This window comes from Coffea eugenioides, chromosome 6 (assembly GCF_003713205.1).
Source record: "Coffea eugenioides isolate CCC68of chromosome 6, Ceug_1.0, whole genome shotgun sequence".
NCBI lineage: Eukaryota > Viridiplantae > Streptophyta > Magnoliopsida > Gentianales > Rubiaceae > Coffea > Coffea eugenioides.
The window spans coordinates 390,002-459,329 of NC_040040.1; the positions used below are offsets into that span (position 1 = coordinate 390,002).

The following is a 69,328-nucleotide window of genomic DNA, read 5'->3' on the forward strand; positions in this document are numbered from 1 at the left end:
GAAACTCAGAAACGTAGCCTTTGTAGATAAACAAAATTGACAACAATCAGAGTACCCGTTGATGAACATATCTAGTTTGGCCATGAAAGTCAAAATCCTTTTCAATTATTGTTTTGAATCCTTATCGTTGGTTTCACCCAATATAAAATATCAATGATTGAATTAGAGATCTTAAATTTAAATCTTATCTCTCGTGATTCCAACTGCCCCTTCACATTATCGTGGTCAAGGACCAACTACTACACAACTTAACAATTGATCATTGACCAATAAATAAACTCCAAATATATAATCATTTACTTTATTTACTAATTCATGTTGTACTGTGGCCGCCTAGACCATTCAGCTCGCAAACTCACTAGCTAGGTCTACGTATAGATATATACTAGAGATTTTCTGGCTGTGCAAGGCACAGCCAATGCCCAATATATAGTGTCAAAAATATTGAGAAATTTGCTGGTATTCTCATTTCTTTAAAGAATGACATGTAAATTCTTGGCAAGTTTTATGTAGTGTCTATGCAAATGCGTAACTCGGAGAAATGAGTGCATATGCAATATGAAAAATAAACATGAATGAAGAAGACAATAAACTCAAGTTAATTAACTCACAGCACACAATGTTTCTTTCATGCAGAAAGATACACACTCACGTATGATTCCAGATTTTTACAATAATTTGTACAACTCGATCACATACAATTCCACAGTTTTACAATAATTTGTACAGCTTGCAGAAGAATTATGACCAAAAAAAATTCAAATCTTTGGCTAATTCAAGCATGTTGGACTTTGAATTACCAAATATTGATAATAAAGATATCTAGACAACACCAAAACAAAATTAACTGAATCGTAGAACAATAGTGCGTAACTTTACAAACACTTTGAAATTCCTTGCAGCCCGAATGTTTGATGGCAAGATGTGACGTTCATTGCAGCCCCAAATGGCACCATGCGAATAATAGTTTTCGCACAGCACTTTGAAATTCGTTCATAGAGTCCTAACAATGTGAGGATTGATATTAAAAAGGTCATCTTTAGTCATTGCTAGTTTCCTATGAACTCGAACAGGAATGATTAGAAGGTCGATGCTAGTGAGGGCATCCTGCAATTTCCCTTTCTTTACAAAACCATGCAGCTAGAAATGTAAACCATAGATAATCAGTATATGCGAAATTCAATAATTTAGAACATAAGAATTTATATAGCACAAAAAGGGACATCTCAATTTTCACTCATTGAATTTCATTTTATCAAATTCCTGATCCCTGGATTTACCAACAAAGTTAAGGTAAAGTGAAGTAAGATGAGATAATGCTATGATGCTGCAGTCTTTTCGTTGACCTTAAGGCCAATTATGTGAAGAAAAGCTTACTGATAGGTTGTGTCCCCTGATAGAAGCAGCAACTTTGATTGCAGCAAGTAGGTGATCTTCTTTGATCATACTTGTTTGCTTCTAGTACATATAAATCTATTGATTAGCCAACCTGACCATAATCGTATAAAGCATACGTTCAATTAATAAGTGAGATCAAACGAACCTACAACTGAAAAAATTATGAATAATAGATGAAATATAACAAAACTTAAGCACAAACATTATAGCGTGTAGTCAAGGAAGAGGAGAAAGTGACCTGAAATTGAAGCAATTCCTTAGTGCAAATCTGTGAACCCCAAATAAAAGGCTTTTCTGCACCAACACTTTGAACTTGTAATTAAATGAGTGCAATAAAGTAGATATATGGAGAAACATATGTAAATTTTTAACTTATATGAAAAGTAAACCGCTCATTTGGAACGTACAGAAGTACTGCACATATTATTGATTGCTAGAGAAGCTTATATGACATATGAGTATTAGAATGCACTACTCTATCAAAAGATATTGGAGCAATGGATTCTAATACTGCATTTTCAGCTTGACAAAGTCATGAACCTAGGCTTTACAGGTTTATGGTTCTGGTAATAGGAGTTGTTAGCAGGTGAGGGAGGAGGTACTAATTCTAAGTATTAGAATGCATTGCTCTATCAAAAAATATTGGAGCAATGGATTCTAACACTACAATTTAGGCATGATAGACCTGCTAAGTTCTTCTCTAGCAATATCAAAAGGTTTTAGTAAGGGTTGGGGAGTGTTCAATTCCCTTTTCCTTCCTGTTTTGGTTTCTTTGTTGGGCTGGCAGCAGTTTCGTCGATTGGGGTGGTATTTGGTGAAGCTGAGGTAGCAGTGTCTTCAAGCAGTTTGTGGCTGGTTGTTGCAGCAGTTGTTGATTTAGTGATGAAGCTTTTTTTAGTAGCAGTGGATTCGGCTATTTCTTGAAGGAGCAACTTGGCTGTTGGTGTGAACGTTTGTTGTTCTATGACTTGTTTTTGCTTGGTGTTTGATGTTGTTCCAGTTTCTGAAGCTTGGAGAGTTGGTGGTGAATCTAATAGAGCCAATGATATGTTGGGGACTTCAGCTGTTGGGTAGGCTTTGATGATTGCATTTCTTCTTTGAAGTTGTCCTTGAAAAGTTGTCTCATATGTTTTGATAAAACAGATCAACCTGTACTTTTTCATGATGGCAGAGAGTTCTTGGTTCATTGTTATTCCCTGAAATGATAAGCATCAATGTGAGTGTTTATATATTAGTATTTCTGTATATAAATGTTGAACGAAAACTTGAAAGTTAGGTGTGCTGATGTACATGTGCCTCTGCATCCTTAAGCTGCGCAGCAGTCAATTGTATCAGTCTTTCAGCTTCTTTTCCAGATATTAAGCATTGAATGCTTGCAGTTGGATCGGTCACTGTTATTCCAATGCGACACCTTATGTGCAATGTCCGAGTTTTAGTTTATTGTACAATGTATAGTATAAAAGAGTTAATTTTAAACAGGCTAGATGAGAAACAATACCTTAGTTCCACTTCGGCTTCTTGTCTGCATGATGAACATTTTATGATCCAATCTGTATCTGCTTCAACAGTTTTCAAACAATTTGAGCATGCAGTGTACCAAAAGCGAGTTTGGCCAAATGATAATTGCACTGTACCGCCTATCCATGCTGTTTTTTGCTGCAAATGAATTGAACTCTAGTGTATTACTATTTCATTTTCTTTGAAGTTGAAGTGTAAAATGATAAAACTGATTGGTTAGGGAAAAAGTTAGGCATTCTTACTGTTCCGAATGAGATTAATGCATCATGAATGGTCTTGATGTGCTCTTGGTTTGGTGGTGGAAGCAGAAATTCTGGATCTTTATATGCTTTTGCTTCCAATAAAATCTTAACTTCATCTTTATGGATGCTATACCATTCACGAAGTGGCAATTCGTCATGGACTGGTGGATTGATGAGAATGCATGATAGTCCTATTGTTGTTAATGACAAACCTGTTTAAGCAGAGAATTAAGATTTTTATGTGTGACAAATATGAGTGATATGTAATGAATGTATACAGAATTTTTAGAGTAAGGGACTCACTGTTGAAAGTAGAGACTTTCACTCTCATAGCAAAGATCATAGGAGCAGTTGCAATGGTGTTTGCAAGGATATTGCCTTCATACTCTTGGAACTCATTCCATAAAGTGAGAAGCATCAATTTTTTCCTTTAAACAATAAAGACTCAATAAAAAGGATGATGTTAAATAATAATGTATGTGTCAAATAATAGAGGCAAGTGAGATTTCTTACTCTTCATTTACAATGAGAAAATCCCTTGTGACTGAATCTGGAGTTGTTTCTTTTTGTGGGAAGGCATATATGACCAATGCTTTGACACCTATAGTTTGAAGTAGTTAGTCATATTTGAAAGTATCTAAGAATGTAAAATTGGATAAAATTCTGCAGAGATATGTTTTTTATATAACACTTACTTATCAGAGTAATATCAGATTCTGCATGTTTATGTGCATCAGAAAAGTTGTCAAAGGTGAAAGGACATGGAAGCATTGGAGGAATTGGTTCGAGGTAGCGCTCAATCAAAGTTGAGTAATGAAGGACCCAAGAGTACGGATATTCGCTAACTTTGTATGTAGGAACAGCATTGATAATAGTTGCACCAGAGATGTAGTATCGCTGGTATGGAACTAACAGATTTCTGAACAGTCGGATGCAATTTTCATAGGCTGCTGCAGAGACTTTTGTTCCCTGTTTGTAATGTTTGTAGTTGAGTTAGTATACTATAAGGTAACATTATTGTGTATCTTGTATATGGATATCTGGATGAATGAGTATGCAATCAGGAAGGAGCAATCAAGTACGACTTGTGATTTTTTTAAAGTAAATCATAGAGAGTTAACATTTTTTTGACCCTCTATGTATAGTGGAAGCTTACGTTTATGGATTGTAAATTGAGGGGAATAGGAAGAAACTGTTGTTCATGTTTTATTGGTGATTATGATTGATGATCATGTATGAGATAAAGGTAAATGAATTTGTAATTATTATGAGCAGCAAGAAGATGATTCAAAGTGGTTATAGTTATTTAAATGTGTTCAATATTCTGGTGAATTAAAAAAGACAGCAAGAGGAAGCAATTTGTATGAATTTTCTGCTACATAGTGAGAGTGTTATAGGAATTTCTGATTTATTAGCATAGCATTGTATATTGAACTTTGAATGCTAAATTTTTATGTTTTCATGAATCTCAGGTTGGAAGAGAAAAAGGAAAGCTGTTGTTTATGTTTTGTTTTTGTTTTACTACTATTGAGACTGAATTTTGAGAAGGTGTTAAACATTGATTTGGATCAGTTTGAAGATATACAAATTTTTAAAAGTTAGAAATATAAATTTATTAAGTCTTGTTAATATAGGTGGTTGTTAGTGGTTAGTACTGATTGTATATTTATGTATACATCCAGAATGTGTTGTGTAAATTAGTAGTCCAGATAAAAGTGAACTTGCAACTAAACTGAAATTTGGAAATATCATATCTAAGCTATTTTTGCTAAGTAATCCTATGCAAGCAGATCTTCGAATATATAGAATACATAAAATGTTAAAGTGCAAGAATTTCTAAAGGATAGGGTATGAGTAAATTAGAAATGAAATATTATTTTGTAGTAAAGTGTAAATATAGCTATGCAGTCATTTTTGTCTTGGATAGGCTAGGAGAAAAAACATTGAAGAAGTCATTGTAAGAATGGAATTAATCTATAGTTATTTATATTAGGTGATGAATGTACATAGTAGTTAGTAAAGTACTTGGGCATCAGTGAGCATGAATCGTTGGATCCTTCTAGGTGGTGCTTTCCGAGTGTACTGAATGTGATTCCTCTCAACTACTTGAATAAGAACTGTCCATTTGTCTGATTCTTTGTCAATGTCCAGCACAGTTGAGATATGTCTAGGCATTTTGAACTGCATTAGAATGAAGTATAGTAAGAATTCTATTATTTCGAATGACAAATAGTAATTATAACTGGTAAAGGGTTGCATATATAGGAAAACACTATAAAAATAGTAAGAGAGATGAGTCATGAATGTACTTGTTTGTAGTGGTTCTGTATGCTGAAATACTTCTTTATACACTATATTTTTTGTTTTGTCCATCTGATGAGGGGAAAAATAGGCTGGTTTTATTAGTATTCTAACTGCTGAGGCTGTTTTTGCTCTTGAGAGAGCAACGTATAATTGACCATGGGAAAACACAGGTTCTTTTAAATATATACCCACAAAGTCTAAGGTCTGTCCTTGTGCTTTGTTAATAGTCATTGCAAAGCACAAGCGAACTGGAAATTGGATCCTTTTGTATGGGACTGGATATTGGTCGTCAGCTGGTGGTTGCATTGGAATTCTATGAATAAATACGTCTTTTCCAGAGAATTCACCAAATGATATGGTAGCATGAATGATGTTTTTACTGAGGAGTTTGATTGTAAGCCTTGTGCCATTGCATAATCCCTCAGTTGGATCAAGATTTCTTAAGAGAATTATTGGTGCATTTGATTTCAAAACTAATCTGTGTGGCGGTAAACCACTGGGAGTCAATGTATTCAGCAAGTCGATATATTCGGCCTGATGATTTTCATTTAATGTCTCATCATAACTCAAGTATTCAACTGGTTCTCCGGGGTATCTATCTATGAGAGCATTATTTATCTCATCAACAAATGGATTTTTCGTTGTTAGTATTGCCTTGTTTAAGAAAGGAGATGAGATTTGTGATCCATTGGTGATTTCAGGATAGACCATTTGGATCAGTTTTTGAAGTGCATCAGATTCATTAGTATAAGGAACTAAGATAGAAGGTGGAATTTTCACTAAATCATTAGCTTCTGTGTGAATTGTCCCATCTCCAATCTTTAATAGGAACTCTGTAAATGTGGGGTCTAATCTTGCTCTCATATTTTCACTTAAGTTTAGTTTCTCAAGTTTGTCCCATATTGGAGAATTGATTAGACAGGCATTTATCATTTGACTTTTTGCTCCCTTTCGAACTACTGGAAGTGTTTGTCTAAAATCTCCTCCAAGGACAACAATTTTTCCCCCAAAAATTTGAGTTGAATCCATGAGGTCTTTTAACAAATCATCCAATGCTTCAATTGCTGTTTTTTTGGACATTGGTGCTTCATCCCAAATTATTAACTTTGCTTGTCTAATCATTGTTGCTAGAGAAGTTTGTTTGCTAATTCTACATGTTGTACCCTCAGAAATATCAATTGGGATCTTAAATCGAGAATGTGCAGTCCTACCACCAGGTAAAATAGAAGCTGCAATTCCTGAAGTGGCAGTTGCGAGTGCAAGAAAGCCTTTGCTCCTCACATCTGCCAATAAAGTCCTATAGAGAAATGTTTTCCCTGTTCCTCCAGGACCATCTATAAAGAAAGCGCCGCTTTTTCCTGAATAAATTCTCTCAGTAATAACTTTGAATGCTTGTTTTTGTTTTTCATTAAGCATGTCGATTGCACTCAAATCATGAGCTGTAACAAGAATGCTTTTTTCTGCTCGTAATTCTCTAGTCAGGTCTTCTACGTTGTTATATGACAAATCAGGTGGGACTAAGTTGTAAGAACGTATGCTCTTTCCCATTGTTTGTAGAAAACCGTCTATTTGTTGTAGAGCTTTATGTTCAATTTCTTTAAATGTTAATGTTGAGCATCGGACAAGATCCTCCAACATGGACACTTTGAATTTTTCCCATAGTTGTTTTGGATTATTTGGGCAAGAGTAAACTAAGAGTGTAGCGAAAAGCCTTCTCATTTCATAAGGCATCTTAAAATGTGAGGCTTCTTGTAAACAGATTTCTTGACTATTATCATCTTGCAATAAATTTCGAATTAATGCTGCTTCCCTAAATGTATCTACTGTAACGCCATTGTAAGTTCGCAAGTCCTTGAATGAAGTGGGACATCGAACTTTTGAAAGGAGGAGTCTAAGGTAGTATCTCTCACCTTCTGTTGGATGTGCAGTCATTATTCGTCCAACAGAGTCTCCTCTTTCTCTGAGTTTCCAATATCTTTGGCTTGGTTTCCAAACAAAGTGGTCTGGAAACTCTGAGTATGTACAATTTAATGTTTGTGCATCTTCATTTGTCTTATTCATATGAAAAAATTCTGTTAACATTGTTTTCTTGAAATGAGGATTTTTTGCGACACTTTGAAGGTTAGCTCTCTTCTTGAAGACTACCGGTTGATAGTTTTCAAGATGTAACTGTAAATGGATAATTGCAGGTTTGATTTCACTTGTGCAAAATCTGAAAATTCTCCATACAGCTTCAGGTGGAGAAATCCATCTTGCTGATACATATTGTTCGATTTCATCTACGACATTGTCAAAAGTAGATGCTGAAAGACAAAAGCTTGTTTTATCGTGACCTTTACATATATATTTGTATATATATTTGACTGCTTTGATTGTTGAACATATTTCAACATTCATATGACAATCAAATTTGGCTAATAGATATGAGTTATATGGAACAACCCATCTATTGTCTAAAACAGCACCTCTAATTGTTACTTGGACACCATTATTTGTTCTTCTATATTGAGAATATGCGTCTACTGTTTGAATGGTCTCTTCACAAAAATCTTTTGGATAATTATTTCGACAGACGCCATTCTTGGTCATGCAAGCATTAGATGGATTAGCAGGACCACAAGGGCCATGGAGCATGTGTTTGACTACCATCTCATATAGATGAGGACAAATTTTTTTACGTGGAATTTCTGCACACACAATTCTATCGTATTCTTCTGCGTTATATAATTTATATTTGGACTTTAATATTAATAAGAAATGAGCATGTGGCATTCCTCGTTTTTGGTATTCAATTACATAAGTATAGGCAGCCACCTCACCAAAAACACATTTTTTCAGTAATTCGTCTTTTAAGACTTCAAGTTTTGAGTGGAATACTCTAGCAAGCAAATCTGGTCTATTTTGTGCTTCTTCTCCATGAATTAAATATTCTTTTATTTCTGGCCAATTAGGATTACATGTCATAGTCAGAAAGATATCTGGCTTTCCAAATTTTTGGACCAAAGTCATTGCATCCATATATTTGCGTTTCATATTCCTTGGTCCTCCAATGAAGGAGGGTGGTAATATGATTCGCTGACCAACTTTTGATGCTTCTGTTTCACCTGTAGTCACAGCATCAATGATTCCTTGTAAAAATTCCTTTCGTATTTCCTCTTGTTGATTTCTAAAGAAGTCAAGTCTTTGGCTTTCTAATTTGACATATTGATCTACTACGTATTGTTGTAGTAGTCTTGCAAAGTGGAGGATGAATGATTCATCGTTATCCCTTATTTGGAGCTTATAAGCATAATACTCTCGCACGGAAACGAAATCTGGATCTTCTTGAAAGCTACTCATTACTGTGTAAAGTGAGAAGAAAATTTTTTATTAGTTGATATTTTTGTGAAATTTTACATTAAAGAGTGCTGATTAATAAACTTGTATTTACTTACCAGCCTCTTCATTCTCAAGTAATTCATCTACATTAGAGACATTGATGGGACAAATAGATTCAGTTGTAAGTTTTTTTTTTCTGAATCTCTTAGTTTGTGCCTTTATTCCCTTTTTCGGAATGCCTTGGTGCCATCCTAGATCACCAAAAGGAAACATTAGTGGGTATTGAAGTGGATCATAACATCCATAATAATATTGAATATTTTTTGAGGTCCCACTATGGGTGTGCACTCTAATGTCTCGCTTTCCTGTTTGACTATTGTCTTCACCTTCAATCCACAAAGCTGCTACTTGTGAGCTTGTAGGTTTATTATAGACTCTCTGGTCTAGACCAGGAATGCTCTTTAGGACAATGTGATAATTATCAAGATTAGGCACTCCACTTAAAGTTCGAAAAAATTTAGCGTATGGATTGTTTTCCAACACGCACATGAGTTTCTTAACTAAAGTTTCTGATAACCTGGGGCAAGATGCTATTCGATTGGCTAACTCAATTTCAGGATCATGAAAATATAATTGAAGGTTTTGGCCATGATCATTGGCTGAGTTTAAGTTGTTTAAAAAATGATAAATTTGCCCTTGAATTCTAAATGTATAGATTCCTTTATTTCTTCTACAGAGTTTCTTGTCATATTTAACACCAAAAGAGGTGACACCAAAGTGGTTGTTATAAGTTCTAATCATAGTCCTAAAGGTTTTTGCTTCTTCTGAAGTTGAAGTTAAGAGCTCTTTTAGAACATTAGGGAGTTTATTTTGAGAGAGAACTACTTCACCGCTGGAACAACAGAAATTCATTGTCTCAGAATAGAATTTCTTTGCTCCGCAATGCTGACACTGCGGCTCCAATGGTAACCTATCAGGGTAATCAGGTATGAACCTTAGCAAATCTCTTCCACTCGGACGCGTCTTACCTATAAGGTGATTTGCATTCATTGATTAGTAATTCTAAAATCTTGCAAATTTTTGTATCCTAAAATTGAAGGGAAGTGAGTATAAAGCTGAATGGTTATTATTGGAGGATTTCTTTGATGATCGAATCAATGATTTTTCAGAAGAATTATTGATAGTGTTTATTTCATATTGACTGTATTAAAGATGGTCTGAAATTTTTTATGAATTTAGAAAAGATGGTTTGAAAAGGTGTTTTAAACCTTTTTTTGTATAAAAAAATTTATCAAAGAAAGTGGAAATAGACAAATCTCAGATAGAGAATTCATTACCTTTTTGGGTTAGTGATTGTACATCGGATTGTAATGCAGAGTTGGTAGCAGCTGTGCAATTCTCAATCCTTTCCAATCTCAGAGCTGGTACATGTTGGATTTTAGTGCAACCATGTCTACGTAATTTCTTAGATTTCCACTTTATGTATGCTTGTCTTCTATATTTCTTTTTCTCGAAGCGTTTTTCTTCAAGATCATATGCAAAAGGATGAGAAAGAAGAGCAGAGAGAGGTAGTACTGAGGAAGTTGGTTGAGAAGTGGAAACATTTGCTGTTCCACTTATACCACGAAGTCGAGTGACTGTGAGATTATAGTTCTCATTAAAGCTGTCTTGATAAGAAGATGTTCTATTTGAGCTTGATCTAAGATCAATATCATTAGGTTGAGGGCAGTTCTTGATATGAGAAGTATGGATTTCAGGGATACATGTAAAATTGATGGAAGGCGAACTGTGAGAGTGAGCATAAACCTCGTCAATATTAGAGGTTAATAGGAGCTGGTTATGATTTGATTGATTTAAGGTCCTTAAATGAGAACTATCTAATCCATGCATAGATGCGACATTGGAAGAGGATAAATGTTTAGAAACAGGGACAACTTCATTAGTATAATTCTCATGATCCTTCCTAATGATGTTACTATTTGGGTCTGTCATAAAGTGGAAGGTGGGACGAATTAGATGAGCGTTATTTCCTGAGGTCTGAATATTGACATATGTAGTATCAGAATGCATATGGATTGGATTAGCAGGATGAGCCTGAGAAAATGGGAGGTTTGTTGATAGCTCTTCAGATTGTTCTATTGTATGAGAGCTATTTGCGTTCCTTTTTAATGAAACCTCAGCATTGTAACATTCATCGAGCCACTCATCTACTAAACTAAAGGGTTTATTTACATTCCTTTTTCTTTTCATTTTAATGAAAGTAGGAGTAATAAAATGTCACTAATGATAGCTAATGAAGAGAGTAAAGCTAACTTCTATACATATGAAATCCAAACTGTTAGATACAAGCAGCTGACCAAGAGATACAAACATGAGATTAATTGTTTCAGACCGTCATATTCAACGAATTAGAGTGATTAAATAGTAAGAGGCAAAATCTGAGAAAGTACAATCATATCAGCATAGAGATTCAGTTATGATATTCTCCAGGGTGTAGTCAAGCAGAACAAAACTTAAGCACGAAAATTGTAAGATGTAGTGAAGGGATAGAAGGAATAACCTTGAATTGAAGCAATTCCTTAATATGAATCTGCCAACCCCAAACCAAAGCTTCTTTAGCACCGACTCTTATAAATCGTAACTAAACCCCTGAAAAAGGTTGGCAACCAAAATAAATTGTACAAGAAAGGCATCAATGTAAAACTATACAAATTATCCAATATGTTTAAACTACACTCAGATGAGAAAAAATTAGAAAGAGGCGAAAATATAATTAGGCACACTTTAAATGAATGTGAATCTGTTAAGGAGAAAAGTAGCTGAAATATTAAGAAATACCACCCACCTACACCTACCCTCAAGCTTGTATCTGAGGATTTCCAATATTATATTAGAAGCTGAACAACAACAAGCACAAGAATCTAATCCAATTAGAGGAATGATAGACACACTAACTATTAATTTTTGTAATAAACCTGATACAATGAATCTAATCCAATTTTTGTGCCTGTATAGTATAGGTGTTTCGGTTTGTTTTTGACCACCAAGAATCCTTTTTGTTGTTGGAATCCTTTTTGTAATAAAAATTTGTAATTTATTAGTAACTTTTTCTTTAAAAACAGCTATAGTTTATTTGGTAGTTATAATATTTAAGAGAGTTATGGGAGATTATGTTAGCAAATCTGATTAGAAGAATAAAAATTAATTTTTAAGGACAAAATTAAAAATTCATAAAATGACACAATATTTATTCCAACTACCACCTCTCTCCATTTCCTATACATATATAAAAAGCAGTTATAGGAAGTTAGAAAGCCAAATATATATTACGTACATAGAAAGCTAAAGTCCAACTTGCATATATATATGATTATGCATGTCCGCCTATTCCACAACTTCTGTCCGTCTCACTCACTGTCGTGTCCAACTTGCAAATCCACGACTTTAGACCCCAAAAACATGGATACAAGTAATTACCAAGTATCAGACCATTCCTTTGCTCTATCAACAACCAAAATCTATTTCACCTACACAACCTTCTATCCCATCCTATCCACCACTCAAAAATACCATATTCGTTGAATTGGAGGAAAAAAATAGGAGAACTTACAATCTATGGACTTGATACTCGCAAGGGAACTTAAAAGTGATAACAAAAAAAGTAAGGGAAAAAAAATTCAGTCGACAAGTAATAACTGAAAGCAAACGAACTTACAACTGAAATCTGTGAACGCTAAATCAGAAGCTCTTCTGCACCAATTCTTTCAAAGTGCAATTAAACCCCTGAAGAAATTTGGCAACGAAAATAGAAAGTATATAAATTATCCAATCTCTTCAAGACTGGTGGGGAAAAATATTAGGCACAGAATATGAGTAGTTACCTTTACTCGGAGATGTTACAGAGCAAAAGGAGGAAGAAGCGTTGATTTTTTTTGTGAGCAGTGTTTGTGTTCCTAATGTATATAAAGACACAAAATTGATGAGTTGTTAGAGATTTTTCTTCTCACTTTCGATAATTTGTGAACTGGCAAATGAAAAGGAGGGCAAAAGGACAAACCCTATATCTCTAATAATAGGTGGAAATCATAGCTCATACCTGACTCTTTGTGGAATAATCGCATAGTTGGGATATGGATGAGCAGCCACAATTGACTCTTTCTGGAACAATAGCACGATTGGGATATGGATGAGCGGCCATATTTTGGGGGAAAAGATGGTCAAATTATTGACCAGGTGTTGGAGCAGATAAGTTGGTACTTTTGTTTGTCCGATCCAGGAAGAAAACAGAAGAGAAACAAAGGAATGGAAACAGAGAGGGAGGGACGAAGGAGAAAAGGTAGAGCTTAACATGAAAAGAAAATGAAATCTGCAAATATGCTTCTTCTGAAGCAAAAAGAAAACGAAACGGAAAGAACGGGAAAGAGGGGGCAAGAATGCTAGGGAAAAAGTCAAAAACACTTCTAAACAATTGGCTACTGATGGAAGAATTGAAGTTGTACTTTTGTTCGTTGAACCAGGAAGAAAAAAAAGGAGAAATAAAGAAACGGGAAACAGAGAGAAAGAAACGAAGAAGAAAACAAAGATGATGGGCTAAAGTTGTAAAATGAAGTGCAAATGAACATGAATTCCTTCCCTGCCATCGGTGCTAAAGTTGTTTGACTTTTTGGCTTCTTGTCTTTCATAATGGAGACAAAGAATAAGTGGAGAACAGAGCTAATGCCAAGTACCGGTTTCTTTGGTCTAAGGAAAGAGGGGAAGAGACGTGAAAGACTGAGAAGTAAAAGCAAAAGAATATGCGCGGAAGAGACGTGAAAGACTGAGAAGTAAAGCAAAAGAATATGCGCAAAAAGTCAGACATAACCCTCAATAGTTTGTTACTGTTTTGTGGCTAGTTATTTTTCTTTGGGCAAGATAGTAATTTCATGTAAAAAGGCCAAAATGCCCTCAACAGTGATATACTATTAGCAGACGTAGTAAACATTCCCAGGACATAAAAGGAAGAAAAATTTTCTCCCTCCTCTAATGCCGCCAGGTGGATCAATGTGGGAGAAGAAGTCTTAGCTTTTTCTATATATGTAAGATAAGATATATATATATATATATATATATATCTTACATATATATAAGAACCTAAGATTTCTACTCTCAGGTTCAGCCACGTGGTGAGATGAGGGGAGGGGGAAAATTTTTTTTCCGTTTATGCCCTGAAAATATTGATTGGTTCTCCAACAGTGTATCACTATTGAGGTCATTTTTGTCTTTTTACATGAAATTACGATTTTGCCCAGATCAACATAACTAGCCCTAAAACAGTAACGTACTGTTGAGGGCTATTTTTGACTTCTCGCGAAGCTTTTTGCTTTATTTCTCAATTGTCATCTAAGAAATCACCTCTGTTGCTCTTCACTTCTTTGTCTCCGTTATTAAAGACAAGAAGTCATAGGAGTCAAAAAGTCAAAGAAAAACCTTGAAGTGCACCGATGCCAGGAACTTTATTTTTACTTCCTTCTACTTCATTTTTACAAGTTTAGCCCATAGGAGTCAAAAAGTCAAATAAATATCTGCAAGTGCATCGATGGCAGGAAAACAAAAGACTCCCTTTCTACTTCATTTTACAACTTTAGCCCATCATCTTTTGTTTTCTTCTTCCTTTCTGTCTCTCTCTGTTTCCCGTTAATTTTCCTTGCAGCTTTCTTTCCTCCCACAAAGAGTCAATTATGGCTGCCCTTTCTACTTAGCCCATCATCTTTTGTTTTCGTCTCCCTTTCTCTGTCTCTCTGTTTCCGTTAATTTTTCTTGCAGCTTTCCTTTCTCCCACAAAGAGTCAATTATGGCTGCCCATCCATATCCGAACTCTGGGATTGTTCCTCTTGCTTTGACTCTTTTCTTCTGTTTTCCGTTCTTTACTTTCCCCCTCCTGTTGTTTCCAGATCACTCGGTCAATAATTTCATGATTTTCTTCCCTAAATTATGGCTATCCATCCAAGTTTTTTTACATCTGTACTCTTTATTGTTTTGTCCTTTTGTATTCATTTTCATTTCTTGGCCCGTTGACAAATTACCCACACTGAAAAGAACAATCTCAGACAACTTATCAAGTTTGCATCTTTATCTGCTCTATTCATGATGCCTAATAATATTGCTAGACATATAGGTTTGTCCCTCTGTTTTCCTGATATTCTTGACTGATTGCCAAATTATCAAGAATGAAGGAAAGCTTGTGCCTTTATATTAGAAACAAAAATACTGGTCACAAAAAACTAAACTCTTCTTTTACCTTGTTCTCTGCAACCTTTGGTGCTAAAGGTAACTACTTCTTTTCTTTGTCTAATTTGTTCTCTTACCAGTATTTAAGATATTGGATAATATGTCTACTTTTTATTTTAGTTACCAAATTTCTTCAAGACGTTAACTGCAGTTTGAAATTGGTGCAGCAAAACTTCTGATTTAGCATCCACGGATTTCTAGCAAGTAGTTGCTTCAATTTCAGGTTACTCTCTTTACTCCTTCAATTTCTTGCCTTTTCTTTTCCTCTTAAGAATATAGTACAAGTAATTACCAATTAAGGGTTGTCACCGTTTATTGAATACAGATAAGCAAGCTAAAACAAGTTAAATTGTTAACCTAAAGCTTAAACTGCCTGATATTTGCACCAAAAAATGCACAAACCTAATGAAGTCAGATCGTTTGGTGAGAAACAATACTATCTTCTTTTGTGGCTTAAATGACGGTAGTTTTTAGGTTGCAAGTTCATTTGGTTTCACTTACTGACTGAATATGCCTGAAAATCATTGTATCTCTGCAATCTTTCCCATTAAAACTAATTACACCTTTCTTTTTGTTTTATTTCTACCTCTATCAGTATTATGTCTACCTCTATCAGTTTTATTTTTGTTTTATTTCTTTTACGTTGATTAATAGCATTCTTCTACATGCAATTTACATTACCAGCTCCATTCACCAGTTCAGCATATTTGGGGTTCATGGATTCATACTAAGGAATTGCTTCACTTCAAGGTCATCTCTTCTGTTCCTTGACTGTACCTGACAATTTTAGTGCCTAAATATATGTTTCATATGACCTTTTTTTTTCTGCGCTTTGCTTTGTACTATTTAATGACTCTGATTAGATAAATATGGTAATTTCAAACAGTTAGTCTACACCTTTCTATCTCTTGCTCAATTGCTTCTATGTAGCAGTTTGCATTTCACACATATATATAACTTATTATTACTCTCTTGACTATCTAATATTACTTACGTTTTCTTATTACTACTTTCATTAAGATGAAAAGAAAAAGGAATGCAACTAATAGCTTTAGTTTAGTAGATGAGTGGTTTGATGACTACTACAATGCCGAGGCCTCACAAGTAAACCCCAATAGCTCTCATAAAATAGTACAATGCCAAGAGCTATCAAGAAAAAGCCATAATCCCATTATCATAATCCCTCCAACCTATAAATTGAAAAAACCATACAAACTTATCATTCAAAGTTCAATATGCAATACTATTCTTAAAAACTGAAGATTCCACGATATACAAACACTCAACATTTAAAATTAACTATGCACTGATACTATGACAAACTAGACTTTCCTTCCATAATCCCATTATCTACCACAAAATCTCTAAAAGTTCCTTCCTCCCACTACTTATTCTAATTCATGAAGTCTTACATACATTTATACAACTTTACTCACTTTTAGTCTCTTAAATACTCATTCAATATAGTCACTTTGTTAAAAACAGGGAACTAAAGTTTCTGCAGCAACCTATGAAAATTGCATCCGATTGTTCAGAAATTTGTTGGTTCCATACCAACGATACTACATCTCTGGTGCAACTGTTATCACTGCTATTCCTACATACAAAGTCAGTGAATATCCCTACTCTTGGGTCCTTCATTACTCAACTTTGATTGAGCGCTACCTCGAACCAATTCCTCCGATGCTTCCATGTCCTTTCACCTTTGACAGCTTTTCTGATGCACATAAACATGCAGAATCTGAGATTTCTTTGATAAGTAAGTATTATAAAAAAAAAAACACATATCTCTGCACAATTCTATCCAATATTACATTCTTAGATACTTTCATCTTTAACTAGCTACTTCAAATTGTAGGTGTCAAAGCATTGGTCATACATGCTTTCCCCCAAAAAGAAACAACCCCGGACTCAATCACAAGAGACTTTGTGATTGTAAATGAAGAGTGAGAAATTTCAATTCTGTCTATTATTTAGCATATAAATTATTACTTAACATCATCCTTTTTATTGAATCCTTTCTGTTCAAAGGAAAAAATTGATGCTTCTCACCCTATGGAATGAATTCCAAGAATATGAGGGCAACATCCTTGCAAACATCCTTGCAACTATTCCTATGATCTTTGCTATGAGAGTGAAAGTCTCTACTTTCAACAGTAAGTCCCTTACTCTATAAATCCATTATACACTCATTGCATGTCACTTATACTTCTTACATATAAAACATTTAATTCTTTGGTTAAACAGCTCTGTCATTAACAACAATAGGATTGTCATCCATTCTCATCAACCCACCACTCCATGATGAATTCATACTTCATGAATGGTATAGCATCCATAAAGATGAAGTTAAGACTTTATTCGAAACAAAAGCATATAAAGATCCAGAATTGCTGCTTCCACTACCAAATGAAGAGGACATTAAGAATATTCATGATGCGTTAATCTCATTCAGAACTGTAAGAATACTACACCCTTTTTCCTAACCAATCAGCATTATCATTGTACACTTCAGCTTTGCAGAAAGTCGAATAATAATACACTAAAGTTTCAATTCATTTCCAGCAAAAAACAGCATGGATAACTGGTATAGCACAATTATCATTTGGCCAAACTCATTTTTGGTACACTGCATGCTCAAATTGCTTGAAGACTGTTGAAGCAGACACAGATTGGATCATAAAATGTTCATCATGCAAAGAAGAAGCTGAAGTAGAGCTAAGGTATTCTTTCCTATTTACCCTGTCTAAAAACAAGTTTTTCATACTCTACATTTTACAATAAACTAAAACTCTCACATTTCACTGAAGGTGTCGCATTGGAATAACACTCACTGATTCAACTGCAAGCATTCAATGCTTAATATCTGGAAAACAAGCTGAAAGACTGATACAATTCACTGCTGCCGAACTGAAGGATGCAGAGGCACATGTATAGTAGCACACTTACCCTTCAAATCTACCTTCAACATTTATATACAAAAATACTAAATATAAACACTCACATTCATTCTTATCATCTCAGGGAATAACAATGAACCAAGAACTTTCTACCATCATGAAAAAGCACAAGCTGATTTGCTTCATCAAAACATATGAGACAACTTTTCAAGGACTGCCACAAAGAAGAAATGCAATCATCAAAGCCTACACAGCAGCTGAAGTTCCAAACATACCACTGCCTCTACAAGATTCACCAACAACTCTTCAAGCTTTACCGAGTACAACACCATCAAACACCAAGCAAAAGCAGATTGCAGACGAACAAACGTTCACACCAAGGGCTAAATTGCTGCTTCAAGAAATAGCTGAATCCACTGCTACTAAAAGAAGCTCCATGACTGAATCAACAGCCACAAAAAGAGCCCTCACATTGACCGAACTAGAAGGTCACCAAATACCTGCACCAACTGTTGGAACAGAAATACACAAAACACTTGAAGACACTGCTACCTCAGCCTCACCAAATGCCACCTCAATCGACAAAACTGCTGCCGGCCCAACAAAGAAACCAAAACAGCAAGAAGGCAATTGACCTCCCACAACTCTTACTAAAACCTTTTGATATTGCTAGAGAAGAATTTAGCATTCCAGTGTGTAGGTCTATCATGGCTAAATTGTAGTCTTAGAATCTATTGCTTCAATATTTTTTTATAGAGCAATGCATTCTATGACTTACACTTACTAGGACCTCCTTCACCTGCTAATGACTGCTATTAGCATAGCCACAAAGTTGTCAATCATAACTTCATGAGCTGAAAACGCAGTATTAGAGTCCACTACTCCAATATCTTTTGATAGAGCAGTGCATTTTAATACTCATATGTTATATAAGTCTCTCTAGCAATGAATAATATGTACAGTAGTTCTTTACATTCCTTTTCTATATGCTACAATTTTTACGCCTGAGTTTTGTTGTCTTTCACCTGTTAATCATACTTTTCCAATCGTAAGTTTGTTTGCTTTCACTTATTAACTCAATGTATGCTTTATATGACTATAATAGAACCAACTAATCGATAGATTGCTATGTATTGAAAACAAAAGAGTAAGCATTTCTTTCTAGACCTTACAAATGAGTAAACAGGGATAATTTTTATTTGAAAGAATTAATGATTAATATTGTTCAATATTTATTGTACAGGAATATTTGCCTTTCGATCTATTATTTTCTTCTGTTTCCATCCTCATATAGCTCACTATACCTGAAGATATTCACCTTTGATTCTCTCCTGTTAAAAAAACACATTTCAATATTTTTTACACAATACCTTGGGTATTGGCTGTGCCTTGCACAGCCAGAAATACTCTAGTATTAGACTGTAAAAATAGCCTCCTCCACCCTGCACCTGCTAAACGAATCAGCATGACAACTTTGACTGGAAAACTACGAATCAGGTTAACCCATCAGCATGACAACTTTGACTGGAAAACTGCTTTCTAAAATTTTCCCTTTTTTATTCACTTTATCCTTGTGATATTGTTTTAATATTTTCCCTTGAACCTCTAATTTTATCCTCGGGTTGTTTTCTAAAATCATAATGTTTGTCAAAAGAATTTGCAGACAATTGCTTTTTATAGATGAACTCGAATAAAGTTACCTTTTACCTCTCAATTGTACATCGATAAAAAAAAAAAAAATCCTCAATTGGGTTTGAAGTCACGGCTCATTGGGGGATGGCAGCAATTGACTTTAGATGATTTGCAGCTAAACCACCAACTAAAGATTTGGAACATTTCCTGGAATTCCGGGCCCATGAATTTTCGGCTGCATTTCACCGGAATGAGTCGATTGGCCCAACCAGAACAAGGCTCTACATAATCCTCCTCTACATTCAACTACACGGGCCCTAAACTCTATAACTACTAAGGTAATGATTTCGTCCTTCTCATTTATTAATTACTATCGATAAATAAATAAAATGGCAGCTCATGTAAATGTTGGATAACGGGCCTCACAAGTAGCAAATTTGTCTAATTCATACTAGTTCGTGTAATTATTAGAATCACCAGGTGAGGCACACTCTATCTACACGTGTATTTTTAGGAAAAAGTAAATAATGAAAAAGATATAGAGCAAACTTAGAGCAAAAGAATTAATTATAGAATAATGGGATTTTTTTTTAATTGAAGTTAGCAAGAAGACTGGATATCTTATCTTATCTTAAATTACATAAAGCGCCGAAGCTCCGGCTACAGTTGACTGTCTTGGTTTCAATGTGATTCTCCAGCTGATTTCGTCCTTTTTGGTCCTTTCCAAGCTTCCGTGCAGCCCCTTTGGCTGCTGGTGCCTTTTTGCTCATTTCTGCTTTTGTTGCCTTCTTCCAATTGTGCCCTTGTCCTGGTTTCTTTGTAATTTTATGCTCAATTTTGTCCTTTTGTTTGCTGTCCATCCTTCGACTGCTGCTGCCATTGTTATCTAACAGTTTTGTCCTTTTGTTTCTTGTGCATCTTCCGCTGCTGCAATTGTTATCTAACTTTATTGACAAAAATATATTAATTTATCGATTTGATTTATTAACTTCCTTCTTTAACTTTCTCCTTCTTCAAAATATAATTTCCTCTGCTTTTTTATATTTATTAACTTTCTCCAAAATATATATATTAGCAAAGATATTAATTTTCTAAAAAATATACAAATCAATAAAAATTCTGTGTGCATCTAATATATGCAGAACAATATAAATTCTATGTGGTACATTATCTATTCATTGATTTTGAATGAGATATCAATTCATCAATAAATAAATTGTTTCATGATTAAATAAATATTTATTCATATATGCTATTCAATCAAACATTATTAATTTTCGATATCAATGAACTAACGAACTCTTCAAAATTGTGTTATCTTTAAATTTTAGAATCTTATTAATTCCCAAAAAAATTGAGTAAGATATTGATTGATCAATAAATAAATTGCTTCATGATTAAATAAATATTTTTCATATATGCTATTCAATCAAGCATTATTAATTTTTGATATCAATAAACTAACGGACTCTTTGAAATTGTGTTATCTTTAAATTTTAGATTCTTATTAATTCCCAAAAAATTAATGCAAGTACTATTCTTTCCAGCAACATTTATTTACAAATCAATCGATCTAATACTCATAGAATACAAAAATGATTATTCGATTAATAAATACAAATATATGATATCTTAATTTCTAATATCACATTGTTAAAAATCTTTAATTTATATATGTTGCTTCGATATCACATTGTTAATTTATATACAAGAAACAAGATACACACATTGAATAATAAAGATGTTGCTTCGATGATATTCTCTCTTAATTATTGTTTCTTTACTTTTGTTTGTTGCAGTTGTGCAGCTGCTACCTTCCATTCCCTAATGCAGACGCGAATGTTTTGGGCTATCCAAATCTATATATATTCTTGCATCCTATTTGTGTGCCTTTATATAGATATATATATATTCATTTTCTCCAAAATATATATGTCGACAAAAATAATGATTTTTTAGAAAATATATATATCGACAGAAATTTTGTGTGTATCTAATAAATATAAATCAATTGTGCCACTTTGTATTAGCTTCCATTAATACGACCAATTGTTTTTAAAAATATAGGATAATTTCCCTCTATTTCAAAAATGTAACTTCCATAATATTTGTTAACTACTAAATTATTAATTTAAAGCTTTTGCATTTTTGAGACTATTTTTTGAGACTAAAAAAAATATTAAATATCAAAAAATTACGCAGGTCACTAAAAATCCTATGTATATCTAATACATACTAACGAATAAAAATTCTATATGTATCTAATCAATATATATAAATTGATTATGCTGTTTTGTATTAATGCAGATCAATGAAAATTATATGTGTTTAACCTATATCTAATGTATATAAATTAATAATACTGCCTTGTATTAACATATAATAAGTGTTTTTTTATCAAATAATTATAATTTCGAGACTATTTCTATATTTATAATTTTCTCTCCTTCTTTATATTTATCCGCTTATTTATTAACTCACTTATTAATTAATTTTGTCAAAAGTGTGTATATTGACAAAAATATTAACTATTAAAAAAATGCAAATCACTAAAAATGCTATGCACATCTAATACATAAAATAGCGTTCTTTTTATGTTTATTCGCTTATTTATTAGTTTTCTCCAAAATATATATTAGCAAGAATATTAAATATGAAAAAAATGCAAATTCTTAAAAATCCTATGTACATCTAATATATGCAAATGAATAAAAATTCTATGTGTATCCAATTAGTATATATAAATCAATTATGATGTTTCGTATTAAATATCAAAAAAATATGCAAGTCGCTAAAAATCCTATGTACATCTAATACATACAAACAAATAAAAATTATATATGTATCTAATCAATATATACAAATCGATTATGGTGTTTTGTATTAATGCAGATCAATGAAAATCATATATGATTAGCGTGCATCTAATATATATAAATTTATAATACTACTTTGTATTAACATATAATAAGTGTTATTTATGTGAAATAATTATAATTCGACACTATTTCTATATTTATAATTTTCCGTCCTTCTTTATATTTATCCGCTTATTTATTAACTCACATATTTATTAACTTTGTCAAAAGTGTGTGTATTGAAAAAAATATTAAATATAAAAAAATTACACAGGTCACTAAAAATCCTTTGTATATCTAATACATACTAACAAATAAAAATTCTATATGTATCTAATCAATATATATAAATCGATTATGCTGTTTTGTATTAATGCAGATCAATGAAAATTATATATGTTTAACATATATCCAATATATATAAATTAATAATACTGGCTTGTATTAACATATAATAAGTGTTATTTATGTCAAATAATTATAATTTTGAGACTATTTCTATATTTATAATTTTCTCTCCTTCTTTATATTTATCCGCTTATTTATTAATTTTGTCGAAAGTATGTATATTGACAAAAAATATTAACTATTAAAACAATACACAAATCGCTAAAAATGCTATGCACATCTAATGCATACAATAGCCTTCTTTTTATGTTTTTTCGCTTATTTATTAATTTTCTCCAAAATATATATTAGCAAAAATATTAAATATGAAAAAAATGCAAATTCTTAAAAATCCTAGGTACATCTAATATATGCAAATGAATAAAAATTCTATGTGTATCCAATCAATATATATAAATTAATTATGTTGTTTCGTATTAATACAAATCAATGAAAATCATATGTACTTAACATGTATCTAATGTATATAAATTTAATTAATTTTCTCCAAAATGTATATATTAGCAAAAATATTAAATATGAAAAAAATATGCAAATCGCTAAAAATTCTGCATGCATCTAATATATGCAAATGAATACAAATTCTATGTGTATCCAGTCAAATATGTAAATTGATTATGGTATTTCGTATTAATACAAATGAATGAAAATCATATGTACTTGACATGTATCTAATATATATAAACTTAAAAATAAATCAATCCAATATTTATTGATTCAAAAAACAATTATTCGATCAATAAATACAAATATATGATTCTAAATTTATAATTTCAAATTGTTAAAAATCCTTAATTTGTATATATTATATTTATGAATTTATATTCTTCACTATATTTCTTTTCTTTTAGTTTTTCTAATACTAAACTCTTCCATTATCTAACACACGATTTTGAATCTTTGGTGAGTTTCATACAAATTACATTCCAATCAATATAATTCATACACTATATTGCTACTCTCATTTCATAATAAAACTACATTTTTTCCCTATTTTCTATCTCAGATACTCATTGGTGATATACCCTCGCATATACAAACAGATAACATAAGAGTCATCAATTGCTATCATGCTAAAACTCGATGGATCTTTCAGCTAGAATAATAGAAATAACAGAAGGTTGGCCAATATTCACACAAAAACACTTCTTACATGAAGGAAGTGTCATCTTGTTCACCCTACTCAATGAAAACAATTATCATTTGCAGCTCATCAGCAGAGACTTTATCCAACAATCATAATTAAACGTGTCCACTACAGCTTCTTGCACAAAGCAATTATCTGTTTCCTAAATTTTCTTTATTCTACTTCCACTTATATTTAATAATATAAAAATAAACATATCGAAATTATTTCGAATTATTAATTTATCTCAACTCTTAACAAATGATTTACATTCCATTAATTTAAATAATATTTACATCCTGTTACTCTTAAAAAATTAAATACAAATCACAACAATATTACTATATCTATTTATAAATATATTAATCCAATATATTGTTCCTCTATTTATTATTCCAACCCTACTATCATATAAAGCACTCTAAATATTAATTATTAAATAAATCTTACATTACTCTTAAACAGTCAATAATGGGCATCCCGCGAAAGTCGCGGGGCACAATGCCTAGTATATAGTAGTGCTGGATAAGTACAGAACTTAGAAGTAGCAATTATGTCTACATGGACGGTTTGGAGTATGAGATGGCAATATAATACTTCGTCATGTAAGGACAAAATTGAAATAACAAATAATGACAAATTTTTTAACACAAATTATAACTATTTGGCAAACAAAACTCTTGAAAATATTTGCAAAACCTCTAATATTAAATTGCACATAATTAGTAACATAATTTAAGAGTAATTACATTTATAAAACAATTTTACAATCTCTAGTTGCTAGAGGAGGGAGGGATGGATTGGATGGTAAGAGGAAACTGAGTACAAATAAGAGGTCAGGGTTCAAGACTTTTTATTTACATTAAAATAAAATGTTTGATCAAACAATGTTACAATGGCACAACAGCGTAGTTTGTTTACGATGGGAAGTTTTAAAGAAGTTGACGGTTGGTATTTTTCTTCTTTGTTTCTGTAGATAGAAAAGCGTATTTTAGGAAAATCAAAGCAATTGAGAATTGTTCACAGGAAAATTTGATTTAAATAGGGTCTTAAACTTAGCAATTCAGCTGTTTAATTTTTATACAAGATATTGGGCAACTCCTTTTTTCTTTTAAATGCGTTTATGAGCATCAAAGGCAAGTGGGTTGAAGATGGCATTGAAATTGTGAAGACAATTTTGGTTAAAGAATGGGAGTCAAATTATGTTCTACTGAATTGTGAAATTCGAGAAATGAAAACAAATAAAGTGAATTTAAGATTGATTTCTGTATTGCTACATATTTTTGTTGACAAATCGATAATCCAAAATATAAGAACTATTTTTCTGGAAATCATTTTGCTTACCTTACTATTTTCCATTATTAACCAAACCATCAAGAATTCAGCATTTCTAAGGAATTTACTCACCGAACAAAAAGCTTCGATACAGAAGCAGTAATTGCAAAGCCAACAGCGATATCATCTTATTATAAATTGCATGTGTTTTAATTATTCCGCATAATTTTGTTTAGTTTATGGAAGTCTCTTGTCAGGCAAACCAAAATAATAAAAATTTTTAGGCAAACTATTATAACTTTTATTGACATATCATTTTCACATTACATCAGCAGATGCCAAACAGAACTGAAAAAACAGCAAGCACTCAAAATATAATCATACAAAACAGCAGCAAGAGAGAAATTGCTCATCCTGAGAGCCAAACAACAGCAGCAGCAAGCACTTGAATGATTGTGGGCCTAGCAGATTGGAAGATAACAAAGTACTAATGTTAGTAAATTTTCCCCAGCAAAGTGCCAATTTCATCTATAACCAACCAAAAAAAAGAGAAATATATATATGAAAAGTCAACATTGTCTGGTCTAAAATATAAATATTGCCAAATCTTTATTCCTTGCTGTGGTGGAGGAGGTAGAAAACTAATCTAGGAAGGGCAAAATATATATCAGCGTTACATGAATATAAAAATTTATTCATCTAGAATAATCACTGGTTCAAAAGTACCTAAAAAACATTAATTAATAGTTTGTAAGAGTTTTTGGGAGAAAAGCTAGATTGTAAACCAATTAGAAATTAAATAACTATATCAACTATTAGCATAAATTACTATAGAATTCTTCTGAAGCATAAAACCGTTGACCGAAAATTAGATCAGTGAACAAGATAAACAATCTAAATTTTTCGACATCGAATATTTATTCCATACAAATGCTAACAGTAAAATAATTATCTTTATAATCGGTCATAAATAAAAAAATCAATGAGATTCTTGTAATATTGATTTTAATGAAACATAAGAAAATGTAATGTAAGTATGAATAATATAAGAGAATTATTAGATTTCAAACTTTTGAGAGAGTTGAAACAATTGCTAGTAGAAAGAGAGAAAGGTTTTGGGATCAAAATTTTCAAAAGGTAAGGAAAGGAAATATTTGGTTTCCAATCACATAATAGTTCATTGGGGAAAAATTCCTTCGAAAGCTATTGATTTGATGTTAGAATCATCTTGGTTTAGTTAATTGGTAACAGGCACTTACTACTTTACGTTACAATTGCTACGTTATTCTTTGTTTAAAAAAAAAACTTATTAAGCTCTATCATTTTCCCATTGGATAGAATTGGGCAAGTTGGGATGCATAAAACAAATCTTTAGAAATATTTGGAAAAACAAATTACAATAATTTTGCAAATTATCAATGTTAAGTTCTAATTAGTCCTCTGCAATCAACATAAAAAAGTACAAAGAATAAGTTAGATGAAGGAAGGCCTACAAAAATGTGAAATTTTTCAAAGAGCAAAATGAAAAACAGAGTATAAGTGCTTTTATAGGAACTTACTCAACGGAAATTCCTCCTCAAGCGAGTAGTCTTTACCCAGATTTTGTCACAGGCACTTTCTATAAACTTGAAATAAGCATAGCGCCATGACTTCTTGAAGAGAAGGATTCCCAGAACTCCCAAGAGACCGACAGCAAAACCCGGTCCTATTCCAGCATAAAACCAAGACCAATCAGATTCGCTGTGTCCTTCATCCTCATCAATAGGCCCATTTTTGGTAGGCAATTTGTGTTCCGAGCAGTTGTTTGGGAGCGGTTTGCCACAGAGTCCACTGTTTCCTTCATAGATGGATGGATCGGTCAAGGTTTGAAGCTGATTTCCTGATGGTATTGGCCCTGAAAGCTTATTGTGTGACAAATTCAGAGAGTTCAATGAGTACAAATCAGATAAGCTTTCAGGGATTGCACCGAAGAGTGCATTCATTGATAGATCAAGTGTTTCAAGTTGCTTCAAGTTGCCAATCTTCTTGGGGATCCTTCCAGTCAAATGATTTTGTGAAAGATTCAAAACTTGCAATTGAACCAGTTCCATTATCCCATTAGGGATCTCGCCAACTAAATTATTTGCTGAGAGGCTTACGGATTTAACAAACCGAAGGCTACTTGCGTAATACTCAAATTCTCTTCCTCCCTTAATGTCTTGAAGGCTTTCTCGTGAACCACAGCCGTAATCTCCATATAGCCCTGATACCATGGCACTAATGTTGTTAAAGCAGTGAGGAATAAATCCACTCAAGTTATTATGTGCTAAGTTTAGCACTCGAAGAAGTGAGAGTTGGCAGAGTGTATCGGAAATAGGTCCATGGAAGTTATTTGACTGAAATCTTAGAAACCTTAAATTTGATAACTTTTCCCCAATCCAAGCTGGTATAATATCCTTCAATCCATTGTCACCGAGATCAAGAGTTTGCAACATGCTCATATTCTGCATTGAGGTAGGGAGCTTCCCAACGAATTTATTTCCACTCAAATGCAGATAAGAAAGTCCCGACAAGTTACCCAGTGAACTCGGAATTTGACCGGATAGACTGTTATTTGCCAAGTCTAGGACCCACAGGTTTCGTAAGTTTACTAGACACAGAGGAACTCTTCCGGACAGAAGATTGTTAGATAGATCCAGAAAACATAAATTTTCCGACTTGCACAAGTCTTCAGGGATAGTACCTGTGAAACGGTTATCATTCAGAGAGAGAGACTCTACAACCGAAGTTTGATCAACTTCAAGCTGTGGAATATGTCCAGTAAGAAAATTGTGTGAAAGATCTAAAGCTGAAATATCCAACGGAAACGATTTGAGAGATCCGTCCAATTTGTTGGAGCTTAGAGATATATCTCGATCAGCATAACGACTATGCTTCAATTGTTTGAACTCCAAAGGATTTCCTGTCAGGCTGTTGCTGGAGAGATCTAATGACGTAATGTTATAACAAAGCACTCGAAACCAGTTGGGGATGGCATCTGAAATGCTCGCATTCCGCATGTCTAACACCTCAACTTCCTTCTGCGTCCGAAGCCAAGCTGGAAACTTGGGTCCCACTATAATGGATGGCATCACAATTTCTTGGAGTTGAAAAGCAGGAACCCACGAGGAGCTCACGTTCAGAGCCAGGAAGTTTCCAGTTAGGTCCAGTGACTTTAGCTCTTGGAGTTTCGTAAAATGGTCTTCAGATAGGACGCCGGTTAATGAATTGTAACTAATCCCAAATGCTTGTAGCTTCGTCAGCTGCCCAAGATTGGTCGGTATGGTACCATTTAAGCTGCTAGAGTACAATAATAGGTTAGTTAGTTTTGAAAGCTGGTCGATTTCACTTGGTATTGACCCTTGCAAATTATTATTACTCAGATCCAAATAAGTAAGACTGCTTATGTTACAAAGTGATTTCAACGTCGAAGCGTCAAAGCGGTTTGCAGATAGATCGAGATGAACTAGAGAGGTCATTTGGTCAAACAGGCCATGAATTGGATCAAAAAGATTATTTCTACCAAGACCAAGATCATGGAGGCCAGTAAGATTACGGAGCCAAGGAGGGACCATGTAGTTGTTGAAATTATTTTCACCGAGATCAAGGGAAGCAAGAGATGTGAAATTGACATGTGAAAGATGAGAATGGATGAAAAGAAAACAATGATTCAAGTATAGTGTTGTTAGTGAAGGAAGCATGTTAATTGACTGGAACCCATCTTGAGCGTCTGTAAAGTTCACCCAGGACAGGACTAGGCATTTTAGAGAAGAGAGTCCAGCAACCCACCTGAGATCCTTTGTGCTCAATGAATTCCATCCTCGAGAGAAAATTGAATCTCCAAGATCTAAATACCTTAAATGCGAGAGATTTCCTAAATGATGGGGAATTTCACCATCAAATCCTGCACTTGAGAGATTGAGGTATCTCAAGTTTTTCAACAATCCAAGGAATGCAGGAACTTGGATTCCTAAAAAATTATTTGAGCTCAAGTCCAAGTATCGCAAATTGGTCAAATTGGCCAAAGATGGATTTAATTGGCCTCCCAAGCAATTTTTGCAGTGATCATCATCAGCATAATCAAAAAATGGCACTGTATTGCGTAGATCAAGTTTCAAAACACTGCCGGTAGTATTGTGACAACTAATGCCTTCCCATGAACAACATCTTTTTCCAATCCAAGATGACAGATGATTTGATTCATCTATCAACCCCTGTCTAAATTGAAGAAGGGCACGCCGTTCACTTTCAATACAGGTGACATTTGAATGATGATAAGCTTGTTTGCTGCTGCCAAATGGGAATTGGCCAGTGACAGGAATCGAACTGCATAAGAAGAGTAGTAGTAAAGATGAAAAAGTGCAAAGAAGATGATGCTTCATTGGATTTCTTTGGTATTATTGGTTTATTCGGTATAGTTAGCTCAGATGGGTGGCCTCATTTATACTCTTATAAAAGCATCACTTCACCATTCTGTGTTTGTGGGAAGTAGGAAGGAACTATACAAAGGTGACAAAGGACGACGACTTGAAGTCTTCTTGGAAAAAAAATTTGTTGACATGTTGGAGGGGAAAGACAGAGTGGAAAGTCCTTGCGTGCTTGTGGGGAAAATCCTTGGTGATATACAAATGTAACTATTAATTCATTTTTATTTGGATTTTAATTTGATTTGGATACCTACGTCACCACGGAAAATCAATCCTAACCTATTTTTTGTTATTCATATTAACTACTGATCGGGAAACATTGTATGTGTGTATAAATAATTCAAGTTATGTGTAGTTATAAAAATTAGTTTTACACTTTGAAAATTTATGTTTTATGAACCTTTGTGTGAAAAACAATAAACACGAGTAGTTAATTTTTGTTAGTTATTGTTAATTGTAAGCATTAGCAATACAACTAAAATTTTGCATAAAACAAGAAAAAGTAATTTTTCGAATATGGTTATGCCATTTTATCCCTTTTTTTTTTTTGAAAAGGCCATTGTTAGTTATTGTTAATTGTAAGCATTAGCAATACAACTAAAATTTTGCATAAAACAAGAAAAAGTAATTTTTCGAATATGGTTATGCCATTTTATCCCTTTTTTTTTTTTTGAAAAGGCCTTTTTATCCCTTAGTGTAAGAATGAAAATGGTAAAGTAAAAGATGACAAGAAATTTGTTTTATAGTTAGACATGAAAGAATTAATGTTTGATATAATATCATTAAAAAAAAAAAAAATTCTGTGTTCGACTTCATATTTATTTATTTATTTGGCAAGCAATATCCAAATCTTGATGGTTTGCAATCTATAAGATAAGGAACTTAAGCATTTTCTTTTATGACAATTACAACTATGTAGACATGGGGGACAGAATTAGTTTTTTTGGGAAGAATTGATAGTTATATTAGTCACAACTGTACGCATGACTAAATGGCAATTATTCCTTAAACAAACAAGTTCATAACTTCGTTTATATGTTACATGACATGATTGTAATCACACCTTTCTCAGTTTGTGTCCATTTTAATTAGATGATTAGGAATGTTTACAAATGGAAAAAAGCGAATATACCATATTTTTTAATATCTGAATTCTGACATCTGCAACATGTATAAGCAGGTCCCCAAAAAAATTTACTGAAAAGATGAGAGTTGCACACTTTATTTCATTATAATATTCGCCTAATAAAAATGCATTTGTCCCCTCAAACAAAATGATAAATCATTATGCTAGCTGCATGGTATAACTCCAATGTATTAGCACAAGTGACACGCAGTCAAATCCCAAAAAAAAAAAGGAATTCTTGTCATTGTAATTTTTTTTTTTTGTTGGGCAAAATCACGTCATTTTATTGATTATCAGAAAACTCTGTTCTGTGCTATTTAGAATATCTAACAAATGATTAATATCTAACATTGTGAAAGTTTCTATTCCTCCTATTGTTCAGTTCTTATTAAACTTCGAGTAAGCATCTGATCTAATCGAATTTGGCTGATGAAAAGAAAAGTAGTTGGCTAGAAATATTAGTGGAATAGTACTATAGAAATGCTCCGCAGGAATAGTACTATAGTAATTAGCTAAAATCTTGTAAATCATTATCTAAAATTACCAGCTGATACACGAAATAATGTAAAATCTTATACCGTAGATGTAAATATTAGAGCAAAATATGTAGATAATATGACAATAATATGTGAAAACATACACTCAATCTATCTTTTTAGTTACAACCTAACTTGTTGGGATAAGCAATCTAAGAATCACTCAAGGAAATTGATTCAATAGCTCTTCTTGTGGTTCATAGATAGTATTTAGTTTATTGTTGTAAGGAATATATAAGGTAATTTTTCTGATTTATTTTACGATAAGACCAGTATTTCTATCACAGCTAGCTCTTTTCATGAATCATGAGCGAAAATTCACCATGACTAACTCTTTGATTTATGTATCAAGGATACTGCTTTGGTACAATAATAAATGTTTGTAGAAAATTGTAGATAAAACAAGTACGACTGAAAGTCTTTATCGCTAGCGACTTGATTTATTTATCAAGGAAATTGATTTAGTACTGGTCATCTGTAAAGTAAGCTTGGATAAAATATCACCTACAGTAATAGTAGAAAATTACAGATAAAATGAGTATGACTGAAAGTCTTCATGGAAAGTCCGTAGAGTGATGCTTTCCTTTATCAATTGGTATCAAAATTAATGGCATGGACCACTTAATTAATGGCTGGTTGAATTTTTTTTTATATAGAAAAAAATTTCACTGATAGATTGCTGGAAATCATCCTGCATGATTTGATTTACATCACTGTCCTAATGACAGGTAAAACATGCATAAAAAATTATAGATCTGCAATAGATACAGTATATTTGAAAAATACAAGAAATCTATCAATTGTTTTCCAATAGATTAATCAATGCAACTCCCCTTGGATGCATGTTTTAATCGTTAGATATGCTAATCAACGGTTTGAAACTCCAATATTGATTGGCTGAATTAGTCCATCTTTAAGAATAAACCAACCAAATTTTACAAAATAGGATCCACATACTTTGTTAATCAGATGATCCTGCGATGTTCTTCATTAAAGTGGACAATTTACACACACAAAAAAGATTTAAACTTTATCTCATGAAAACTCTTTCCAACATTTATATGGATCTATGTCTCTTTCTCTGGTGATTTAAACTTTATCTCTTGAAAACTCTTTGCAATATTTGCATGGGTCTACATGTCTCTTTGCAATATATAACGTTCCAAGTTGGGTAGAAAATTGGCGGCCGTGCCGGGTCCAAGTCCTCGTCAATGGGAGTCTTGACACACCATGGAACATTTTTATTTTCTTACCAACAAAATCCTTAGAGACATATTTTGTACTGACCAAATGGTAATTTTGATTCTCTATCAGTTGGTTGTGGAATTAATTTTCTGATTTATGACCCTCACGTTTGCAATCTAAATTAATTTAAAAATGTTTGACTTAAAATCACCAAAGCTATTGAAATTTTGTCACACATCCTAAATTTGATAGGTTTACATTAAAGAAGCAAGTCAATAAGGTTTCCATGAGATGAGAACAACAAAATCTAAAGCACGAAGGACAGTATTCTGCATTCCATTTTGGATAGTTACAAAAAAAACGGTGCACATTTATCAAAAAAGTTTTGTATAGATTTTAAATTTTTTTTATGTACTTATTCATTATCAAAATTTGATCTTTCAAAAGATTATAATGTTGAATAAGAGGTTTGAGCATTCAAAAAAGTATTTATACCTGAAGTGAATTATATATAATGCGACAAACAATTTAATTGGATGACCTTGTTAGTTTCTCTTGAAGGACATGTTCTTTCTCCAAGGAAGACATTCTTTGACATTCATGTGGCATTATAAATCATAAGTAAAACATTTTAGTTGCTTTTAAATTATAAAGAAGATGAAGCTCAAAAAAAAAAAAAAAGAATAGACCAACAACCTAGAATGCAAATATCAAACCAGGAAAAACAAAGAAAAATTCCTAAATGCATAGCCTCCAAGATCAAGACGTCCACATATAGCGTTTCAAAGGGCTTATTGTATGGGCCTCAACCAAATTATATGATCTATTCATGTCGACAATTATATGGGTCATTTTAGAAGGAAAACAACTCCTAGCATCAAGCCACCCTATTGGGCAATGACGTTAAACTCAAAATTCTATCCAAAAAGTCAATCCATGTCTGGTTGACAGAAAAAATTCCCAATGACGTATCAATTGTATACATGTAGTTAGGAAAAGTCTCCAATTGGGTGAAGACTGTGAAAAGTTTACAAGCATAAATGGACGCTGTTTCGATGGATACGTACTTATAAATGAGTGGCTAATATGATGCGACATATAGGTTTTATCCTGCTATCACAGGTTTTACTAGGGACAAAATTGTCATAGTAAATTTGGCATAACTAATAGTAAGTTTTTTCACAAAACAAATAACTTTTATTATTTATTGTAACTTGCTATTTAAATATCAAATCTTACTAGATTTTTTTAGCAAAAATTACCATTTTTTTTATATAAAAGATACGATTTCTCAAGAAAAACTTATGACTTCATTAACAAATCTTACCACTTTTTTAGTAAATGTTACTATATCATTAACAAAACGTTTCTATTTTTCGAACAAAACATCACATTTTTTTTACAAAACTTGCTACTTTTTCAAACAAAATTTATGACTTTGCTAATAAATTTTAACATTTTTTCATGTACAATATACCAGTAAAGATCTAAATAATGATAAGATTGATTACTACTGCCAAATGGGAATTGGCTGGAGACTTGAATAAGAACTGAATAAGAACAGTAGCAGTAAACACGAATATAAATACCAAGAAGATGCACCATTGGATGTTTTTTGGTACCGGATATTTGATAAAGCTCGCTCAGATGGGTGGTTCATTTAAATGTTAGTAGAAATTGCTGATCAAGACGACTACATAAAAGTCTTCATGAAAAGTTGATAGCTTGCTCTCGAGAGTGATGTCCATCGACGACTTGGGACAGGGATCGTTGTCAGGTTAATTGTCTTGAACGATTTTTGTTAATGTATTAAATAATAAGTTAGGTAGTCAATGAAAGTCTCCATACACTGTGGAAAAAAAATCCTTGGAGACATATTCTAGATTCAATTAATGGAAATGTTCATTCCCTATCAGTTGGTTGATTTACTGATTTACGCTACCACAGAATTTCCACCCTCTTTTTTGCAATTTAAATTAATACAAAATGTTTGATAGAAAATCACCAAACCAATTGAAAATTTGTCAAATGGGAATAATAAATATTTTGGGGTTTGAACCATTTTCATCTTTAAAGTTTCCTTGAAGACATATTTGGACCTAACAGTTTCAAATTTTTATCAATTCTATATAATTGACGACAAATCAAATAATTTGGATACCAAAAAAAAAAAAGAGCTTGGCGAATAATGAATTAATTTTTTGTACACTATTAGTGTAAATATTTTTTATACTAGCAGTTGTAGATGTATGCTACTTTTGAAAAAACTGAATTTCAAATCTAAAATTAAATTATGTAGCATATATCCAATATAACTTATGTATACACAGGCAGTGCATAAAAAAATTATAACTTATATAAAGTATCTTTATTCGCCCATCTCATATTTTTTCTCATTTAGTCCTTTTCCTTTTTCTCGAACACAAAGTAATTTTTATTAATAATTTTAGTTTCTTCCACCATCAAATTCAGCCGCGCTAAAGGGTGTGACCAAAATTTCAACTGGTCTCTTGAAAAAAAAAAGCGCAATCTTTACTTTCTTCCCATTTGTTTTCATTTTTAAATATGTCTCTCCTTCTTCTTCTTATTATTATTATTTGTTTTCACGTTCTTCAACAATTCCTTCCACTACGGATTGGGTTACCAAATTAAATTTCATCATAATGGTTTCGATGCCTCTGGCCTTATACCCTCCTTCTCCTTATTCATATTAATTCTTGGGCTTGGATAATTGAAGAATTACAACCAATAATGTGCATCAATAAATTTATTTATTTATGTAAATGCAAGATTTTTGTTTAGTGGATTATAATTTATAGCTTTTTTGTTTCCCAGGTCAGTCATGCAAGTAAAATTTTTTTTTTCGGGTGCAAGTAAACTATTATGTATTATTTTTATTAGAAAATTTTATTTATTTTTAAGAAAATTTTGACAGAGTTTCCCCTTAAAAATGGACGAAAACTCCCTACCAACAAACCCAAATTGAAGAAAAATATCACATGGCACTTGCTACATTCTAAGTCTACGAAAGTTCGAAAATCCCAATTGATCAAGAACAAAATCACCTCTCACCAAGCGAGGCACTTCACAGAATGATTCATACATCGAAATAATTCGCGATTCCTCTCGAATGTTTGTAAGACGATACCTTCTGTACTTTAGCAGTTCCTGTAGATGCTCTCGTGACCACCATGAACACCGTGCTTTCCCATGAATGATTCCCTTACAACTTGTGTCCTAAAGTTGGGAAACGACATTGAATCTAGAGCTACAATGGCTTTAACCGCAGATGGCAGCTCTTGAGGTAAGTTAAAGAGTCGCTGTGATCCCAAGTTCAAGCTGGCTAATTTACCTAATGACAACATAGAAAAAGCAATGCACTTAAGATGCAAAAGAACAGGGGTAAATTATGATTGAACAACCTCAAGGGGTTAATTCCTAATTTAATATAATTGCCTATCCTTTGTGTTCTTGACGTTGCTGGGAGGGTCTGGTCCTGAGTCGTGACTCAGCATCGGAAATTCTGACGCCGGAGGAATGTTTATTAAACAAATTTGGTTTTAAGGAAAAAGATTCCCACTTTGGAGCTTTTCTGAATATTGTGGTTTAATCTCCGCATGGTTTTAAAATTGATTTTCTGATTTATGTTTGCTAGATAAACAAATTTTGATCCTCTCTTTCGAAGTTAAATTAACATGGGAGTTTCCTACAAGAAATCAGCAAATCAATTGAATATTTGTCAAATATTTTAAGCTTTTTTTTCCTTATAAAATTACAAGTAACCCATAATGGTGGGAGTAAAATAAATGATTACAATCCAACAATATAACAAAAATTACATTATTAATAAATACTAATAAAGTTTCTAAATGCATCTGATGCTTCTACAGCTGTTTCTCTTAACGATCACTCACAGTTTTGCTGGAGATAAGTGAATCATTCAAATCTTGAGTGAATATTCTGGTGTTTGAATTCTTCAAAACTCCATAAGGCAGCTGCAGTGGTGGTTCCTTAAGGTTTAACCGTTGTGCATTTCTAAGGTAGCTGTTCGAAGCATAGCTTACAAAATACGGGACAAATATAATATGCGATATTACTCAGTGTTTTAAAATCCAGACCGGAGCCAAGGCCGGTTCCCGATCTTTGCTTTCCAGTGCTAGACAAATGTAGTTATAGTCAGTGTTTTAAAAATTGGACCGGACTAGGTTCGACCGGTCGGATCGCGAATCGGCCTTGGCTCAGGTCCAGTTCATGCTTTGGGTTAATTCTACTTAAAAACCGGATTGAACCGTTGAACCGGTAGGTTTTTTTATTTTTTTCTATTAACTTGAAAAAAATATGTTTTTCTTAACCCTAAAAACTAATTATTAAATGCTACATTCACTCACTTTCTTCTTATTTTTTGCCTCTTATCAAGTTTGTATTTTTATTTTCTATTTTCTTGACTTCCTCCAAATTCAAAACTTCTTTTTTTCTTAAGTTGCAATATCTAAATATCAAAATTTTTGAGTTTTATTTAACATTTTTTTTTGATAAATTCAATTAAGATTGAGATGAAATTTATTTGTTTTAACTTATCATTTAAAAAATTTATTTGTGAAAATCCAACTTCTTTGAAAGTATTAATTGTTTCATCATATAAAGTCTTAAATTAGTCCAATGCATGTCTTATTTTATGCATATATATTTATATAAATTATTTTTTAAAAAATTCATTGAACCAGGGTTGAACCGGTCTGACCGATTGAATCTTGACCCGAACACCTCATTGGTTCAATTAACGGTCTGAGTTTTAAAACATTGGTTATATTTCACTTTCCATATGCAAGGCGAATACCAAATTGCGGCCCGTTAGTGTATTTATTCAACTCCTTAAGTCATTTCTTCGTGATGAACTAATTAAAGCTTGTATTTACCTTTGGAATTACATTTTCATTTCTTCTTCTTTTAGTTTCTTTTTTCTTTTGGTACTTTTTTTTCCCTGTTTAGCTGTTTTTCTTATTCACTAATGCATTCACACAAAATTGAAATACTAATGCATTGGATTGGAATTTAGTCGGATAGGTTCACGTATACATGTGTTGAAAGCTTGCGTTGCTGCTGAGACATTGGGCTCATTGAAGTCCCTAAAATACCCCTTTTGGGTTTCTCGATTAGGAGCATGATGGAAATTATGCGGTGGCGCTGCCGCTGAGTTCCTTGATTGGAACAGAAATATAAGTTTAAGGATTAAATTGGCTACAAATAATATATAGGGACTAAATCCACAAAAAATAAAAGTTTAGGGACTAAATTGGCCATTTTCCCTAATTAGAGGTACCAAATATATTGAATTTAGATTAAGAGCAGGGTGACAGTCAGAATTCCACAATCAATTAGGCGCCAAAAGTTGTATACATTTTGGATAATTGTGGTACTTGTTGTCTTGATAATAAGATATTACAATAATTCTTATTTAAGCGTTTGCATACACACAAAGTATGTAAAACAATGGAGGAAAAGAAAACGAAAAAGGAAAGGAAAGGCAACATCAGAAAAGGCCATACAACTAAATAAAGTCACTCGTATTTTTCGCCGATGTGGATCCGCACAGGGATCCACTTCCGGCACCAGATCAAACTGCCGCCAAATTTCCAAAGTTAGCCAGCTTAACAGATGATGCTGTGTTCTTTATGGAACCGGCATCAGTTGGCCTCCAAGTGTGTTGGCAAAGAGTTTTTTTGGTCCTATTGACAGCTTTAAGCTTCTCAATCAAACAATGACGCTTTGCGTAACAAAACGGAAAAAGCTAGAATAAGCTAATTTATTATGGTCATACTAATACTTCCTTAGCTTCAATTTTTTGTCATGTTTGGGAATTTAACTTTTTTAAAATAGTGTTTTGATTGTGATTTTATACTTCTCTTTAATCTTAATCTCCAAAATTCGAAAGTTGAATATGAATGTAATATGCATATTACTCTCCAAAAGGTAAAAGAAGGGATAATATAGGGAAAAGAGGTTATCCTGCAAAATTGTCAAAACTAATAGGATAGTAGACAAATGATGTTTAAATTTAAAATTTAATAGAATAGTAGGCAAGCATGCTCATAGTTTAAGGATTAAAGTAGGATGAATTTCATATTTTATAAATTAAAGTAGTATCCAATATTAAAATCTAAGAACTAAAGTGGGATAGATTTCATACTTTAAAAAATAAAGTGTCCAATAATATTGGATATGGAGTGCTGAAGGATTGTCCATGGATATGGAGAAAAGTGTTGCAATTGAGAACTATCATTTATCCTTTTCTGCAAGTGAGATTGGAAATGGTCAGAATACCTTTTTTTGGTATGATATTTGGCACCCGTTGGAGCGTTTGCATCTCAAATTTTCTGAACATTTGCTGAATAATTTAAGGTTAACCAAGGATTCAAAGGTGGCGGAATTCATTGGTTCGGATAGATGGAAGCGGCCCTCTGGGAGAAGATGTTCACAGGAGATCAAGGAACAGTGTAAGTGCAAATAATAGAGTAGGCCTGCCTTCAATTAGGAAATGTAAGTGCAAATGATGTAAAGGGAATCGTACCCCCTACTCCTTTCCTAGCGTTTGCTTCTTGGTGTTATTCGGAGGTAAGGTCCATGTCTCCCTCATTTTTTATTTTGCTTTGCCAATAAAAGACCAAAAAGTTAAATTAAAAAAAAAAAAAGAACAGTGTCAATCAACTGCTGTCTCCTTGTTACAAAATTTACATAGGGATGATCATAGTTATTAAACCCGGCCCGGCGGTTCGACCTCAACCCGGCGAACCGGTACTAAACCGGGCCGGTTCTTCAATTGATCGTTTCTGCATATGAACCGTTGACTTTTCAACGGACCGGCGGTTCAACCGGATTAAACCGGAAACCCGGCCGGTTTTGTGGGCAGACCGAGTTTGAGGAAAAAATGTTTGTCCAAGCCTTTGCTTGGATTCGAACTTCCGACCTTCAACTTTGTTTGTGCGTAGCTCACCACCAGACCACTTTGTCATTTGTTCATTAATGGTCATTCTTATGCTATATGAATGTTTTGTTAATTTCATCTTTATTTTTTTTAAACTCTCTCCAAAACAAATGTATTTGGAATCTTTTAATAAAACTTATGACCCTTATATTCTATAAATTATAAAATAGATTTCAAAAATAACATATTACATAATTTATTTTAAAGACAAATATTATTTTTTAAATATTTTTTTGCATTTAAAATTTGTAAATAATCTAGATAATTACAGTAAACATCTACACTTGAAGTTTGGTGGATTACTAATTAAATTTATGTTTTGCTGATTCTTATATGAATTAAATATTCTATAGCAAATTAAATTAAATGAATATTTGTTATGACATTATTTATTACAATTTATCTCATATATCCTATATCAAATTTATAAAATATAATATTTAAATATATGTAGTGACCCACTGGTTCAACCACTCACCCACCGGTTGAACCAGTGACCCGTTGACTCACCTCCCTCGCCGGTCTCCTCTCCGGGCCGAGTTTAATAACTATGGGGATGATCATGTAAGCTGGACTGAAACTTTAACTGGTGAGTCTAATATTAAATATGCATTTAAACAGTTTATTGAATCTGGAAACAGGTTGCAGTGGTATACATTAGTGTGGGGGAAAGGTTATATCCCAGGATATGCATTTATTTTGTGGCTAGCGGTCAGACATCGATTAAACACTAAAGCAAGGCTGAGAAATTGGGGAATTGCTGTATCTTCCTTCTACTTGTGTTTTCTGTGATGTATATGATGAAACACTAGAACATTTGGCTTTTGAATGTGACTTCAGCCGTAGTTTTTGGGGCAAGATTCAAAAGTTGTGCTTATTGTATAGGGAAAATTTGGTATGGCAAGAAATATATTGGTGGAGCAAGCGTAATACATCTAATTCTTTTTGTCACAAGTTAAGGAGGTTAGCTCCATCAGCGACCCAGCATCATCTTTGGCAGGCAAGGAATCAAATGGTGTTTCAGCAGGTTAGACTATCTAGTATGCAGGTTGTGACTAGGATTGTGAATGCTATTCGATTGATAGTTGTTTCTTGGTCTAAGATACCAAGGATCAAGGAGAACTGGGATTTAGTTCTTGAGTTGGGTTTTGACCAAAGCTGTCGTAGTTAGCTTACTTGTTTCTGCACTGCTTTTCTTTACTTCATTTGAAGAGTGTATAGGACTAGTCTTAGCTGATGTAAATAAGAGGAGTTTCCTCCAGTGAAAAACTTCATGTCTTGGTCATAGGAAATGTTAGAATTTTGCTCAGAAAAAAAGGTGTCCAATAATGAAGTTTCAGAACTAAAGTGAAAGTACTCTATAGTGTAAGAGTTCAAAGTAAAATTTAGCCATTTATTATTACATAAATGCATATTCCATTAAAAATGTAAGAATCTTATTGTCTAGAAGAAATGAGATACATGTTTATGATGATAAACGTGTACAAACCCTTGCATCGGTGTAAACTTTTCCTGGTCGACAAAAGTAACCTTTCTGTGGGGCACAATGGCTATCTTGTGAGCATATGCATAATCCTTCTAAAGCACAACCATCCTTCATAATAGTAATCCCATCTTTTATTCCAAGAATTTGGTCTGTCCACTCATTAGAAAACAGCCCTAAAGGATCATACAATTGTTTGACCTTCAAAAATTCGGTAGCATTTTGGTACTTGTTAATTGCCCCAACAAACGCCAAATTCCTGTTTTTGCCCCAATGTGGTAGCCCTCCATATTTAATCACTGCCATTTGCTCTATTTCTTCAAGGATGTCTTCATACAGTCTTGGGGCCATTGGATCCTTGCTTCTATAGTATGTTATATCAAAGTCCAGAGCATCTTCTTGCTTTCCCAAATAAGCACTTGAAGCTGTAACATACCTTATGAGGAAACCATCATAAAGATCTACACCACACAATGCTCGAGGCTGCAAAGCAACCAGCTTTTGCACATCTTGTATGAAATCTTTGGCTTTTGATAAGCCAATGCTAAATCCATTTTGGAAATAATATAGACCCTTAACTCTAGGATCCCAAGGGCAGGCAGTTATTAATCCATCCTGTGGGCTATCAAGGCAGGAACCAGATGATTGGAGGCGATTGTTGTACCCTACGACAGGATAGCCCTTAAACATTGAACCTGAAACGCATTAATTAGAAGATACCTTTGTAAGTTACGGGAAACAAATATTCTATTTCCAAACATATTTTACACTTTTGGAATCTAGATTGAAGACTAAAAGATCATGCCTTGCTGTTGCATCTTGCATTTCCTTGAAAGCAGTGTTTTCAAACTCGGCCGGACCGGCCGGTCCGACCGGTTGAACCGGGAACCGGCCAAGTGTCCGGTCCGAGTTGGTCATCAGAACCGGGAGATTCAAGACTCGGTCAACTCCGGTCAAAAACCGGGTTTGACCCGATTTGACCGGTACAAAACCGGAAAAACCGGTCCAACAGGAGCTTTTGTAAAAAAAGTTCAAACTTTTTTAATATTATGTTTTGGCCCCCTAAATTGTGAAAACTTATTAATATACCTCAAATATTTCATACTTTTTAAATATTGTCCTAAAATTTGATGTTATTTTTCAATTAAATCCATAATTTTAATTCTAAACTTGTTAATGTTTATTAAATAATATAAATTGTTACTTGATTGTTCTAATTTCTTTGTATTTTCTTGTTAAATATATTTGAAACATCAAATATATATGAATATACCTTTATTAATATCAATATGTTATTGGATATTTTATATACAATAATTTAATTTTTAAATAATTTTTATTTATGACGTCATCTGGTTCGACCCCCTATCGACCCCCGGTCGAACCCATTGACCCCTGACCCCTGACCTCGGCCGAGTCGATATCCGGTCCGGTTCTGAAAACATAGCTTGAAAGTGTAGACATTAGTCAAACGTCTCATGTCAGTTTTGACCTAACTTTTTAGAGTTCATTATTGACTAAGTCTTCGCATTCATTCGTGTTGTACACTCTATTTTCTTCATGAGAACATTTGAACGAAGAAACTAGACATTAATCAAATGTCTCATGTCTTGCATCTTGCATTTATTTGAAAGTGTAGACATTAATCAAACGTCTCATGTCAGTTTTGGCCTAACTTTTTACAGTTTAGTATTGACTAAGTTTTCACATTCATTCGTGTTGTACACTCTATCTTCTTTATAAAAACATTTGAATGAAGAAACTAGACCCATAGTTTGGATAGTAAAAATATTTTAAATATTATTTCGCTTGCATCATAAACACATTTTCTAATCTACCTTTTTATATTTTTAATCACCTTTTTATCTCATATACATCATATCACAAAAAAGTGTTACAGTAATTATTTCAAATGATATTTCAAATAATACAAGTCTATCCAAACAAACAACTGTGATAATACTTCCATTGTGCTTCAAATGTTTGGATGATGACTTCGGTTAAATTGGTATTTATTAAGCTTTAAAGCTTAAACATTGATACAAGAAACTAATATGCAAAGCAATTATGAATCCAATAAATTAATATGCAACGTTCTGGGGATAGTCCTGTTTTGATACTTACACAAAATACCACACGAATGAAAAAAAGAAAGAAAGAAAAAGGCCGTGGAGTTATTACTAATTTGATTGTTTTTACGATGAAAAACTTTTGTCTTGATCATTGAAAAAAAAAAAAGGAAAACAAAGAACAATTGATTGCAAAATTTAAACAGTAGATTTTGGACAAATATATACCGTCGTTTGTCAATCCATATGCAGCGTTTGTCAATATAGATGTGGTTATGCCTCCATTTATGCACTTCCCAACAGCATCACGTATGGATTCTTGAGTCTCCTCTATTCAAAATTAAACAAAGAAAGCCAGAAATAGAACTTCAATCAATACATGCTGCCCCTTAAAACTGCAAGTATCATTCAGCAAACTTATGTTGACTTAACCTACCTGCTGTTCTTATTAGTGCTAGAAAGAGTGAAGGTGTAGATCGAAATCCCATAAAATCATAAAGACCATTTCCGGTGGTGTTGGAGGGGACTCGATCATCAATCCGATAAACTACCTTGTGTTGGCTTGGGTACCACGTGAAATCTGCAAACTCATGCTGTCTGCCGAAGGTGGAGGCTTGATCTCCGAAGTCTGAATCATTTTTCTGAACATATGTGATTGATCTCTTGAATAACGGTTGCAGTTGTAGAGTCACCTGCAAATGTATTATATATTTACTACACGGGAAAAAAATCCTTGGTTTTTTCTTTTTTTTTTCGTTACATTTCTTTCCTTAAAAAAAATATAGGTAAGAAAAGAATTAATAAAGCATAAAGTTCCACTTTTCTTCTATTACTTTTTTGAGTGAGTGGTCCATAAAATGGCAATCTCTCTCTCTCTCTCCACCCTTTTTCTGTGTTTTAGTACAAGAAAAAAATTTAAGTCTTGCAGGGCAAAGCAGGAAAGAGAAGGCCTTGAGTTTTGAACTAGAGACTCCACGGTCACTACAGACTTGATAACTTTTCTGTTCCTCTGGAAACAATCTAGATTTGCATGGAGTATAAATGAAAATTTTTAATCAGATGAAGGAAAATCTACAATTTCCAACTTGTTTGGTGACGAGATAGGAGAGCCTACAGAGGATACATCTTTTTCTTCCCTAGCAGTGGCGAAACCAAAGGTTGAGATTTGAGGCAAGACTAATAAAGATGTGTATTTGCTTTATAAGCTCCAAGGAAAAAATGGATACGTTGCATCAAATCATAATTTATACCTGTGAGATAACTCCAAGAACTCCAAGCGAGACTCTAGCAGCATTAAGCTCAGGATCACCATTTCTCAGCGTTCGAACTTTTGCATAACCCTCATCAGGGCCAGCAGGTGTAACAATCCTGAGCTGAATCACATAATCATGAACAGCACTCCCCAAGCCCCACAATGTGCTTCCATGAGCACCCGTGCCCAACATTCCACCAACAGTTAAACCCCACCAATATGGAGCATACGGTAGAGCAAGCCCCGCAGCAGCACTGGCATTGATCAGCTGCCTTAGGGTCACCCCGGGCTCAACTGTGATAGTCATGGCTGATTTGTCAACATTTACGGTTCTATTCAGGTACTTGGTGCTAATGATTATCCCATTTTCACCGCCTGGACACATGAGCTTAGGAATACTATGCGATGTTGTGGTTGCAACCTTCATTTTTCTCTGTAATGAAGTTGCATTTGCCACAATTGAAATCAGCTCTTGCTCAGATTTAGGGTACATTGCTTCAGCTGCACGACATATACTTCGATCAGGAAACGTCACATAGGTGTTTGTGATCGTGCAATTTGTGTTTCCTGATGAACATTTTATGTGATCTTCTGGGGGTGTACAGCCAACCAAACAAATTGTCAAGCAAATCCAATATGTCACCACAAATTGAATCTTAGCCATTGTTTCAAAATAGAAAGAATGAAGTAAAATTTCTTGATCGCAAGGAAGGGATGCAAGTTCATAGGAAGATTAATTTCCAATACCTATTTATAACTCTGGGGAATTGCATTAGTGGCTAAGTAGGGTGAGTGGTTGGAAAGCTAGTTAGTTGAACAAGTAATGTACAACTAGGATTATTTTAATCAGTTTTGAATCATTGAAAAACGTGGGGCTTTAAAATTTTTATGGTTTAATGTGAATAAATTCTCATGATTCTACGTAATCATGAAGCTTATCTAAGTTTTGCATCAAAAAATGGAACACGTAATCACACGTGCTATGACTACAACAATTTTCTACGACTTCAATATGCATTGCATACTAGCCAAGACAGATACTTATCAAAGCAGCTTATATGAATAGCATATTTTTTGTCTTCTTTTTTCTTTTTATTTTTGGCCATTTCCAATTTTCTTGGTTTTAGAAAGGGATGCTGGTTCATAGGTAGATTAATTTCCAACGCCTGTATATATCTATATATTTTACCGTGAGCAATTGTATTATTGGCTAAGTAGGGTAAGAAAATAAGTTGAACAAGTGATGTACAACTAGAATTGCGTCAATTGGTTTATAGATAAATGCTATTTAGCATTAGTATGTACTACTAATATATTATTATATTATATAGGTAAATGCTGTTAATAATAGTTAGTATATGGTATTATCATATATTTTTGATAATCATAATATATAATGATGTACAATAGACTATTTTAGTATTTGCTAATTGTTATATGATTATAATAATACAAATATACAACAATTCATAACATAACTATAATACTTATTATTTTATACATGACTAGAATTAGATAATAATTAATAAGTAGATGTATAATACTAAACATTAAACAATAAACATAATTAGTAACTAGAATTTAGATATTGGTAATTTGGTATATCATTCATATTCGAATTATTGATATTTGAATGCGTAACTTGTAACTTGCAAGTATTAGTGTGCTTTAAAATTACATTACATATTTAACATAAAAATTCATATTCTATATTCACTAGTCGTAAGGCTTTAAGCATAGATAAGACAACTAAGTAGTCTAAGTGAATGCAAATGAATTGCAAATCAATGTATTTTTGTATTGGCTTTCACTATTAAGAGCAAATTAAGTGATTTGCATATTTTTCCAAAAAAAGCTATATAAGAAATAAGAATAAATGTAAGTATAATGTATTACATACTTTGTAATTTATAAGTAAATAAGTGGCATTGTATATACAACTACACAATAACATAAGTAAGTAAATAAGTTGTATTTTGATTTGAAATAAATTATAAGTTTGTAACTAATATCATTTATCACTAATCATTGTAGTTTGTAAGTTTGTAACTAATATTACTTATTATTAATCATTGTAAATTTAATCATTAAATTCGGTTAACTCGAATTCATTACTGTTTCCAAATTCAAATTTGAAGTTGAAATGAACTCAGGTGTATCCAATTCGAATTTGAAAGCGGTTTAAATTTCTGTAAGTCTAATAACCGAATTTACCGAATTCATATACCCGAATTACTGAATATGCACCGTTTGCTCACCCCTACCTGATACCAGTTTACATTCCTTCTATGACTCCTGCAAGTGCCTTGTGAATTTTGAAATGGATTGAAGAAGGAATAGAAGAAAAGAGAGATGAGAGTAAGAGCTGAAGAGAGAAAGAAAGAGAGATCATGAGAATCTGAGATTTTATTGAGTAGTAAGAAGATTACAAATGAATTCCTCGATGATCCTCGCATTCATTGTGGATGTTTATTTATACAATTACTAGCTTCAAGCTCAGGAAACAATCAGCTAACTAACTAACGGACTAACTAACTCTCTTCTTCTCCAACCGACTTCAGTCTGTTATAACCAATTGTTGCCTTGTGGTCCCCTCCATTTGATTTCTGTTGCTGACTTCCCTGATGATCACTCCATTAGAAATTCTTTAAAAATATTACCAGCGATTTTTCTTTAGAATTTCGAAACATTAGCGCAAAGTGCTATCAAGAAAACTTCATCATCTTATTTTATAGAAAATTCATCCATTAATGTCATTTGCACTCTATTAGAAAGTGAATCTAAATCACAACTCGAAAGCAAATTCTCATTATTCATCACAAGCGTTCATCCCTCAAATTCTACACCAACAATCCTTAGGCTAAATTATTTGCGCATTTTATGCCACCCTATGAGGTGCAGAGCCAAGCAAACAAGTTTTTAGGCAAATCTAATATGTGATCATCACAAATTTAATCTCACAACATTTCATCTTAGCCATTTTTCAAAGTAGAGTTGATTATGTAAATTTTCTTATTTTTCACTTGTACATTCATTTCGAACACCACAAATATGAGCAATGACATTAATGGCTGTGCGGCAACTATTTTCTGCCACTTGATATGCTACGTAAAGCATATATATATATATATATATATATACCAATCAAAGAAGCTCCCTTGAATTAATTGTTTCATGTGTGCTTCGTCTTGATTATTTCCTAACAGTTCGCATTTTCTGCAACTTATTTTTCTCCGATCTTACCATGATTCCCGTCATGGTGGATATGATATACTTTTCCAGTTTTGAAAAGTAGTAGTACATGAAGCTAGGCGTCTGCCAATTGAGAAGTAGTAGTACATATCTCTAATCATTAAAAAAATGGGCAATTTAATCTTGCGAGTCAAAGGCTCAATGGTGCCAAATTTATCAATTGATCAATCTGGTACCAAAACTATGAGCTGATCATGAATCATTAAGATTAGTTAAAAGTCAGCATTAATCCAAGTTCTATCTAGAAATATGATTTTTATATCAGTTGAACCTGGCGTAACGAAACTGACCATTGAATCTCAGCTGCCATGCAGTATCCCACGATACCCACAACTCGTAAAAACCGGGACACCGTTTTGTACCGATGCATGATTTTTCACCCCCAAGAGCAATTCTTTATCATAGAAGATTGGTAGGGCATTAACGGTCAATGCAAGGAGCCTAGCAATTCATACTTGACTCAGAATTGTATTAGCAATCGAGAGCACAAGTCAAGTCTTTTGTTTCTTTTGAGCGCAAACGTCAAGTCTTTATTTTGTCTTTTACGAAGGTTAGGGGATGGAGAAAGGGAGGCAGTGAGAATCCAGTCCTTGCCACGTTCTAAATCACGGAGCCAAAGACCTTATCCGTGGGCTGTACGTTCCATTCTTCAGTTGATTTAACTTAAAGCTGGTGTTCCTATTAATAAGAAATAATATATCTTGAAAATTCTTCGGGATCAAGACAATTTTTAAATTAACCTTTGAGTTGATTCATGAAAAGGACACCTACATACAATAAAATACTTAGACGGGTCGTCCAAGATTTCATACTTAGTTAATTTTGGTAACACCCTTACGTAAAAGTAATAAGATACGTAGGATTGCTATGAAGATCGAGTTGACCTGATCCTAACCCATCCTCCCCTTCCACCTGTATAGTAAGTTTGGTGAAGTTGATGTTATAATTGCTAAGGCCCTGTCTTTGTTGGCTGGCCTCCAACTCTTAGTTGACCTGATCATCCGTTGCACGAGAGGCAAGTTGAGGTGGACTTGCAAGTAAGTGTTGGTCACTTTAGTTAAAGCTGGTTCTTTAACTAAGTGGCCTTTGTGCAATATATTGAGGAAAATTAGGCTCTTCCTCTCTTCTTTAATTGCGGATTTGGTTCATGTTTTTCGTGAAGCTAATGCAACGGTAGACACTCTTTCAAGACTGAATTTGGGATCGGATGCTATGTTTACTTCAGTGGTGGATCTTCCAATGATAGTTCGTGCCTCCGTTAATCTTGAACTTAAAAAATTATGTAAAAAAAAAAGTGCAATAATAATTATGATAAATCTTGTTCTTAAAATCATAAACCTTGATTTTATTTAACTAATATCTTATCTGTTTAGAAAAATATGAATGAGAAATTGTTGAATTTTGACAAGCTCATTTTGGACCCTGAAGCCCAATGAAATAAAAGGGCCGAGTTTGAGCCATAATGTTTCAAAACCCAAATCGATTTAACCTGAAACTAGTTGTTACGTTTTTCACTAGGGTCCGTTTGGTTGGACTGAAAATATTTTCCATCGAAGTCATTTTCCTGGAAAATCACTTCCTTCCCCATAATTTTCCAGTGTTTGGTTATTAAGTGAAAATATTTTCCAAATTCCTTTTTTCATAATTTTCCGGTTGGTTTGTCAATGAAAATATTTTAATTTTTCATATCTCATTCTTATTTTTATTATATAGTTATCATTTGTTAGACTTTACATTAAAAATGATAGTAAGAGTGTTATTATAAAAAAGTGAAATGCGATGAACATTTCATTTTTGGTTATCAAGACACAAATGTTTCAAGTATAATTCTTTGCATTGAAGCAAAAAAAATCTTGCTTTAGTTGGACAAATGGCAACTTCTGGTGACAAAATGGGAACGAACAACAAAACAAGAAGTCGAGTTCCCTGCATCCAAATTTATATTTATATGCTAAGAGTATATATATACACATATATATATTTTTTGGTGTAGTTGGTGGGGAATTGGACGGCAATGAATCATCAAGTGTAGTAGCAACTGCTGCTGCTACTCAGCATTGCAAATTTGCAATATACACATTACAAGCCAAGAAGACAGTTGGTCCCCCGATCTTCAATCAATCTCTAGATATATAGATTCAAAAGAAAAGAAAAAACATAGTCTTGAATAGATGTCAACTCAAGCACTGATCAGCTAGAAAAACAAAGCTTTGAACAAATCCAGTTGGCCTGCACCTACAAATTCGCAAGGCCACGGCAAGTGGCAAGTCAGCCCTACTTTTTTTCACTTCTAGATCACCTCCAAGGTTCAATGGTGCTGAAACACAACAGGAAAAATAAATATCTTAATATGTGAAAGAAACATCAAGTCCACTCGTGAAGCACAACCTATTATAACTCATAGGCCATACAAGAAACAATTAGTCTGACAAGGCAGTTGCATAATTCAGTTTACATACTTTATTCGACACCCCAATCTTTCATGATACACACTAGGACTGGCAGTTATCATCTTCAAAGTATCATCCCAGCCAAATCCACTTTTTTCAAAGTATCATTCGCTTGCTGATATTGTTGTTGATTGATATTTCCATAAAGTATTGTCGGATGACTTATTTATATGCAAATTTTCTTACAACTGAAATTTTCTTGTCCTGTTTTCCATTTTGCCTAGTCAGAAAACTAGGCTTTCTAGCCTGAAGCTCGGATCAAATTAATCTATACTCAACTGAAGCTTGGTTGATTAACAGCTGATACATATATGCAGTGATCTTGTGAACCAACCAAGCAAACTTGAACTGAAGGTTTCTGGCCTGGGAGGCTTTCTAACCAGTGGTCATTCGTTAATGCTATTTCTAGTTCAAATGTCTAACAGGATTGAATTAAAACCTAAAATGAAAAGAAATTCCCCCTTTTGCCTTTTCTTTTCTTTTTTTTTTTAATTCTGCAAGTAAAGCCAATGGCGACTAGTCGATCAATCAGACATCCAAAGAAGTTAACCTTCTTTGATATCCATTAATTAGAGCCTACAAAGACCAGGTCTTTTTTCTTGCCAATTTTCTTTGAGGCCAAACGTCCAACAGCAAAACAAAGCATTAAGATGGAAAAGAAAAAGAAAAATTTCCCTTTTATAGTTTTATTAGGTCAAGCAACTATTCTGATTCAAAGAATCATAAAACCCCCAAAACTCAGCAGCCAAATTAATTCATTAGCATCAATCAAATCAGATTTAACCCTAATCAGGTAAGAACAAACTAAAACAAAAGCAACCCACAAAAATTCATTCAAATCCAACTTCAAGAATCTACACCAGTAATTCTAGACAATTTTTCAAAGGAAAAGGGAATAAGAGACCACCATACCTCTGGAAATACTTAAGGAGTCTTCACCCTTGTTGGAAATGCTATTGTAGCAACGGGAATGAGATGTTGCTGCCAGAGCCGGAATGAGCCAGAGTTGGAGATGCCGCCGGCGAAGAAGAGTGGGTCTTTCCCTTGGATTTGTTTGCTGATGCCGAAAATCCGATTTGCCGAGATAGTGTCGTCGGAGGAGGTGATCGCCACCGAGGACTGACGCCGGAGGAAGCGGGAATGGGGGTTCTTCGGGAATGAAAGGAAAAAAAATGAGAGAGAGAGAGAGAGATGCTGGAGTAGTTTACCTGATGTCGAAAATCCTTGCGAGGCTGTGAAGAGAAGGCTGAGGAAAATAACTTCACGATAAGAGATAAGGAAGTTATTTTCCTTCGGTGAGTGTAACTTATTTTCAGTAGGAAAAAATTTTCCCAAAGCAAAAACCCAACCAAACAATAGAAAATCAGGATAATGTTTTCCGGAAAACCTTTTACACCCAAACAAACAGACCCCAAGTCTAAACTTGGCTACTTCAGAACCCAACCTATTAGGCTCAATTGGCATGCCTAAAGATACGTTGTATATGGAATTAGTGAAATTTTCCTAATTAATCAGGTGACTCTGGTTGAAAATTTTTACAAGGAATATTTTTAATTCTCCTAGAGTGATTATAGGCCATATTTTCAATTACACTCTCTACAAAAGTGTCTTAAATTACATTAACACAAAAAAAAAAAGTTTAACCTTATCAGAAAAATGAGTACAGTGGAGTCATCCATAACTAAAGGCTTATCCCACCAAAATATAGGATGAACATTTGGCTGATGTTTATTCTCCGATTTCTCAAGAAAAACTAGGAATGCTCATTCCATGATAAGCAAATTTCAGATCGTGGAAAAGAACACAAAATAAAACAAAAGAAAAGGATTTAAAAACGTATATGGTGTGCCATTAATATTTCCCTATATTTGACATGGTTTTAAATATAATGAAGCTTTTGTGTGCAAATGAATCTGCTCTATCTCTTCAAGAATATCTTCATAAATTCTTGGGTCCATTGGGTCCTTGCTTCTACAGTAAGAGATATCAAACTCTACTGAATCTTCTTCCTTCCCCAAGCAAGCACTTGAACGAGTGACATATCTAGCCAGGAAACCAATATAAAGGTCAACACCACATAAGCCATTAGGCTGCAAAGCAACAAGTTTTTTCACATCTTGAATGAAATCCTTAGCATTGGACAAGCTAATGCTGATTGCAGTTGAGAAAAAGTATGGACCGTTAACTCTAGGGTCCCAGGAGCAAGCTGTTAATAATCCAACCCCTTCTCAGAATGCATCTTGGGCATGGCTTTGAAAGTTGACATGGAATTTGTAATTTTTCTTTTGCTAAGAAATGAGATAGTGATAGACCTGGAAAGATTTGAAAAACATAACTTCCCTTATATGACTGGAGAAGATGAAGAGCTCTAATGAAAGTTTGACTTCAAGAAGTTGAGCTGTCAAATTGATTTGCACTATTGCAAGAAATGCATTCTTGTAAGAAAACTTCCCTTACATCACAAGAAAACTTCCCTTAAAGATTGATTTGCACTATTGTAAGAAATGCATTCTTTTGTTAAAAAATGAGATAGAAAGACCAATAACAAAAGTGTGATTGCATCCTCAAATCTTGTATAGCTTGGAAAGAGGAAAGAAAAGCGAAAAAAAAAAAGCATGGAAAGAAAAAATTGAATAAAACCAAAGATTTGAAATGCAAGAAAAGAAAAGAAAACGAAAATGTAAGGAGTTGAAGTTCTAATGTTACGGGAGTTAGGAAAGAAATGTGATATGGTGGGCCCTCCACAATTGTTTAGCGTAATTGGATAGAATCTTGTCTTTTTGAAGTGAGAGGCATAAACCAAAAAAAAATTTAAGAGTGGTTTGACTTTTTTTGAATTGACTCACATTTTGAGACAACCAAAAAGTGGAAAAATGATGTTAACAATGGGATGGAGAGTACTATTTTGCTGTAAATTCATATAAATTTGGTGTGATAGACTATGAATCGACAAATTAAAATTTACACTTAAATTATATGAATTTATACCAAAAATTGTAAGAATTGCAAGAATTAATTTAATTGGATAGAACTCAACCTCTGATGCCATGATCGAGTATGATAAAGGTAACCTTTAAAACTAGTACTAACAAACAGTTAAAATGAGATATTACCATTACATGGATATATGTTAATACGACCAGATCAATTATGCTTTTATTCTTCTTGTATCTTTTAAATTTCTTTTCTGTTAGGGGGTGGGTAAAGAAAGTGATTTTCTTCAACATGCAAAAACTACAAAACCATTTAGATTTGGAGAAGAACTACCATTGTAAGTCAACCCGTATCAAGCCTTGGTGCGTATGTATCTGCCTAATGGTCTGGTGGTGGTGCATTCCCTATAGGGTATGACCTTTGTATTTATGGATCTCCTTTATTCAGAACCAATCAACTTAAAGCTGATCATAACCAGTGTTGAGGTAGTTTTCGAGGGTATTTATAGACAAACCTATGGCTTTTGAAACCGCTATAACCAGTGAAGATACAGGACTAAGTCCGATAAATGCAAAAACACCATTTGCCGGGGTATTGTAGGGGACTCCATCCAATGGGATAGGCAAGCTTCTTATTCTCATTAAAAGTAAAAAAAAAAAAAAGAATAATATTTTGTTGAGAAAAAAATTTATAGTTTGTTGGTTGAGAATTCGTTTGTCATTTTCAAGATTGCTCTTGTTAAAGTTTGGCAATAACATTGTGGGCTAGATGTTATTTGTCCAGGTTGCTTTGTTCTGACTGATGCCACCTTTGTGGATCTGCTTTATTTTAATGTATGTTTCCGTTGCTTTGGAATAAATTTGAAGTCACCCAAAAAAAAAAAAAAAAAAAAGTTATGAGCAAAAATTCTATCTTTTGCTAAGGATGAAGTTGGAATTTAGAGTATAAACTAAGAAATAACAATTGTAGTCAGTGTTGCGAAAAAAATTAGCTTTTGCAAAAGTTTCTTATAAAGTCTTATATTAAAAGATTGAAAATATCTTAAATTTTTCATTCGTGAGCTCTTTATTTATAGAGCATATAAAAAACAAACTAACATAAGTTTTGAAAGCAAATTTCAACAAAAGATGCTTATAATTCAAAACGTTGAACTAGTCAAAAGGCACTAAATATGAAACTACCACTAACAACTAAATTTATTTAACAATCCAACACTCTTTCTTTCTACTTAGACTGCAGGTTTTGAATTGTCTTCTAAAATCTTCAAACCTTGTTTTGGATTCGGCAAGCTGATGATTAGCTTTGCAAGACCTACTTCTTTCGGCTTCTTGGACCAAATTCCAAAATAATTGATGATATTTTTAATGTATTCAAATAACCTCTTTGAAGGTAACACCTTTCTATGATATTTGAACTTGAATAGAAGACTTGTAATAAATAAAATGATTGTTAGAAGACACATTAAAAAACCTTGTAAACTCTGTACATGCAGTTCTACAAACACTTTGTCATAACTATCAAAGCTTGTGCATCCAAAAATAACAACATTATATTCTTGATAAATATCAATAATCAATTTGATACATCCTGACTTATCAATGGTATTTTCCTGAATTTTTTCAGACACTGATAGATCATTTTTTTAGCTCTGATACCACTTTATTGGAATTTGAACTATAAACTTGAAACAACATTTGTAGTTAGCTAGTGTTACAAAAAAATAGTTTCTTATAAAGTCTTATATTGAAGAACTAGAAAATTCTTATATTTTTCATTCATAAACCATCTAATCAAGAAATGAATTAGCATAATTTTTCCTAATAAATCTCAATAAAAGACGCGTATAATTTAAGACATTTAAACTAGACAAAAAATACCGAATGTGAAACTATTCCTAACAGTAGATTTATGCGACAACTAATTCATTTGTTCTAGTACTAAAAATCTGTAGAGAAGTTGCATAATTCCAACAGATGAAGTTCAAAAGTACCACCAATAATTCTAGACATATTTTTAACAAGCATTACATTTAATTGGAGATAAACATGATATACATTTTTAGGATGTCAAGTGAACACAAACCCTCGCATCTTTGTAAACTTTTCCTGGTTGACAAAAGTATCCCTTCTTTGGGGCACAATGGATGTCCTCTGAACATATGCACAATCCTTCTAGTGCACAACCCTCCTTTACTATGGTAATTCCATCTTTTAGTCCGAGAATTTGGTCTGTCCACTCGCTGGAGAACAACGCTAAAGGATCATATAGTTGTTTGACCTTCAAAAACTCCTTAGCATTCTTGTACTTCTTAATCACATTAAGGAAAGCCAAATTCCTATTTTTACCCCAATGTGGCAGTCCTCCATACTTAAACACTGCCATTTGCTCTATCTCTTCAAGTATGTCTTCATATATTCTTGGGGCCATTGGGTCCTTGCTTCTGTAGTAAGTGATATCAATGTCTAAAGAGTCTTCTTCTTTCCCCAAGTAAGCACTTGAAGCAGTAACATATCTGATCAGGATACCATTATAAAGGTCAAGACCACATAAACCATTAGGCTGCAAAGCAACAAGTTGTTTTACATCTCGAATGAAATCCTTAGCTTTGGACAAGCTAATGCTGATCCCACTTGAGAAAAAGAATAGACCGTCAACTCTAGGGTCCCAAGGACAAACTGTTAATAAATTATCTTCTAGGCTATAAAGGCAGGAACCAGCTGACTGCATGCGATTGTTATACCCTACCACAGGGTAGCCCTCAAACAGGATACCTGTGAGAGTTAGGCATTAATGTCCAACCAAGAAAAAGTTCCGAATACATATTACCTTGTAAAACATGGACGCCCAACTGATTTATGCGTACCCTTCTGCTTTATATGTACATTAATATTGTCAATTCAGATCTTTTTCGGCTCAAAGGATAGGAAAATATTCCTAACTTTTTTTAATTTATTGTGAAATTTTGTGAAATTCACGTTCTAATGTTGGAGGGCTTGGCATAAACTCTTACAAATTTAATTAAGTAAAAGATAAGTACAAAGAGAGCAAGATAACCTTACCTCTTACTTAAGTAATGCTTTTGCCAACATATGCAAATTGTTGATAGGTTATAATTTTAGATTTTTTTTTTCTTAACCAAGCAACACAGTGGTTCACGTCTTATTAACTCTTCGTTTAAATATAGTTTACAGTTTCAATTTAGACTAATTGCATTCTCTTCTCTTTTTTTTTTTAAGCTATATTCAAGTAGTTTTGCACCTTTTAAATCTTTCATTCTTCAAAAAACATAAATTCCTCCAGTCTTAACGATTATAATTTTAGTACAATAAATGCTTAAGAAATTATTTAAGGTCAGGAAAATTATTCAACACGCAAAGTAAAGTTGAAAATAGGGAAAAAAAAGAAGTCGAAATGGTCAAGAAGAAATACCATCATTTGTCAATCCAAATGCAGTTGTTTCAAACAAGGACGTGCTTGCTACTGCACTTGCGCATTTCCCTTCTGCGTAACCTGTGAATTCTTGACTATCCTCTATGCAACCAAAAAAAAAAAAAAAAAAAGGAAGGGTTCATTGAAGCCATTAAACTATACTTGCATTTTTATTTTTATTTATTTATTTATTTTTGTGTGTGGACAATCTTAGACCAAACCAACCTGTGCCTCTTAAAGTTGCCAGAGCAAGAGAAGCAGCAGGGCGAAGTCCTGTGGAATCAAAAACACCGTTTCCAGGAGTGCTGGAGGGCACTCTATCATCAATTCGATAAACCACCTTATGTTGACTTGGGTACCAATTGAAGTCTGCAAACTCGTGTTGTTTGCCAAATGTAGACACTTGATCTTCCAGCTCTGAGTCACTTTTTTCTTCGTAGGTGATAGACCTCTTGAACAATGGTTGCAGTTGAAGAGTCACCTACCAATCATATTCTTGTTTTAGGCATGTAGTTGCCTAATGAAATTTTGTCGGAAAATACTGACCAGTCATTACGTGATTGTCCCTTCCGACAAAGCTGGCCTACCAAGAGACAAATTATGTGTATATATTTGTCCATATTGACAAATTAAATGTGAATTCATCAAAATGTTACTAATCATTTTTGCTACTTAAAGAATTGGAGCCAAAGCAGTGCTGCGTACATACATGTTCGAGTATCTTAAATATTAACAATATCACCTTGTAGCTCCAAGAACTAATTAGTTTTCGGGCATACATGAACGTAATTTTCTCCTACTTTCGTTAAAAATCTGAGTTCTTGGATATAATTCGGCATGAACTAAAGATTTATGCTGTGATTAAAGCACCAAAGAAAGCTTAAATGTCTGCCAAGTAAAACTCACGTTAAAATCTGAGTTCATAGATATAATCTAGTATATAAGTGAGACGGTTTGATCCAGAAAACATCTCACTTACACTTTCTCTCCTAAACCACTCAACTCATCTCTCTTCCGAGTGTTTGTCTGATAATCTCCAGATTCAGATAATAACATAAGCATGCAGTTCAGGATCCTAGTCCAACATCTGATTGATGTGTGATGGGAGTAAATCTACTCCTATAAATCCAGAGGTAGTCACATCCAGTTGGGTTAATTCCACTTTGTCCCCCCAAACTTTGGACGATTATCCACTTAAGTCCCTAAACTTCAAAATGGGACACTTAAGTCCCTAAACTTATAAGTACCTCCCACTTAAGGAAAATTGTTAACAAATCCTGAATGCCGTGGGTGGTCAAAGTGTCCCATTTTATAAGGGTTTAGGGTTTTAAGTGTCCCATTTTATAAGTTCTGGGACTTAAGTGGGAGGTATTTATAAGTTTAGGGACTTAAGTGTCCCATTTTGAAGTTTAGGGACTTAAGTGGATAATCGTCCAAAGTTTGGGGGGACAAAGTGGAATTAACCCCATCCAGTTATATTAGTTGATCCGAAACCTTTGTCAGGTCTTAGGTAAAGCAAGGGTTGAGAGCGTAGTTTAATAAAGCCAAACCAGTCCGGCGATTGACTCACTAGACTTGTTGAACCAGCCACTAGGCCCAGCATTTAATCTGATGATTGCCCCATTAGGCTTGATGAATCAGCCACTAGGCCAAACATTTAATCGGATACGGAGGAATTTAATCAAGTTCATCTGACCTGTTGGTTTGATCGAAAGCTTAGCCGAGTTTTGCGTGACCCAGTGAACCGTGTTTTTTGGCTACAATATGTATTTTTAGCAAGGTTTGAATCTCGAACCTCTTCATAAATGTGCAGATATTTCACTGTCAAACTAAAACTTTTACGTGCCCTTTAATTATACATGTTCACTTTCTTATTGTATAATTAATGCTTTCAAGCTTCAAACTAGAAATGTTGTAATAGTGTGATATCAGTCCTATAGAAAACAACTATTTTATTTTTTAGTCAGAATCATATTAATAAAAAAACAATGCTATTTCCTTAAAAGCTTGTTGTATTGCTTAAATAAAATACTTTTAAATTTTTGACATGATCTATATTTGTAAAATGAAATTGAGTCTTCTATTAATGGTTATGTATACAAATATATCTTTCCAAATAATTAATATATTATTTGTAATTATGGTTGAGCAAGAGTTGTTCCTATCCTCCAAGGACATGAAACTGATGAGCTCCTTTTTTCCCCCCCCTTTATTTACCTCTTAATTTAACTCAATGGCTTTCGCAGTTGTGCCGAATCCAGAAAGAAAAGTGGGAAGTTAGGTCAAAGGATAACTAATGATCAAGCCCAAATTGCTCCATCTATATTAAGCTCAATATGCAACCATACATTACCACCATGGATCGAAACAGCTCAATATTGTACCATAAACGGCTCAGTAAAGACATAGAATTCCAAATAAAAGGGAAAGGAAAAGGCAGCCCATGCATGATACATCTAGGCAAAATTTATCTACCTGTGAAATGACTCCAAGAACTCCAAGTGAGACTCTAGCTGCATTAAGCTCAGCATCGCCAGTTTTGAGCGTATGAACTTTTGCATAACCCTCACCAGCTCCTGAGGGTGTCAGAATCCTAAGCTGAATAACATAGTCATGAACAGCAGGTCCCAAACCCCACAATGTGCTGCCATGTGCACCCGTGCTCAAAAGTCCACCTATTGTCAAACCCCACCAGTATGGAACATAAGGTATGGCTAGTCCAGCCATGGTGCTCTCATCAATCAACTTCCTTAACATCACCCCAGGTTCAACCACTATAGTCATGGCTGATTTGTCGATGTTCACTAGTCGATTGAGGTACTTGGTGCTAATAACGAGCCCATTTTCGCCGTCTGGACAGGTGAGTTTAGGAACACTATGGGATGTTGTGGTTACCACTTTCATCTTCCTCTTCAGCATTGTTGCATTTGCAACTATTGCAATGAGCTCTTCTTCTGATCTCGGGTAGACTGCCTCAGCTGCACGACAAATGCTTCGATCAGGAAATGATCCGTAAGCATTGGAGATTGTGCAATCAGTATTTCCTGATGAACATTTTATATGCTCTTCAGGAGGGCTACATCCCACCAAGGAGATTGTTAAGCAAATCCCAAATGTTAGTGTAATCAACCCTTTTTCAGAATGTATCTTGGGCATGGTTTTGAAAGTTGACATAAAGTTTTGTAATTTTTCTTTTGCTAAAGATTGAGATAGTGATGGACATGGAAAGATTTGACAAAATAACTTCCCTTGTATGACCAGCTGGAGAAGATGAAAGAGCTGTAATGAAAGTTTGACTTCAAGAAGTTGAGCTGCTAGCTGGACCATTACCGTGTGTACTTTGATATTTAATCAATATTTAGGAAGCATGGAAATTAATACTAATTGTTTTTTAGTTTTTGAAATTTGATGTGAGATCTTTATGGATTCGAATTTGTCTGTAAAACACATGGTGCTTCTATGGTTGAGGCTTCCAATCATGCCATTATTTAGGGTTGTGAGCCAAAGCGTATTTTGAGGGTGATTTCGTCTCCACGACTAGCTTGGAAATCATGCTGAAACATGGCTTGATTTTGCCTGTTAGTTATTGTTCAATTCAAGTTAATTTAGATTTTATTTAAACAAAAAAAATGCTGCCTTATGATGGTGGGTTTGGCAGATTTGTTAGATTTACTTAATTAGAATAAAATTTGGGTTAACATCCCTTCCAAGCATACGGGATTTGCCATTAAAAAACTTAGAATAAAACAGTAAAAGGAGGCAAACAAACTAAAACTCTTCATAAAGAATGAATTACATACGTTGACCAAAGTGTGCCGCATGCATACTATCTAGTCCGGCAAAACCTTGAATTTGAGTTGAGGCAATATTCCGACTTCGAAGTGTCCCCATTTTAACTAAGCAAATGCTGATTCCAATTTGGAAATATTATATATATACCCTTAAATCTAATGTCTCATGCCGTCCATAATCCATCCTTCGGAGAATCAACACAAGGCCCAATTTGATTGGCGGTGATTGCATAGAACAGGTTTTACAAGTCGAGTTCTATCTAGTTCAAAGAGGTTCATGTAATTCTTAATTTTTTTGATATAAATTCATAATAGATTTAGTATAATTGACAACTTTAAATACGAGTTGACAAATTTAAATTTAAATTTAAATACAAATTTTATATCAAAATTGTAAAAATTATACGAATTAATTTAGCTCGAAGGTACTCAACTTCTCAGACCGTGATCGATCGTAACACATACCCTACCACAGGGTAGCCCTTAAAACTAGTACTAATTGACAGTTAATGAGATATTATCCATTTTATGAATATAGTAATGAGACAAGATCATTCATGCTTTTAATTGTTCGTGTATTTTTTATTTTCTTTCTTGTCATGAGGTGGGTATTTATAGACAAACCTATAGCTTTTGAAACCGCCATAACCAGTGAAGATACAGGGATACTTTTGATAAAAGCAAAAGACCATTTGCCGGGTTATTGTAGGAGAATCTATCAATAGGATAGGCAACCTTTTTTTTAACTTAATATGGCTAGAAATCTTTCTTTTATTTTGATGGGTTCGTATGATGAAAATATACATTTGCTAGTAATTTCTTCCTTGGGTAGATAACTTATTTTTTACCAAACATCTCTGACTAATACGGTATTGGTATGATGCTAAGCGTACCATATATTTAGCATGCTCTGGAATCACTTCTCATGTAAAATAGACAGGTAAACATGATTAGACATACCATGATCACATATTATCTTATTTTTACAGAATAGTGATGTGAAAGTTTCCCAGTTTTTTGCAAAAAGTTTCTTAATCTCATTATTTATTTTTTTTTTATAGAAGAAGGATACATTTTGTTGGGCTGGAATTTGTTTGCCATTTTCAAGGTTTTTCTTGTTAAAGTTTACCTATAATATTGCGAGCAAGATATTGTTTTTCTCACCTTTGTGGATTAGCTCTATTTTACTTTATGTTTCTATTACTTTGGAATAAATTTTAACTTACCAAAAAAAAAAAGAAAAAGAATTATGAGCAAAATAAAGTTTTTTCTTGTGAGCATCTTTTTCTAAGGTAACAAAGAATACTCAAAAAAAAAAAAATTCCAGAGCATCTTTTTCTAAGGTAACAAACAATACCAAGGATGAATTCAAAGGGCCCGTCAATAATTCTAGACTTACTTTTAACAAGCATTACATTGAATTGCCTCTAAACATGATATACATTTTTAGGATGACAAACGAGTACAGGCCCTTGCATCTTTGTAAACTTTTCCTGATCGACAAAAATATCCCTTCTCTGGGGCACAATGGATGTCCTCTGAGCATATGCAGAGCCATCAAGTGCACTACCCTCCTTTACTTTTGGAATTCCATTTTTTAGTCCAAGAATTTGGTCTGACTTCTCACTGGAGAACAACTCTAAAGGATCACATATAATTGTTTGACCTTCAAAAACTCCCCAGAATTCTTGTACTTACTCATTACATTTACAAAAGCCAAATTCCTATTTTTACCCCAATGTGGAAGTCCTCCATATTTAAACAATCCCATTTAATTTGCTCTATCTCTTCAAGAATGTCTTGATAAATTCTTGGGGCCATTGGGTCCCTGCTTCTGTTGTAAGTGATATCAATGTGTAAAGAATCTTCTTCTTTCCCCAAGTAAGCACTTGAAGCAGTAATATATCTGATCAGGATACCATTATAAAAATCAACACCACACATGACTTTAGGCTGCAAAGCAACAAGTTTTTTCACATCTTGGATGAAACCCTTAGCTTTGGACAAGCTAATGCTGAATCCAGTTTGGAAATAAAATATGCCCTTAACTCTAGGGTCCCAAGGACAACAAACAGTTAATAATCCATCTTCTGGGCTATCGATGCAGGTACCAGCTGATTGCATCCTATTGTTATACCCTACCACAGGGTAGCCCGCAAACAGGATACCTGTGAGAGCTCAGAGATTAATGTCTAGTCAAGATAAAATTCTGAACATATGTTAGCATGTAGAATATGAGAGCCCTGCTGCTTTTTTTTTTTGTACATTAATATCGTCAATCAGATCGTTTTTAACTCAAAGGATAGGAACAATCCTATCTCTTTTTTTTCTTTTTCTCTTAATGTGAAATTCACGTTAAGATGGGGAGAAGTTCGGCATAAGCTCTTATCGATTGAAAAAGATAAGTTCAGAAGGAGCAACATAGACTTACCTCTAGATTGAACAATACTTTTGCAAATATATGAAAATGTAGAATGTATACGTCGAAGAAAAATCATCACTTTGTTTCATAACGGACAGAGAACTAAAGTGTGTACAAGGGGACATCTCCCAATCAAATCAGCGAAACACTCAGAACAGCTAAAGAAATGCATAAAAATAAACTGTAAACAAAGAGGGAAAAAAAGCTCAAAAGAAAAATAGGTTTTTTCCCTGATCAAATAGGTTTTTTTCCTATCCTTTTTGCTTGAAGCAATCAAATACATTAAGTTGAGCAGTGATTAGATATATCTATTTCTATGCTTCTTCACAAAACAGTCTAAACCCATATATCATACATTATCGAAGCAAGCAATTCGCACTGTATGAGAGGTGATCTCCTGAACTATTGTCAACATCCAGAGATTATAAGGTTTCCTACAATTTCCATGATGATGATCATATGTGACAAAGCATAAGATACTAGGTGGCTTCAAATTATACTAATTGCATCCTTTTTCTTAAACTATATTCAAGTAATTTTGCGCTTTTAAAATTTTTTATTCATATAAAAAAAATTGCCTCCAGTCCAACTGTATTTCTCATTATAAGATATCCTTAAGAAATTATTCAAGGCAAAAAACTATTTAACATGTAAAAGTTCAAAATAGACAGGTCAGGAAGAAATACCATCATTTGTCATTCCAAATCCAGTTGTTATTAACATGGACGTGATTAGTGCTCCACTTGCGCATTTTCTTGCTGCGTCACCTCTGAATTCTTGATTTTCCTCTCTTCAACCCCCACAAAAAAAGGGAAAAAAAGAAAAAAGAATCCCCAATCAAATGCTGTTAATTGAAGACATTAATCTATAGTTGCAATTTTTATATGTGGACAATCTTGGACCAAACCAACCTGTGCCTCTTAAAGCTGCCAGAGCAAGAGAAGGGTAAGGGCCATGTCCTGCAGAATCATAAAGATCGTTTCCTGGAGTGTTGGTGGGCACTCTATCATCAATTCGAAAAACTGCCTTATGTTGACTTGGGTACCAATTTAAGTCTGCAACCTCGTGTTGTTTTCCAAAGGTGAACACTTGATGTTCCAGGTCTGAATCACTCTTCTCTTCATAGGTGATAGACCTCTTGAATAATGGTTGCAGTTGAAGGGTCACCTGCCAATCATATTTTTGTTCTAGACAAGTTTGTTGCCTGATGAAATTTGGTTGGAAAAATACTTTCCAGTCCGTTGGAAGGTTAATATATATGGTCTGCCAAGGGACAAGTTACATGTAGATTCATAAAATAAAATTTTTAATAAAAACCTTTATTATTGAATAAAAATTCAATAAATCAAGACAAAATTCTCAAATAAGCGCAATTTAACTTATCTAATCTAATAAAGGCTTTTGCAAGTGTAGGCAACGAAATTGATCATTAGTAGAGTTCATCCTGGATTTGCATACTTCATTAGCTTAATTATCTGCTACTTGATTGCATTCTCTGTAAATATGGCTGAAAAGTATAATTCCCATTCATGATTAATTATCTGCTGAATTTGCCGATCAATAGCCCAAAAGAGCAGATCAAGAGCTTGTACAATTGCAGGTTGTTTCAACTACAGCAAAAGATATTTGTGAACGAATTTTAAGTTTTTATATGAAAATCTGTAGGTTGTACAAGGAAAATAAACACAGAATGCTGTTACGAATCCTAATCCAATAACGTCTTATCAAAACGGAACTAGCTAGATCTAGTTCTATAACGAAGTCTAGATCTACTTATTAACCCGACCCTTTTACAGTCCTAATTAAGTCAAGGGTTGAGCAAGTTTTTTTGTTTCTCCCCAGGAAAACTGATGATTTTTCTTTTTTAACCTCTTAATTCAAGTGAATGCTGGGTGCTATTTCAGCTGAAAAAGTGTTAGAGATTGTGCAATTGGTATTTTGACAGGTGCCGAACCTGTGCAATAATAAATACCTACTCGAGAAAAATACAGATTTTGTATATAGCGGTGAGTAGGGTCGAATCCACAGGGACTGGGGATAATTCGTTTCTTCTAGAGTCCAAAGTATGGGGGGTTTTTGGATTAAATGCTAACTAAATAAATTAACTGTAGAAAATAATTGATTAAAAGAAATAATTAAGAGAAACTCTAGCCAAGGGTACACTTCAGAAATGGTTCATGCACTGATCATTGATGCAGAAATAATTCCAACATTTATTAATAGATTAGTTATAGTTGTCATGCACGCGATAAACAACCAACCTTTCCTTAATTTCCCGATAGTTAAGGTACGACCGTTAACTATTTCTCTAACCCAAAAATAACCCTAGGTACGACCGTAGGATTTAATTTCTAGATTGCATTAATAATTAGAAAGGTCCAATCCTAACCAACAAACACACTATGAGGGTTCGTTTAAGCTAGATCGTATGTTCTCCTGTCATAAACCCAATTACGCCAGTTGCTACTGAGATAGGGATAACGAACAATTACGGATTCAATTACCCCTATTTAGCGAAATAGCCTATATGAATAATTAAATATTGCGCATCTATTCAATCACTCACACGAGCTATAGCAATTAAAAGCAGGAAACATATAAATACCAATAAATTAAGGAAGCAATTAAAATAAATTAGATCTCACAGTAATTGTTGAACCAAATCTTCAGTTGCCCCCTTGACTAGCAATAGGAGGTTAGTCCTCTATTAATGGAGAACAACCATGCGAAAGAGCTAAGAAAAGAAAACTAAAACTATGCTAAAAACTGTCTGCGTAGCCTTTCTTACAATTGTCTTTTTATAGCTAAAAGGAAGATGACCCAAGCTATCTATCCAGTGGTCCCCACAAATAAGGAACAAAAATAACTCTCAAAGCTTCCTACGTTTCTTTCCTTCCAAAGTCCAATGACTAATGCTTTTCCGTGGTCCCCGCCGCAGATTCCCAATCAAAGTACAAAAGGCAAGGCCTCTTGATGTCTCCTCCTCTTTTTCATCTTTCATTGCTCTTAGGACTCTTAAGTACTCAAGACACTCCCAATTAGCAGAAGAAATGCAGTCCGCGTATATCACCATGTGGGCCAAGTCTGTGGCTTATTTGAAGTCTCAATTATCTCCAAAAAGTCCCTCCTTTTTTGTAGTTTTCTGCTTCAATCCCTGAAATTGGGTCCAATACCAAATATAAGTAAATATTAATAATTAAAACAATATTTGGCAAGGATAAAGGGAAAAATTAACAATAAAATAACAAACAATTAACACCCTATCAATTCCCCCCACACCTAAATCATGCTTGCCCTCAAGCATAAGAACAGCAATTGAACACCAAAATTTGACAATGGCTATCGCTCTAACTATCATATTGCCAAGATACCCAGAAAAACATATATCAAGCATCAATGGTCAAGTCCAAGAAACATCACTCCGGTTAGCTTCTAAACCACAAGATCCTCTAATTTCATGTTAACTAATCTAAGAAGAAGGAATGACGCATAACATTTATCAGCAAATGGTCCAACTATTAACCAAAATCTCAACATTAAATCCATAATTTGACAAGCTGACTTTTATTACACACTAACACAGCCTTCACTTTTTTTCACATTTTCTTTTCCTACTTTTCTCTTCTTTTTTTTTTAATAGTAACAAAAGACTTAGTCGCTAGCCATTTGAGCCTTTTGACGCGAACTCCAACATTGGCCAGATGAAGGAGCCCGGTTACTCAGCTTCTATCGCCACGTGACCACGTACTCATAGGAATTACTACCTTTTGACGCGAGGATCAACACTTTTAGGTGCAGATCCCCGGTTACTCAGTAGTAACTAATAGCGGAGTACAGTCAAGTTTATTCATAGCTAAAAATCACAAAAACTCAATATAACACAAGAACCAAAAGAAAACTTGCATCAGCTAACCTCATTTTCAAACATGGAGAACTAAAGTTAATAACCGGACCAATTCACATGAAAATGCCAATAATCATTCCCTATGCCTAGGAAAGTTAACCAAAAATTATAAGAGTAAAACAATCATTGATATTCACCAAAGAGATGTTTTTGGATTCAACCACATTAACTTGGTACCCTTTTATTATTAAAACTTGGCAAAAGTAGAAATAGAGGCAATAATCCAACATCAAACCTTGGCATGCACTTACGAGCCAATCACTAAAAAGAAGAAAAAATGAACGAGAGGTGGACAAATAACAAACTAAAAATAAAGAACTAGTATAGCTGTCCCCCCCACACCTAGATCCTACATTGTCCTCAATGGAGGAAATAAAGTAATTAAAGTGAAAAGGACAACGAAACTTCCCTCTCGAGTGGCTAAGGGGTCGGCGGGAACAGCGGAGGGGCACCGATGTGGTGAGACATCAAGTCAACCAGCAAATGCAAAACTCTGTCCACCCAAAATCTCAAAAAAAAAAAAAAATGGCTCCAGTTGGCCAGTTAATGCCTTAACTTAAAATCAGCAATTTCAACAATGACAACTTAGATATTTGACAATACTAACTCAGCCAACCAAATAGAGGTACCAAATTCAATTGAAAATATTTCCACCAGTACCACTGGGTAAAATGTAGTCCAAAATCAATGAAATTGCTATAGCAGAGTAGAGCAGTAGTAAAGCAAAAACCCAAAGTGTTAATCTAGTCACAAGAAAGATTCTAAACCTCTAAAGAAGAGCAACGGGCGACTATAATTCCAATGAATAGAGCAAGTAGAGGAACCGTAGGTGGGAACCCAGCCCACCGAAGTCAATAAACAAACCCAGGAAACAAATAAGTCCGCAAATGAGTCAACAAATTGCACAAATGATCAGACCAAAATCACAGACACTGCTCCTCCAAATCAGCAATGTAAACCAACATCCAGAATGTCCTCAAAAACTCAATTAAAAACTACTAATGCCAACAAGGAATGCAGTTGCCGAATTAAATCAACCAAAATTTCAACAAGCACAACACTGGCCGAGATCCTTCCCAAAATATCACAGACAATTGTTAAAATTCCAGCCCACCCAAGAACTTCAACAATTCCCCCCAAAAGTTTGAACAAATGTCCCCCCCGGCACTGTGCTAGAGCACAACCAATTTCAACGAATGTGCTAATCAAAGAGGCTAAGAGCAAGGCAACTGTCAAACACCCAATAACCCAAAACAATTGAACTCAAATCCATAAAAAACACAATAAATATTCCCAAGAAATTGGCCGACCCGAAATAGCAAGTTAGAATATAGACCGTAGTAACACAGGCATAATCCCCTCACTATCAATTAGATAGGCAACAACAGCAAATGAACAAATCCGGAGTAAAGTAACACAGCCGCTAAATGATACCAATCAACACCAAAAATTGGGGATCGAGGTTGAAATACCTCGATCGGCTACCAAATAAAGAACTGGGGTGGTAGTGGCTGGCGTGAGAGTGAGAGAGATTGGGTTTGCGAGACGCGGGAGAGAGAGCGAGAGATGTGGAGAACGGCGCAACCGTGGCGCCGCGGGCTGACTTCGGGCGAGAGGAGGAGCTGGGAGCGCGGCTGCTGGCAGCGCTGTTGGCGTGCGAGCTAAGCGAGCAGAGAGGGGCGGAGGTGGCGACGCGCTGGGCTGCCGCGGCTGCGTGAGTATGCGAGGATGGGCAGGGGCGCACAGTGACGGCGCGCGCTGCTGGGTCACGGCGTGGGGCTGTGGTGGTGCTGCTTGTTGGGCAGAGGTGCGCGAGCTCAGCAGCGGTTGAGGGTGGCGTCACGGCGATGGTGGTCGTCGCTGGTGCGAGGGGAGAGAAGAGATGGTCGCGACTGTGAAGTGGAGAGGAGGAGTGCGCGGCGCAGCAGGCTGCGGCGCGCAGCCATGGTGGCATGCGGGCTTCGGCCGACACAGAAGGAACAGGGGAGAATGAAGAAAGAAAGAAGAAGAAAGAAAGAAAGAAAAAGAAAGAAAAGAAAAAGAAGGAAAAAGATATTTATATATATATACATATATATATATATATTTTTTGGGAAAACTGAGCTACGGTGATAAAGGGGAAAGACTCCCCTTTTTCATTTTTGCTTTTTCATTTTAGATTTTTTTTTTTATTGACAAAATTTATTTTTGAAATTCAAAAGTAGTGATTAACAGGAAATCAATAATCGTTCTTGAGTTTCTTTGAATACTTACCTTTCCCGCGAACGTGACGAGGGCACGTCAAGAGAGCAAGAGAGCTCCCAGAAGTTTCTGGTCGTGAGCTTCCTGCACATCACCACGCGGGCGCGTCATGAGGGCAAGAGAGCTCCCAGAAGTTTCTGATCGTGAGCTTCATGCACGTCACCACGCGGACGCGTCATGACTGAAGGGCACCTATAAATCAGCAAAAACGAAAACTGAAACCCAAAATCAGTCGAATTCAAGGAGAGCACATCTAAACTACCACACGAAAATGAACAAACAATTAAAAGGAACAATTGGGTTGCCTCCCAAGGAGCGCCTTTCTTTAATGTCTTTGGCTAGACATTATCATGTTTTGCTCATGGAGGATAAAATCTTGTGGCTCGTCTTACTGCTTCATCCTCTATATAGTCCTGATAACCCTCGTAAATAGAATAATCCTTGAGCATACGAGCTACGGGCTTCCATGGACTAGTGAATGGCGCCAAACGAGTCGATGATAATTTACATTCTCCATTCACTCCTCTCTCACTTGCATTCATTGGTTCAAGATATTTTGCCATCTCCACTCTTAACTTATT

The 69,328-nt window shown here is 34.1% G+C and overlaps 7 protein-coding genes across 7 annotated transcripts; 1 reads left to right on the forward strand and 6 right to left on the reverse strand.

Moving 5' to 3' along the window:
- Positions 1-1,817: 1,817 nt before the first annotated feature.
- On the reverse strand, positions 1,818-13,198 carry LOC113775690 (replication protein A 70 kDa DNA-binding subunit B-like). Its single transcript, XM_027320670.1, has 12 exons — positions 12,877-13,198; positions 12,662-12,733; positions 12,496-12,563; positions 11,341-11,429; positions 5,184-5,339; positions 3,854-4,127; positions 3,672-3,759; positions 3,462-3,586; positions 3,159-3,370; positions 2,897-3,054; positions 2,689-2,809; positions 1,818-2,594 (listed from the first exon to the last, which is right to left on the reverse strand). The coding sequence occupies exons 5-12, from the start codon at positions 5,331-5,333 to the stop codon at positions 2,139-2,141; spliced, it is 1,584 nt and encodes a 527-aa protein (XP_027176471.1). The 5' UTR covers positions 5,334-5,339; positions 11,341-11,429; positions 12,496-12,563; positions 12,662-12,733; positions 12,877-13,198; the 3' UTR covers positions 1,818-2,138.
- LOC113776301 lies at positions 5,345-11,030 on the reverse strand. The gene is made up of 5 exons (XM_027321430.1): positions 10,118-11,030; positions 9,515-9,808; positions 8,897-8,923; positions 5,655-8,803; positions 5,345-5,368 (listed from the first exon to the last, which is right to left on the reverse strand). Exons 1-5 carry the CDS (start codon positions 11,028-11,030, stop codon positions 5,345-5,347), a joined length of 4,407 nt encoding a protein of 1,468 aa, XP_027177231.1.
- A 2,306-nt stretch (positions 13,199-15,504) lies between the features above and the next one.
- Positions 15,505-18,902, forward strand: LOC113776305 (replication protein A 70 kDa DNA-binding subunit B-like). The gene is made up of 9 exons (XM_027321434.1): positions 15,505-15,510; positions 15,732-15,797; positions 16,533-16,806; positions 16,906-16,993; positions 17,079-17,203; positions 17,295-17,506; positions 17,613-17,770; positions 17,858-17,978; positions 18,072-18,902. Exons 1-9 carry the CDS (start codon positions 15,505-15,507, stop codon positions 18,579-18,581), a joined length of 1,560 nt encoding a protein of 519 aa, XP_027177235.1. The 3' UTR covers positions 18,582-18,902.
- Positions 18,903-25,533: 6,631 nt separating this feature from the next.
- Positions 25,534-27,430, reverse strand: LOC113776063 (putative receptor like protein 25). The gene is made up of 2 exons (XM_027321133.1): positions 26,806-27,430; positions 25,534-25,707 (listed from the first exon to the last, which is right to left on the reverse strand). Exon 1 carries the CDS (start codon positions 27,334-27,336, stop codon positions 26,806-26,808), a length of 531 nt encoding a protein of 176 aa, XP_027176934.1. The 5' UTR covers positions 27,337-27,430; the 3' UTR covers positions 25,534-25,707.
- LOC113776313 (receptor-like protein EIX2) lies at positions 27,381-29,736 on the reverse strand. The gene is made up of 3 exons (XM_027321443.1): positions 29,729-29,736; positions 27,565-29,590; positions 27,381-27,488 (listed from the first exon to the last, which is right to left on the reverse strand). Exons 1-3 carry the CDS (start codon positions 29,734-29,736, stop codon positions 27,381-27,383), a joined length of 2,142 nt encoding a protein of 713 aa, XP_027177244.1.
- An 11,249-nt stretch (positions 29,737-40,985) lies between these two features.
- Positions 40,986-44,832, reverse strand: LOC113776363 (probable L-gulonolactone oxidase 6). Its single transcript, XM_027321505.1, has 4 exons — positions 44,323-44,832; positions 43,509-43,764; positions 43,301-43,402; positions 40,986-41,698 (listed from the first exon to the last, which is right to left on the reverse strand). The coding sequence occupies exons 1-4, from the start codon at positions 44,815-44,817 to the stop codon at positions 40,986-40,988; spliced, it is 1,566 nt and encodes a 521-aa protein (XP_027177306.1). The 5' UTR covers positions 44,818-44,832.
- A 10,186-nt stretch (positions 44,833-55,018) lies between these two features.
- LOC113776414 (probable L-gulonolactone oxidase 6) lies at positions 55,019-59,488 on the reverse strand. Its single transcript, XM_027321563.1, has 4 exons — positions 58,865-59,488; positions 56,615-56,870; positions 56,390-56,491; positions 55,019-55,731 (listed from the first exon to the last, which is right to left on the reverse strand). Exons 1-4 carry the CDS (start codon positions 59,306-59,308, stop codon positions 55,019-55,021), a joined length of 1,515 nt encoding a protein of 504 aa, XP_027177364.1. The 5' UTR covers positions 59,309-59,488.
- Positions 59,489-69,328: the final 9,840 nt, after the last annotated feature.

Coding starts and splice junctions, on each gene's coding strand:
- LOC113775690 (XM_027320670.1), bottom strand. CDS start 5,333: ATGCCTAGACATATCTCAACTGTGCTGGACATTGACAAAGAATCAGAC. Junction 4,128..5,183: donor TCATGCTCACTGATGCCCAA/GTACTTTACTAA, acceptor CATTACAAACAG/GGAACAAAAGTCTCTGCAGC. Junction 3,587..3,671: donor TTTCTCATTGTAAATGAAGA/GTAAGAAATCTC, acceptor TATTGTTTAAAG/GAAAAAATTGATGCTTCTCA.
- LOC113776301 (XM_027321430.1), bottom strand. CDS start 11,030: ATGAAAAGAAAAAGGAATGTAAATAAACCCTTTAGTTTAGTAGATGAG. Junction 8,924..9,514: donor TAAATATGACAAGAAACTCT/GTAGAAGAAATA, acceptor TCTCTAATGTAG/ATGAATTACTTGAGAATGAA. Junction 8,804..8,896: donor ACTTGAGAATGAAGAGGCTG/GTAAGTAAATAC, acceptor CACTTTACACAG/TAATGAGTAGCTTTCAAGAA.
- LOC113776305 (XM_027321434.1), top strand. Junction 16,994..17,078: donor TTTGTGATTGTAAATGAAGA/GTGAGAAATTTC, acceptor TTCTGTTCAAAG/GAAAAAATTGATGCTTCTCA. Junction 17,771..17,857: donor GAAGCTGAAGTAGAGCTAAG/GTATTCTTTCCT, acceptor ATTTCACTGAAG/GTGTCGCATTGGAATAACAC.
- LOC113776063 (XM_027321133.1), bottom strand. CDS start 27,336: ATGGAACTGGTTCAATTGCAAGTTTTGAATCTTTCACAAAATCATTTG.
- LOC113776313 (XM_027321443.1), bottom strand. Junction 27,489..27,564: donor GCCAACTCTCACTTCTTCGA/GTGCTAAACTTA, acceptor CCATGGTATCAG/GGCTATATGGAGATTACGGC.
- LOC113776363 (XM_027321505.1), bottom strand. CDS start 44,817: ATGTACCCTAAATCTGAGCAAGAGCTGATTTCAATTGTGGCAAATGCA. Junction 43,765..44,322: donor TTCTTGGAGTTATCTCACAG/GTATAAATTATG, acceptor ATACATTTGCAG/GTGACTCTACAACTGCAACC. Junction 43,403..43,508: donor AGCACTAATAAGAACAGCAG/GTAGGTTAAGTC, acceptor AATTTTGAATAG/AGGAGACTCAAGAATCCATA.
- LOC113776414 (XM_027321563.1), bottom strand. CDS start 59,308: ATGCTGAAGAGGAAGATGAAAGTGGTAACCACAACATCCCATAGTGTT. Junction 56,871..58,864: donor TTCTTGGAGTCATTTCACAG/GTAGATAAATTT, acceptor TATGATTGGTAG/GTGACTCTTCAACTGCAACC. Junction 55,732..56,389: donor ATTTGGATTGACAAATGATG/GTATTTCTTCTT, acceptor TAACTCTCACAG/GTATCCTGTTTGAGGGCTAC.